General features: G+C 40.5%; 2 protein-coding genes across 12 annotated transcripts; one reads left to right on the plus strand and one right to left on the minus strand.

Moving 5' to 3' along the window:
- Window positions 1-9,183: 9,183 nt before the first annotated feature.
- ccdc178 (coiled-coil domain containing 178) lies at window positions 9,184-28,701 on the minus strand (the record flags this gene model as incomplete). The annotated part of the gene is given in 20 exon segments (XM_084056865.1): window positions 9,184-9,309; window positions 9,312-9,398; window positions 10,510-10,644; window positions 15,010-15,159; window positions 17,799-17,958; window positions 18,174-18,319; window positions 18,505-18,618; window positions 18,728-18,889; window positions 19,407-19,590; window positions 19,895-20,031; window positions 20,567-20,720; window positions 20,964-21,106; window positions 23,206-23,426; window positions 23,553-23,756; window positions 23,955-24,034; window positions 24,142-24,197; window positions 24,722-24,858; window positions 28,244-28,354; window positions 28,483-28,520; window positions 28,616-28,701. Coding segments are annotated over 18 exon segments (2,451 nt in total). The 5' UTR covers window positions 28,299-28,354; window positions 28,483-28,520; window positions 28,616-28,701.
- A 3,435-nt stretch (window positions 28,702-32,136) lies between these two features.
- dtna (dystrobrevin, alpha) lies at window positions 32,137-59,849 on the plus strand. 11 transcript variants are annotated; one of them, XM_084056482.1, is made up of 23 exons: window positions 32,137-32,293; window positions 38,577-38,644; window positions 39,011-39,091; window positions 39,176-39,389; window positions 39,731-39,816; window positions 40,255-40,409; window positions 40,537-40,642; window positions 41,264-41,430; window positions 41,940-42,064; window positions 43,316-43,399; window positions 43,764-43,859; window positions 45,173-45,268; window positions 47,726-47,810; window positions 48,571-48,674; window positions 49,585-49,698; window positions 50,521-50,617; window positions 51,286-51,306; window positions 52,876-53,035; window positions 54,267-54,356; window positions 54,446-54,545; window positions 57,584-57,701; window positions 57,872-57,910; window positions 58,524-59,849. In XM_084056482.1, the coding sequence occupies exons 2-22, from the start codon at window positions 38,578-38,580 to the stop codon at window positions 57,896-57,898; spliced, it is 2,193 nt and encodes a 730-aa protein (XP_083912608.1). In that variant the 5' UTR covers window positions 32,137-32,293; window position 38,577; the 3' UTR covers window positions 57,899-57,910; window positions 58,524-59,849. The 11 variants fall into 11 exon arrangements, with proteins under 11 accessions (XP_083912608.1, XP_083912607.1, XP_083912610.1 ...); XM_084056481.1 differs by lacking the exon at window positions 32,137-32,293 and adding an exon at window positions 33,794-33,970 and having other exon boundaries at window positions 48,577-48,674; XM_084056485.1 differs by lacking the exon at window positions 32,137-32,293 and adding an exon at window positions 33,795-33,970 and having other exon boundaries at window positions 43,830-43,859.
- The last annotated feature ends 1,099 nt before the right edge of the window (window positions 59,850-60,948 follow it).

Below are 60,948 nucleotides of genomic sequence, written 5' to 3' on the forward strand. Positions count from 1 at the left end.
TCAGTTATATTACACAGATACACGGTCTACTTTTATTGGAAGATAAGGTGTTTTGTTAAATATTGTGTGGAACTAATATGACATATCTGTAACAATGAAGCATTCTCAACACAAATGTGACCCAAAAACGATCATTCAGGTGGTGTGTCATTGATGTATTTTGCTAGTGACCTGAACAAAGTTATACAATGATACCAATCATTGATTACTTAACCACATGAACCCTAGCATTCCTATTATGGGTATTTCATAAGAGGTGAACATTTGGCAAAAAATAGCCAAACATTCTGCTTAGGATGGCGACTCGTGGTGAGCTTGTAGATCGGCTCTAAAGAGATTTGGTGTAGAGGGAAAAAAGTAAGGGACCAAGTATAGACCCCTAGGGGACCCCGGTCAACAAAAAGTGGTTAATCACTTAATATGTTTTATACAATAATCGCTAATAAGCTCTTTAAGCCCCTATAAGTGTGCACAGAGCACACCTTCAATTAGTATTTAACATCATGCTTATTAGATACATAACCATTTCTCATTGTTCAAATTGTAATAAAAATGACACTAGAGTGACTGGCATATAAAAAGAAAAACAATACAGAAAGCAACTAAGTAACTGTTGAGATGATTGCTACCTTGAATAAAAAAATTAAGAATGTGCGTTTATCTAATCAACGCAATGAAACAATAACAAGGAAAAGCTCCAAAGTTGTGCATAGCAAAGTCTACCAGGCATAATTCCTTTTGCTGGCTGCAGCAGAGGGTATGCTAAGATAGAAAGTATTATTTTCCTAAATGGAAGGTGTCAGATGGTCACGGAAATGTGATCGGCTGTTCAAGATCACTGCTTCCCATCTGCAATTTGTGACGTGTGAAAGATTCAGCCCAAATGTGCTCACCAAGCGGAAATCCTCAGCACTTTCTCTTATCGTGGAAAAGCAAGATAACCAGCTGTTTACAGATCAGAGAACATATCATATTAATATCATGGAGAGAGTGATATCATCTTGTTTGTAAAAATATTTTTGTTAACTAAGTGTGGTGTGGTATGGCAAGCTTTAGAGTGAGAGTTGTAATTTATCGCTTTCTGGGAGTATTCTGCAGGTTAAAGATTTATTTTTCTTTCTCTGATCCAATTTTTTTAAAGACCAGGAAATAGTAGGATATCAAAATGTTGCAGGAGATCACAAAAATACTGTGTGAGAGAGACATTGTCTAAGAAATGTGTTAGGCACATTGCAGGTTACAATACATGATGTACTGTACTGCATGATCTCAAACCTTTAAACTGCCCCTTTTGAATAAGAGGACATCCCGAGTGTAATTTGAAATTACACCCCCTCCCAGTCTACTGTACAGTATGTCTAAACTGAAGCAGCTTCCCTTTGATTTAACGTCTGGTTGCCCTTATTGTATCTATGATTACAGGAGAGTTAACAATTATCTGTTTAAAATTATGTTATGTAATGCGATATGATTCCTTTGGATGCAAAAGGGGCAGAAACAGTTACAGTATCTGGGTGATGTGACACAAAAACTTGCATTAGGAGTTCCCGCTTCATAGCCCAGACGATTGTTACTTTAACTGTCCCTGGCAATACTTTTACCAGTTTATCATCCTCTAAGGACAGTTTTATCACCACAGGAACTAAGAAGTTTGCTGGAGTCATAGTTTTAATTTATGTAGGATGGGGAGAAAATGAAAAGGGTCATTTAAAGTGCCAAGTAAAGGTGGAATTTCTGTTGTGAAATATGTAAACAGACATGATCAATATCATTAACCAACTTGGTCTTTTAATGTCAAATTTCTCAGCTAACTGTCTCATGGGGGTGCTAAGAATGTGCTTGTCATTTCAGTTCAAAGTTAGTAATAGATGATTCATAAAAACGTCTACTGTGTATTAAATCGAAGGCTCTTATTTGCCATTCAGGGAGTATGGGAGGCCTGCTGTTTGAAAGCCCCAGATCCTCACACATGGCACAGCTACCACAGATACGGCTCACGGAGTCAGCCAGCAGCCGGGAGGTGAACAGAGACGAACAGGCGGTGTCCCCTCCAGAGTGAGCACAGGAGTGTGTGTGTGTGTGTGTGTGTGTGTGTGTGTGTGTGTGTGTGTGTGTGTGTGTGTGTGTGTGTGTGTGTGTGTGTGGGTGTGGGTGTGGGTGTGTGTTTGTGACATTCTCAAATGACAAAGGATAGTGGTTGTGCGGTGTAGGTGGGAGGGGACAGGGAGCTTGTGCAGAGGCTCACCTGAGGGAGTGCATGGCTGCTGGGACCAGGGGTGTGGTGAAAGACCCAAGGTGTAGAGGGACCACAGGGGGGCCCCAACACTGTACAGGAGTGTGAGGGCTGAGGGGAGGGGGTGGGGGCTGCTGTTGCGCAGTCTCCCCAGCGTGATGCATCTACCTTCAGGGCGGCAGCAGGCGTGGAGTAGGGTGCGATGGAGCGAACACAGGCTCAGTGGCGCGGTCACCTAGGGACGCTGAAGTTGCTGTAGCAGGACTGATAGTTATTCCTTGGGAGAATTGCAAGATGAGCCCCATTGTATTAGCAGAACCCCCCTCCAACCAAAATTGTATCAATGTATGTCCTCCTTTAAGACATGTTGAAAGGACCAAAAACCTTGTCTGACCCTATGACAAAATACTTTACTAAATCTTTCACTAATTTGTGACTATATATACATATATATATATATATATATATATATATATATATATACACACACACACACACACACACACACACACACACACACACACACACACACACACACGGAGAATGTGATAAATTCTAATTTGGCAATAACCTCCCAATACAGCACAGTAAACTTCAATAAATTCATTTGGCAACTAGCAGCCAACACATTATTCCATATTGATTTGAAATTCTCCGACATTAAGCTTTTAATTTCCAAGCCCTACTTTTGTGTTGCGACTGTGTTCGAGTCATATCTTTTAGAAATTCTCTGTGTCTAATATGGTCAGCACTCCCAATTATTCACTCCACTGACAAGTGAAACAAACGGGGGACCAACCAGTGCATTCTGTATTATCTACACCCCTTGGATTCTCTGACAATAATTAATACAATGGCAAGCTGCTGTTTCTAGCCCTGACGACATGAGCTCGACAACATAAAGCCTGTGTTATACTTAGTTGCGTGCGGGTGTCGCAGAGCAAAATTAGCAGATCTACAAGCTCACAATGAGCAGCGCTGAGAGGTGTTGTGAGCTTTTAGATCTGCTATTTATGGTGCGTGACACCTGCATGCAAGTAAGTATAAATCAGGCATAAGCTCTCTCATTCCAAGAGCTCTTGAGGAGAAATTACCTCCAGCGAGCGGTAAGGTTGTAGACAGCATGGCCACTAACGACCACCGGGTCATATCATGCCAGTGTCAGGTCTGAGATAAAGGTCCTATTGTAGGGTCCTGTTAACATCACCTGGTTATTACTCACATCATTACACCATAAATGTGAGGCTCTGGAATATGTCAAGAACAATATGAACACAGCCCTGACTGTAGATATACACAGACTTTTACTGCGCTGACTGTTCCATATATCAGAGACATTCATTAATATGCCACATGATGTTGCACAGGCAGTATAACTGTAGTGCACTGTAAAATCCTCTGTGTTACTCTAACTCTGAGAGAGTACAAGTGTAACCAAATGGGCCCGTGTGGGTCCATTTGGTTACATCTGTACTCTCAGTGTTGAATTACTGCTAAGGATTTCACAGCGTGTGCTGACCAACTCAATGGTAAAGCACAAGCAGTGATGCAGGGTTTCTTCACTAGCGTATAACACAATTTAATAGGAAATGGTATAACCATAAGACAGTGCATAAGTCATGTGCCACCTTCACATGCTGTATGGCATGTCTGTATGTATTATTTTATATGGAACAGATAGAGGAAGGTTATTTATATCCATGCCGCATGTAGTTTGAACTTTGAAACAAACAAAAAAAAAGCTCCAAAATGAAATAATGTCTTCATTGTATTTGCAGGTTAACTGAACTGACCAATATACTATTTCAAAGACTTATCATCACTCAATCATATTTACGTCTAGTTTTGGAGGATGGTGCTTTAAATTCTTTTTTTATATAGTAGAGCACTCTCAACATCCATTAAAAGAATGTCACACTAATTTTAAATCCACGCAGGAGGCATTGGCATCAACAGAAGCAAAGTGGATGAGTTTCTCTTTAACAGCTGTAATTTGTGTTTTCCAATCACCATGCTGATTTCTGCTCATTATGCTCTGGTTTCACACCGGTAAGTGAGCAAAGTTTGGATTGATTGACTCTAATTAACTAAAAAATGTTCCAAGCCATGGATTTATTATCATGCTAGCTAGCCACAAATGTCAGGGACTTTCACAAATTATTATCCTGTTAAGATAAATGTCTTTGGAATCAAAGGAGTGTGGAAACACAAGGAACATGTATTGTTTGTCTGAGTAACTTGTTTGGCATGTTTTCTGTGGACTCTCACATGTAGGGTTGCCAACTACCTGAAATTCTAATAAGGGACACCCAGCCGGGCGTCCCTTATATCCAAGAAATATAAGGGAAGCCCAGAAAAAGTCTCACTGTATATATGGGCAGTTTTTGTATATTATATTAACTACTTGCATCCATATTCTGGGGGGAACATTTGCCAAAAATTGCAGATCTACAAGCTCACAACGCGTCACAATGCAGAGCGTTGTGAGCATGTATAGATAGACTATTTTTGGCAAAGACATTAGGTGTAGACAGAAAAAAGTACAGAGACAACTCATGTAAGTCTAGAGGGTTTAAGTGGTAACAACCTGTGTTATTGTATATGTATATGAACTGTTTGAACTTGTAAGAAGTGTGTCTTTGATTGATTCCCAAAACAAACAAGGTGTGTCCCTTATCAGTTCAATAAGGGACACCTCTTTTAGTTTCCAAATAAGGGACGATTCCTTATTTCAAGGGACGGTTGGCAACCCGTGATGGAAACCATAGCCTACCTCTGGGCATAATGACTGTAGGTATATGCCTATGCCATGGCAAATGTTCCAGTTTCTTCAATTTTAGTAGATGACACAACCTTTTGGAAACTAGAAAAAAATGGAATCCTCACATTGAAAAATTGAAATGTTTTGGTGTGAAAATACTTTGGGGGGTTCTATAAGGTCTGTAAGTTTAACTTATACCCCATCGTACGACGGTGTCACTTACCAACAAGATGGCAAGCGACACCATCGTACTACGGAGTATTAAATTAGGCTTTACTCTATTGAGCAGTGGAGAACTGCCTGGTCCACTCTTTGTTAACACAAGACCTATTCCCTGTTGTGTGCTCTAAAACTTGGCAGTATCTCCCTCATTGATATTTTAGACACAGTAGCACCTCTCTCAACTCACATTCTTTCTTTGACTCCATCAGCTCCATGGCTCAAGTCCCCCACTCGGTCATGAACAAAGAGAGGAGAGTGGACAGTGTGAATAGTCTTTTTTTTTACATGTTTAACCACTTTCAACCTGGCGGCCCTATTTTGGTCATATCATCATATACTGTATATGACCATATATATGTATACAGTGTATATATATATATATATATATATATATATATATATATATATATATATATATATATATATATATATATATATATATATATATATATATATATACAGTATATATACATACACAGTATATATATATATATATATATATATATATATATATATATATATATATATATATATATATATATATATATATATATTTATACCGTATATTATTATTTAATTTAAAATATATATAGCCAATCTAGAATCTCACAGCGTGTCGTGGATGCAACACATTGTGAGCTTGTAGATCAGCTATTTTCGGTGTGCGACACTCCTGTGACAAAGTATAAAATAGGTGGTTAAGGAAAAAGAAAGAAATCTCAAACAGACCTTCATTTAGCCTCCAAACACAAAACGTTACTCTGATTCACTCTGCTTCACGCCAGTGATCAGAGGTGATCAGTGACGTGTAGCCAAGTGAAACGGGGCAGTGGTCTGCATGGTGGCTCCAGGCGAAAATTGGAAATCATGCTATCTGTAAAGTCTTTCCCACCGTATCTTAGCAAAACGAGACATTGATTAAAAAAAGAAATAAAGTATAAACCTACTTTTATGTGTCACAGAATATAACAATAAAATGCCACAGTGAGGCATTCTCAGCATCCCGAAACCGGCCTATAATATGGAAGAAAATACATCTTCTCTGTTGTCAAGTAGCTCCCCCATCAGTATTTGCACACAGTCTACCCGCTTTAGAGACGCTGCATGCAGGTGCGTATACTTTGAGGCGTGCCTGCAGATAAATGTGATGACATCCAGCTCTAGCTCACTTTCATTTATTTGCGGGATTGATTGGATGCAAGGAGAGGAGATAAATGTGTTGGGGAGGTGCCCTCATTTGACATATTGCCATATAACCACTAAAAAATAGAAGACGGACCCAGCATCTTTCCTTTTCAAGGTGCTTTTTAGAGAGGAGGCAGTATCGTAGCAAGCCGCTGGTCTGAGACACCTTCTTAGCACCATTAGGCTGGCCATCCTGCATACTGGTGTCCACAGAGGATTCTATATGTGCAAGAGTGCAGAGGTTTTTAAGAAACTCCAATGTGTGAAAACGTACCAATTAAAAAGAAGAAAGAATACATTAAAAAAATCTGATTTTATCCAACTTATTTTTGATTTTTTACAATACTTAACAAATGTTAAGTAATGAATTTTCAAGGCCATGATGACTGACCTGTATTATCATCTTGGGTTGTTGTTCCACACTGCCCCCCTCTGTCCCCACAAGCAAAGGAGGCTTCTGACCTCTCAACAAAATAACTGCATCTCTATCAAGCAGACAGGGGACCACTGGGGCACAGGAAGAAACAAACAAACACTGACATATATTGAATGAATGTTGAACATTAACTGTGAGACCACAAGGATCTGAATGACAACATTCATAAAAAAAGCACAGTATGACCCTTTTCTATCACCCGTGTTCAATTCCGCTTTGATGAAAACTGTTCAAATGCAACAATAACATCTTTGAAAAATCTTATCTTACCTAACTTTTGTTGTGTATAGGGAGCAGACATTACTGTTCTGTATCATTAATATGATGGGATTGAAACATGATGAAACAAAAATCAATTTTCTCTAAATAATAGTACAGTAGGTGTGTTTCAGTTGAGATGCCAAATTGAAAGCAGCGTTTCCCCAGGGTTCTTTAGAAAGCCAGTGGATAGTGTGCACACAACATCCTTTTGTGCACACTATTTACCCCTGGATTGCTTCAGGCTAATGTCTCAATAATTTTCACTCCTTTTGCAGGTCCTTCCCACAAAGGACTTAACTAATGATCCATGGACAAAATGAAGCATTTAAATTTATTCATTAATCATTCATCTCCAGCTCATTGAAAATGCTAAACTTCCACAAAATTAAGATTGAATATTGAAAAGTGATTGAGGGAGACAGCGTTCAGAGAGCGAAGAGAGGGAGGGGAGCAGACGGCAAAAACAAAAACAGGGCTCTTCTGGAGAAGAGGTGCCTTCACATGGGTATGGTCAAGGTGGACGAGGGGGTCCTAAGTGCTAGTTAAGGTCACGGGGTTTCACTAGTTGTAATTAGATCTTGAAATCTGGAGAAGCGTAGAATTTCTGTCAACACTGCCTGTAATTATTCTCTTTTCCAATTAATGGTGACATAGATTAATTATCTGATGAGGCAAAGCCAATTGCAATCATTCACCCAGCTAAAATTAGATCAGTCCTGACAGCAGCATGAAAGTCACCTGTTTCATTGTTATGGATTTGCTGCAAGTAAAGAGGAGGGATAGTGAAGCGTGCTGGGGTAAGTAAGTTGTCTGGTTCAGGTGAATGTCCAATTACACTCCTATCTGAACTGCAGGCATCTTCTCGTTCAGGCCAACAGCGTCCGGACTGGCTTGTTTGTTCGCCGTGCCATCATCGGTGGTAGTAGAGTCATCTGTCAAAGACTGCAGGAACGCAGAGATGCGCTGAATTGCTTTTGACAACTCCTCCTGTTTGAATAAGGAAGCAAATAGAATCAATGAATAGCAGGCTAATTAAGAAAACAGTGACGTGAATGAAGAGCCAGCAGCACTGACGGAACACAGGTCTAATGCCCCCCCCCCCCCCCCATGATGCTGACGATGTGGCTACAATTGTGAGAGTAAAGTTACCATCCTGTTCTTATTTTTGCGGAGAAGGAGAACAAGAGGCTCCTGGTGAACCACGTGCAGGTTCAGTGCTCCTCTGTTTTAAAAACCTCAGCATCCAGTTTTTCTATTAAACTGCCTGGCACTGTCAACCAGCTTGGGAATCTGAACCGGCCTAGCCATGCAGAAATTCTCTGACTAACAATTATATCAGAAACAGGATCTTGGATTACCGTCCCCTGGGAACGGGGCAGTGGGCGTCTGCTCCAATCATTACCGGCCATTCAACAAGGCTCGGCACTGCTCTCCGCTGTTAGCCATTGTCAATTATGCCATCCCTAGTGTAAACTGGCAGAACACAAAACTGAACTGCCAGTTCTGGCAGCAGTGTAACAGGATGACATCCCCCCCCCCCCCCACTCTGCCTCCCACATCCCCCCTGCTGCCTCCCCCGGCCTTCCTCCCCTCAAGCTACTTCCAAGCAAAGTAACATTTGGCTTCTGATTTGAGCATGCCTTAGCCGTGAAACTACTAACCTGACCTCTCTTATGTTCGGCTTGTGAGGTTAAGTGGACATGATGGATTAGTATGGGCCCCATCAGGATTCAGTCTGCTCCAGCTCCAGTTTGTTCGGAAAACAAAAATTGTATCGGTTCTATTGATTTCTTTATTACAAATTGGCAAGCGATATTGATATTCTGTGAATCATGCAATTATGCCCCACTTGGAGTCTTTACATTTAGTCTGTCAAGTAACGATGGAGCTGTTGTATGCACACAACTCGGATTCATTGTTACAGTGTGCACTGGTCTAAGGGTCTGAAGATTGCGTTGGCACACTCTAATATTAAGTGCATTTACAGGGGCATTATATTTACTCATTTGTATATTTTCTAAGCGTGCACATTTTGCGAGGTTGAAACCTTAGCTGTGCATAGAGACAGTCCAGGACTGAACCTGTTTAAAGTGAGTGCTGCCTGCTCTGATGGACCCTGTGCTGGGCTGTGACGGGTGACGGTGCGGTACGCTTGAATACACCAGCTCTTTTGTCCTTCACACTCTGCAGCTCTCTGATGGCTCCTCCCCCTCCATGCCCCACTCCTCCCTGCCTTGAGCTGTGATCTGCTGGGGCCTCTTCAGGCTGGGCCGCCGAGACATGGCTGCTTCCTGTAATGTCTGGACCAGACCCATCAAATACCATGTCAGCAGTCAAGGAGGGGAGGAATTTAGAAGGAAATCACTCAGCGTTATTTTTCAAAAGATACAGGTGTAGGTGGAAGAAAAGCCTTATCAATTCAAATCAATTTTGCCTTTAGTGTCTCTTATTATCTTAACTTTTTGGCGGAAACCTATAGACAATAATACACCCAGTGTCTATTTTACAGGTATAGCTTTGGAACTGATAAACGTGTCTTTTAGAGTTACAAAACTCTTACCACTATAAGGGAAGGAGGAACTACAGGAAATGAGAGCGTGGAGTTCCAGAGAATGGTTCCATGCCACCTGCCTCTGCGGTAATGCAGGACAGGACATTTTGTATAGATTCATCACTGTCCCGCTGTCCGCTTCGACCTCATCTCACGTCACAGCACAGATTAGACACCGATTATCCACTAATTGAAGATCTCACTACTCAACCTTGCGGAATGTGGTCTCACTTTTTATTCAGAAAAGAAAAAAGGTTACTTGACTCAACAAAGACGATTTGTACCTGACACTCCTGAGCTTGTTTCTTGTTGAGCCAAGCTATCTGAATTAACAGCAAACTCAAAATGAGGGAATATATATATATATTCATAACAAAAGAAATGCCCCAGTTAAAACAAGACACAAAACTAAATGTTAATGTAGTGGAATAGGCGACCAAACAGAGTGAAGGTGTTCTGTATATAGAGTTATCTGGAGAGACAGAGCTATCCCCAGATACAGGGTCACCGCATAGGCACTCTCACAGACACACCATCCATCACGTCAGTCTGTGATCTGATGAGTGGATGTATATAGAGTAAGACTGGCGTCTTTAACTCTACCATAGCAGCGATGCGGACAGCCCTGGTGAATGTTTTACTGTGGTATTGCCTGCTCCTTGTGCCTGGCCAAAGGAGGCATTAGGTAACTCAATGTTTTGGTTGTTGTTGCTTGTTTTAATTTGTTTTCACTTCCTTGATGAGGCTCATACATTTCTCAGCATCACATGAAATTAACGTACTACTATTGCATTTCGGTTAAACTTAATGGTGGCAGGTACGTGTGTTTTCCCCCCGACCTATTTTATATATACAAATACCTGGACTGTTTTTATTTTCTGGTTGGTCTCTTGAGAAAGAGCCTGGCAGTGGTCCAGTTCAGCCTGGCTATAGAGGCTGCGTTGTTTGAAGTATTTCACCATAGCTTCGTGCATCCTCTTCTGCAACAAAGAGAGCTAGGGGGAGAGAAGGCAGAGAAAAGGAATTGGTAAAGCAGGAGAGGAAATTAATGGCAGTGTTCAAGAAGAATGATGGAGGGGAATAGAGAAAGCAGTCAATAGCCCATTCTGCAGTACACGGGCCTGACAGGAATTTCACAGTCTCTTGGTTTCTCTGCCCACTCGTGTGCACTCATCAGAATCCAGTCACATCTGGCTGCCAGGATGGGGGGTTAATTTTCTCTAAATGCTTCAGCAGTTTTGTTCTAGCCGAGGCAAACTCTGTGACTGCAAAGCTGATGAGTAAAATATTTCTACTTCACCCAGTTTAACTTTATACCAATCCCCTCAAGACATATTTTACACATACACACGGAGTCATGAACCCCCCACCGAAACCAGAAATTATTCCCAGTCTCTTGGAAAGACATGCTGCTCGCTTTATTATTTGAACACAGTTTCCAAGCAAAGGGGTTTAAATTCTGATAGATGCCATTGCTTTTTTTTTTCTTCTTCTCGTTTCTCTCCCTTCATCTCTCCACTCCTTTCCTACAAAGCTTATCATTGCTTGGCAATGTGTTCCCCAGTGCATAGAAAAACTAAAGCGAATTAGCTCAGCCATCAGCTCCTGGAGGAAAAAGACAATAACAGGAATGCTCTTTATGGTGTACCCCGTTAAAACCCGGGAGCAGCGAGAAACAGCCACATAAACAAGGCAGTGCTTACATGTACAGTAGAGACATGAGCAGGCTAGCAGGAAGAAGAACATAGGAGGCAAAGTATTGATGTAATGCTTATTTTTCCTAATTTATGATACAAACACAGTGTGTGTGTGTACTTGTTGCATTCAATGGAGGGACTCAGGATTGGAGGGCTTTAGCAGTGAAGATGTATTTGACGTTCCATCCCTTTAATGTGAATCGCCGGAAAAATCGCTTGTAAAAGGGTGTGACCCAAAACTCAGCAAGCTAACTGGCTAACATGCAGTATTCTATCACCTCACATACATGGCACATCTGTTTTAATATTCTATTACCTCACATCCATGATACATCCGCTTTAGTGATGATGCCCTGAGGGAATGTTGACATTGAGACTAATCTGTCCTCTCCCTAGTTTTTTAAAAATGTTTTAATATGTGATTGAGCCCTTTATTTTGTGTTTGCGAATATCTACAGTCTGATGTTGGATTAATTGAAATGTTTAGCCCAAAGATGTATTTGTAAGTGTAGACTGAGAAATTAACCTAGGGATTTGGAATTGTTTTGTAGGAAAGAAATGATCTGATATTCATGTATCACAAGTTATGACATGTATCAGTCAAGTATTTTCTCTGATATAATAACTAGACAAGGCAATTAGCACCTGGTTCTATGATGACTGTGCAGGTAATCAGAATGTTGAAATTATTCTGTGCTACAGTCTAAACGGTACAACGATACAACTTTTGCATTACTGACACGTTGCACTAAATGCATGAGTACATTCTTTAATGTATAATGTGTAGCAGCCCTTTTGGGAGCACAAGTGGATTCTTTCCATTCAGTGTTATATATATATTAGGGAAGTCTGATATCAAGATAATATTTCAAGGATAGTTTAGAGGGAGCTTTCCTTGGCTCCCTCTGCTGAATATCAACCAATTTACAGGCTTTCCAAACGAATTAACACTCTGAACATGATTGGTGTGAGAAGTCATATACTGTAATATTGCTTTTAGCTATCAAATGATTCCAACAAAGCAAATGTAAACTGCAAGGCAGCTTCCAAATTATAGCCAAATCAGTTTTAGACAATTGATTCGTGGGAGATAAAATAACAGCCATCTGATGGCAACAATAAGTTTAAATAGGATAAATATAGCATTTCAGTGATGAAATTGAATATTGTTGCCGTTGGGCAGAAATCAGTATGTCCAAAACCATTATTTTTCAGGAAATGGAAAAAAGAACCTGCGTTCCAATGGATCCAAAGTGTTCTTATTTAGTCAAAAGCATTTCATTGATTACATATTTGAAAACCCACAGACAGACTTCAACCTGGTGTCCCTATTTTGGGCAAAAATCTTTAAAATCTTCATTCCCCCTCCCCAAAGCAGCAGATCTACAAGCTCACAAACATGTGTCCCATTGTGAGGCGTTGTGGGCTTGCAGATAAGACTTATATTTCACTACTTTTGTGCAACACTGTCATACAATGAATTATAAAATAACATTAATTTATGAAAAGACTAGAAAAAGTGCTCCTCGGAGCACAAGTCTCCGTCAGGTCAGGTAGGACCTATACCTGACCTGACGGAGACTTGTGCTCCAATAGGTTATTATGGCCTCCTTGTGGCGCTATAACAGCCAATGTAAAAAGGGTGGCATTTCTTCTTAGGCCAAGTGGGAATGTGCGTGCAAAATTTCACTGAAATTGCACACTGCGTTCATGATTTGAGGAATTTTGTTCAAAACGGACCTATCCTGCAAACTTTGGAAGTCAATGTTAGCCAAGTAGGATGATTATGAAATATCGGACACATCCGTCTTGATCACATGACTATAGAGATACTGTGTACCGATTTGCGTGAGTTTTGGAAAGAATCTGAAGGAGTAAGAGCAAAGAATGTGCTTCCCAAAAGTCAGCCTCTTGGTGGCGCTCTAAAAGGCATATGTGACGAATGCAGGGCAAAGGTTTTTTCTTGGCCTCTAGGGAGTGTGCTTGCAAAGTTTGACACAGATCGTTATAGGTAAAAACGTGAATCGACCTGTTATAGCGCCACTATGTGGCTGATTTGAACGTTTTCAAGTGGCATTTCTTCCTGGGCCAAGTGGGAATCTGCGTGGAAAGTTTCACGGAAATTGCTGGAAAGTTCATGATTTGAGGCATTTTGTTCAAAATGAACCAATCCTAGCCAATCACAATGGAATATGGAAAATCGGACAGATCTGTGTTGATCACATGACTATAGAGATATTGTGTACCTGCATGTTTTTTGGACAAAATCTGTAGGAGTAATAAAAGTCGGCCTCATGCAAAAGTCGTCCTCATGGTGGCGCTATGACAGGCTGATCTAAAGAAATTGAGGCATCCAGGGAGTGTGTGTGCACAGTTTCACAGCGACCGGGCCAACAGTGGCGGAGATTAGCTGGTCACAGACAGAAGGACGGACGGACGGACGGGCGGACACACGGACGGACGGACGGACGGACAGGGGCAAAACATGCTCTCTCGCCATGCCTTTCGGCCTGGCGGAGACAAAAAAGGGAGATACAAGGTTTTTGACAGACAGTGGCGATATTACATAAATTAGATTAAAAAAACAGAGTTGGCAGAGTTGCATCATGATTTCAGAAACATATTGTTTATAAGCTTGTTATAAAAACTACATTTAGGCACACAATACTGTTGGTGAGAAGCTGCTGTTATGGATTTGTAGAGTTGAAACAAACAAAAATGGTGAGGGCTGGAACCAGAGTAAAAGAAAATCAGGCTTTGATCATGAGCGTGGCAAATCCTGTCCACAGGATTTTATTTCTGCATGCATTTCTCACTTGATAACATTCATGCAGTTAGATGAGGAATTGCTCAAGTAAAGGTATTAGTCATTTTGGGAAGATATAATGTGTGTTGCTCAAAGCAAAGACAGTGTGGTTCCTCCCTGGTGTTATGGTTGTCATGTGTGATTCCATTTGAGCTAAACGGTGTCACTGACTATAAAGCCGAAACAGTTCAGTGTTGTTGAATTGTCTCTTTCAACTAATCAAGATCCCTGGTTCTATTTTTAACATTGAAAATGCTCCTTTTCTCCCTCTGATCTTAAGCTATGTTTTAACCATAAGGGGGGGGGGGGGGGGTGTCGCTATGTGAAACGTTGTAATCTTGTAGATCTGGTATTTTTTTTTAATGTTTGAATATGACCTAAGTGGTTAACATGGGTCTTTCTACAACAGATGTAGTGGAGAGAAACAGTGACAGAAAGATAATGAAGTGTTTCACCTTGGACTACCTTCAAAAGCTATGCAAATAAAATGTACAGTATTTACATGTACCATCTACCTCCCTCCTATACTCCCCTGGGTGGAGAGACTACATAGCCAGCATTACATTATGTCACATCCATCATCCTCCTCCACTCAAGTTATCTCATCGTTATTAGTTTGCTGCAGTTACCTCCTCATTGGGTGCCCAACTAAAACCATCCTGAAATTACTGCCCATGCAAAGCAAAGCAGAGCACACCACACCAGTCACTTGGCAAATCTGGGCAAACCAAATAGAATAGAATAGAATAGAATAGCTTTATAGCATACAACCTGTATTATATAGAATTGGATAAAAGAATAAAAGAGGAATCTTACCTTTGTTTGGAAATGAAAAGATATCAAAAGAGGAATCATACCTGTGTTTGGAAATTAAAAGATATCTCAACGCGGTTCTTCTCATCTAACACACACGCAGCATCTTGTCTGGCTACTAGAAGGGTCTTCTGGAGATCTCTGTACTGGCGCGCCAACACAATATTCTCTTTTAGTGCCGTCTTTAGTGCTTCCTATACACACAAAGAACAACAAAAAAAGCAACAAAAAATATAGTTTAAAGTGATTGAAATAACATGGATATTTGGCTTGATAGCATACACATCATGATGAGAATTATTAACCACTTTAAGCCTATGCTATATTTTCAGAAAAGAAATTTGGTGTAGAAGGGGGGAAATTAGCAGTACAGAGCTGACCCCGGTCAACTAGTATTAGTTTACTAAGTATATAAGGTTTAAGTGTAAACTGATGATGATCATAAGCATGACAGAATTGCCTTGGTGTGCTGGGCTGATATGAGGAGTTCCATCATTTTTGTCCTGCATGAGGCCATAGTAAAGCCTGGCAGAAGCAAGCTGCCACAACTTACAGCAGAATGAATAAGTGCTGAGGCAGCATGATGTACAATATGGCTGTCAGATACATAATGAGTGATCAAATATATAGATCAATGTTTCCATGACTCTACAGCATACATACCATAATGGAGAGATACAGAGGGAAAGATTTTTACATGCTCGAGGGATTTGAGAGTCAATGCAGAAATTGTATAGTAGTAACAGCACAGTTATGAAAAAAAACATTTTGACTATACATTTTGATCTTTAATGTGGTCATACCAAAGGCATGTTCTAGGCTAAAAGGGAATAAGAAGGAATAAGAGGCAAACAACAGTGGACACTATTTAAGGAAATCAAGCAAATAAATGTATATGAGGTGGTGTCTCTGCATGTCCCCTTTTCATCTGCACACCGTTTCCCAAAGATTGGATGTGCGGCTAGTGAATATCTCAACTCTACCTGCAGACATAATGAAGTGTGTCTCTGCAGTAAAACAGAACAGCACTAAAGTGATGAGTTTAACCCAGCAGAAAGAGGGGCTGTAAACATGACAAATGCCTGCTATTGATTTCAGGTTTAATTACTCCATGCAGCACTGACAAAGCCCATCTGATGCTGTTGTGAAGTGTAAATGGAACAAATTACACTTCATTGCCCATAAGAAACTGATAGCGTCGGCAGTTTGCATTGTTTACTTTGTCCTCGCCAAACGACAGGCCCTGATCAAATTAACAAATAGGCATGTGTTTGAAAGCAGACACCTTTGGAGAGGATTTTGTAGGGATTAGAGATGACCAGAGATTGTGTTGGACCAACAGGTCACCTTGATTTCGTCTTGATGCACACAATATTCAAGTCTTTCTGAAGGCAACTTCAGAGAGTAACTGATTTGAGCAGGTGTTAAAAGGCGACTACACAATCTGGTACACATTGCATTAAATGTGACCACACAGATAGATGCATGTACTCGCATACAGAAACATACTCTCTCTCTCACTCACACACACACACACACGCGCACGCACGCACGCACGCACGCACGCACGCACGCACGCACACACACACACACACACACACACACACACACACACACACACACACTCACACAAGCTATTAGTAATACTAATAAATTATATCTGACACTCAACAACTGAAGAATGAACATTTCTGGAAAAGGAGGTGGTGTTGTAACCTACAGGGGTTTATGGAAGTGTCCTATGCAGTCAGCAATTTTATATGGAATCTTGTATGTGAAATTGTCTGGCCATTCCACTTCATGCACAATGATTTCCGAACAGTTAGTGCATCTTATTATGTTATGCTAATGCAGACATTATATGTGCTTTATATTGAACTCAGTGATCAAAGTAACCAATTTCCCTAGAAGTTAACACACTCTCTCTCTCTGATCTTTTTATTTTGGTGAGGAGCATTGTTGTTTCCATTTTATTCTGTCAAGTGAAAAGACTAAACCCCTTTTTGCATGGGTGACTTTTATCTGGCTAATGGGAGTTGTGTCTATGAGGAAGACTTCTAATTCTTAAATTGTCTCACGCCAACAACTTCTTTAAAGTTGCTGCACTTGGATGCATGGCAGCTTAAGCTCCATTGCCTTTTCTTGTTTTGAACTAATGCATTCTTGATCACCGTTTAATGAAACTATATACCACATGGCGATTTCACATTAGATAAGCCATGTGAAACCCCCATCAGCAAAGAAGCTCTGGCTGGGGCTGATAATCCTGCAGATGAAAACCTTACAATAAATAGGGGATTCTATTACAAAGGACCATTTAAATATATGCTGCTTTGTGCACTGTAAACTGCAATGTTTATACAAGCAAATCTTTGTGAGGTGAATGACTAAAAACAAACAAAAAAATATATTTTCTTATATTATTGAGGATCGAAGCTTGCATTGAAATTCTGATTTTAAATCCAGGCCTTCAGGTCACCAAACGGGCCAAGCACCCACCACGCATCATCAAATCTGACCAGAAAAAAGCCTATAAGAACAGTGAGTTGTCATTTGGGAAAAAGCACTTAAACAAGATTGACCATGGCTTGTAATTTTAATTGCTTGCTGCTCCTTTCTCTTCCCTGAAAAACTGCATTTTCTTCTTAAGAAAAGGATTGTGACCTGTAATTCGGTGACGCTAATCCACAAATAAACAATGAGATTTCTCTCCAGCTTGCCTTTGATTTCACAGTATTTGGCACATACACAAAAAGTACAGCATGACAGTTTTTCCCCTGTCACGTTCACAAAGAGTTGGATGATATTTCAGTCACAGTAACATTGTGGTTACCTTGGTGTCTTCCATTTTCTTTTGTCTTGCTGCTAAATGAGAAGTATGTGTCTTAATGGATTGCTGCGTTCGTTGTTGGTAGTCATTAATATCAGACTGCAAGGTGTTCATTATGAGTGTAGCTGATTGGTTTTCGAATTCCACAGTATCAAGCACATTTCTGAAAGCAGAAAATAAAAGTGAATGCTTATCAACATCATTTTTTTAAATATCATAAAAATGCAGTGACACAAATTATGGAATAATGGAAGAGATGAAACTTCCAAGTTCCTGTGACCTGAAATTGCAGATTATTACACATCGTTCATGCTATTGGTAGGCGTTTGTTCTCAGATATTATCATGTCTCAATTTGATGTGCTATATGGATTCTTACTGAAGTTCCTCTATGATTTCTGGCATTGCTGCAGCTGTTTTTTCCATGTTATCTGATGCAGCTCTGTACTCTGTGGACCTTTTTGACAGGTCACTGATCCTGCTCAGCGTCTGGTCATATCTCTTTATTGTTGCACTGTGTAGCTCCTGTAGTAAACAAATAATAGGATTCATGTTAACATATTCTGCATAGCTTGGTTGCACCAAATGTTCACTGCACAGAAATGTTTGCCCAACAACAAAATGACAGACTGGCTTTTCACTCAATGAAATGTACAGAACAAACCTAACTTATCATTGCTTTTTGCAACCCATAGCATTGCCTGATTTACCTTGACAGCATTCAGCTGGTCAAATTTGAGTCTTTTCTCATTCTCAAGGCTGTCTGATATGGTCCTGTGCTCAGACTGGATTTTGTGCAATTTCTCTGTCAAAGCCTTGATTTTCTGAAAGAAAGAGACATAATAAGCCGTTTCTTTTTATCTGACAATACATACATGTTTTCAAAATACCTAGAAAACAACACATTCTAAATTTCTGCATTGTTTTTTGTACCTGAGATTTATCATTGTAAAGTTTCCTCAGTGCCTCAATTTCTGTCTCCAGGTCTTTCATAGCTGATGATACATCTTCAAATTCCTTCTGAAGTTCTTGATTGGTGAGCTCCAAATTTAATTGCTCTTGGTGTAACTCTTCAGTGATCATTGCGCACTGACTCTGATGTGAAGAACATCATATGCATACATACATCTCTCGTAAAGCCTTATTATTTTCATTTATATGTATGTGTTACATTTGTATTGGTTACATTTATAATTCAACTATACGTTGTTGTTTTATTTCTGTAGTGACTCAAAATCTAGTAGTTTACCTTAAGCATCGCCGCACGTTTCATCTCACCCATCAGCTCTGTTTTCAAGTTTCCTGTCACTTTCTGGAGGATCCGAGCATTTAAGTAGGGAAGACAAGTCACTCTATAGTAACATTTATAAAGTATTTGACCACTTAAACCATATATACTTTGTTGACCGGGGTCCCCCATGGGTCTAATGGTCCCCTTCTTTTTTCCCTCTATACGAAATCTCTTTGGGAAAAATAGCCAATGTACAAGCTCACAACACGACACATTGTGATGCGTGTTGTGAATGTTTATTACAACATGCCCATAACAGGGATGCTAGGTTTCAAGTGGCTAATAATGTATACAGTATACAGTATGTATGTTTCCACTAACCCTGGCCTTCTGTTCTTCCATGAAGGTGAGCTGCTCTTGCTCCTCTCTCCTCGTCTTGATGGCACCATGCTGGGCTACAACCTGGGTCAGTTCATCTTTGGCCCGGTCCCTCTGCTCTTCATTCTCACAGATCTCTTGAAGCATGGCCTTCTTGTCCATAGCATTCTGCCTCACCGTTTCTTCACTGACACAAAAATACAGATGCACGGCGAGTAAATACCCAGAAATGCCCTGCAACAAACAAAATTACTATATCCAGCTGAAGGAATGTGACTGTGCTATTTCTCCTCATATCTTGTCTTTGAGAATGAGTTTTATTTGAAATTGTGATGCGAGTGTGATGATAACATCAAAGATACCCGTCACCTTTTGATAATATTTCATTGTAATATTACATACATACATGATGGAATCATTCTGCCAGAGCAGGAGTTACATTTTTCACATGGTTGTGGTCTCATTTTCAAAGTGATTCTCTCTAACTGTACCTCATGGAAATTTTCTTCTTGTAGTCTTGGACTTCCCGCTCATACTCTCTGATGTCCTCATAGAGGGCCATTAGTGCATTATGTTTGGAATGGCATTCCTCTTGTAAGTGAAAGACCTCTTCCTCCCCATCCAGCTTCTGGAAACAAGGAACAGCAAGTTAAAGTGTCAATAGTGGTGACAACAGCAGGGTCCTCCTGATGACTGACTGGATTCTGTGTCGACTACAGCAACAACTCCGGTTTAATTCCGGCTGGACACCTGAGTTGCATGTCATTCCTCCTCTCTCTGCACTCAGCACTACTCTAAACTGTACTCTTATCTACAGTATTATAACACAACCTCACTGGGGGGAAACATTACTAAATCGTGATGACAGCATTAGTTGCTAACATTACTGTATAAGTTGCAATATTTTCTAACAAGTATAACATTTTACAACATTACTAAAAGGTTATCATGAGATTACTTACAGCTTTTTTTATGTTTTCTTGTAACTTAGTTAGCTGCTCATTCAACGCTGCTGTCTTTCGGACTTCTCCCTCTATTTCAATATTCAATTTCAAGACCTACAATAAAAAGCCAGAAAGGTGAATTAGACTAGTGCTGTCAGCTGCGTTAAGTCAAGCATTTTGTGTGTATTCAAGCATATTACAGTACACTGTATCAGTTACCCGGTCATTCAGAGATGTCTCGCTCGCCTCCATTTCAGGAATACGCTCTAATATGGCTGCACACTGTTTTTTCTTATGAGCAGCCAGTTGTTCAGCATCCTTCTTGTTGGTACACTGAACTTCCCAATGTGCCTTCAACTGTTTTAGCTCTTCTCTGGAAAGGAAAAACAAAATAATGTCTTCAGTGATCGGCTTAACTCGCCACAATCAGCATTGTTAGACAAAAGATATTTATAAGACACATGTATACATGTACCACTACCGGTGCATGTGATCTGATGTAACTACGGCTTATGCTACACAGTAAGTGGATGCTTTTTAATACCTTCCAATTGTTTGGCTTCTTTGATGGTGATTCCCTTTTGTTTCCATTCATGAGTAGACCTTTGATACTCACTGTTTTTCAGCCAGCTGATTCCTGATGTCCTTCATTACTAACTCCATTGATCTCCTTTTATTGTCAGCCTTTTGTTCATTCTCTTTTAATTCCTCCTCAGCCAAATTCAGATGCTTGCGTGTTCTCATGCACATTTCATCAGCCTAAACAAACAGAGAAAACAGGGTTGTATTTCCGGCAGATACCATTTGTTCATAGAATTGGATTTTTTTCTTACATATTGGTATTGACTTTATAAACACATAACGCAGTGGTCTAATCATGCCCTGTTAAAAGAAAGTGTTGTGAATCCCATGGCGGTGCATCAGTGAGGCCATCAGCTAAAAGGAGTTAAAACACACATTAATGGTCTTTACCGATCATACAGCGTGTCATAAAACAGTCCTTGCTGAGGGAAGTGGTGCATGAAGGCAGTCAACATAACATAAAAAAAAGTTTAGAAATGTGATGCAGTGTTTCAAAAATAACCAACAAATTGTGCACTTTGTGACACATCAAATGTAGTGCATTAACAATTCCATATGCTCAGAATTTGAGTGTATGGCGTATTTATGGCCTTTTCCAACTGGAGTGTTGACACAATATGAAAGTATTCTTGATCTTAAGGTAGAGATTTGTGCATGCATCAGATAGAGCATTATTCTACTGTACCCTTGCTCTTTTATGATGATTGTTTTTTGGTTGTTAAACACTGTCAGTAAGCTGGTTCAAGTTTTGAAATTATGAGTAAAGCGATACATACATAAATAGCACTTTTCTGTGCATACCCTTCATTTGATTGCTAGTTTATCAGTCTGTCTGCCTTTAACAATTAGTTTGTTTATTTGACAATTGAGGTAAATAGATACATACTGTAGAATGGATACTGTATGCTGTATGTACTGTTCCACCATTGCCTGAGCTTCAAACCCATATAAACAGCACACAGATGGTTTCCCAGGAGAGTGTATTAGTTCCCTTTCTCACCAAATTATTATTCTAGTCTCTGGTACATTTACAAAACAGTATAAATGGTTGTGATGATATAATTTAATTTAAAAGCACGGAAATAAAATTAGCCTGTGAGAGACACTGTTATGCAATGCTGTTAGTTGCTAAGATTGAGTTAAAGGTAGGGTAAGTGACATTTTTTGGTTAAAACAAAAGGTTTTTTGTTAACAGCTTAAAGCTCTATATTCTCATAGTATAGAGCGTTTGTCCAGTAACGGGACTCTCCCCATCTCTCCAGCTCTTCAATAAACATAAAATAAATGTTCAGAAAGGTTGACAACTTCAGCCAATCATGAGAGAGTACCCATTGATCAGCTTCAATTTGATAGTGTTCCAGTTCCAATTTTGTCTGCTCATTTCTTTGTGTAATTACTTCAACTTATTTACTTTCACTTATTTATCCTGTATCCTGTATGAGTTTGTTCTCCTGATTGGATAAAATTGGTATCTCGACCTGAAAATGCAGAAAGAGCTGGAGAGACAGGGAGACCCCTGTTATTGAGCAAACACTCTATCAACGAGTCGTCAACGTTTTTCAGGCCTAGGACCCCTTCGCTGAGAGAGCGAGAAAGCAGGGACCCCCACTACATATTGTATAAAATTGTGTTGCAAATTAAACGTTTTCATTGATTTCAAAGATAGCTTCATTGAATTGTTTGACAGCACTATCATCAGTGTTGTGTAAATTAATGTTTCTTTGTTCACACATGATCTTATCTATTAATATGTTGGATACATGTTAATGTGTATTTTCAGACATTTAACCACTTAAACCCTCAATACTCCCCCCCCTCCTCAACACCTTGTGAGCTTGAAATTCTGCTATTTGTGGCAAATGTTCCGCCCAAAATAGGGATGTGTTAATATTTCATATTTGTATTAAAGTGGTTAATATTTAAAAACAAGTTCCTATCACACAAAGATTTGGCGACCCCCCTGTAGTATCTCTGAAGACCCCCTAGGGGTCCCGGACCCCCTGTTGAAGACCCCTGCTCCATAGAAATGATTAGTATCACAATATAGAGCTATGTAACACTTATTTTAACAAAACAATATCACTTACCCGACCTTTAAGTGGTAAGAAGCAATCTATCTAATATAAATGGGTTATATTGACTGCTAATTTTCTCGTCACCTTTTAGGGGCATCACATTCCCTGTAAGTTCAAGTGGTGTTACAAAGCAATCTCTCCCAACAGGGAACACACTCACACTCATTGACACACATTTATTATCTATAGAGTTGTCTATACCTCTATTTGGGCAGGGCTCATTTGGTGCATGGCTTCAATCTCCAGCTCAAGCTTTTCCTTAACAACAGGACCATGTTTTTTGACAAAGCTGATGTCCTCATGTAAGTGCTGGTTCAGAAGTTCCATATGCTCCACTTTCTCCTGCACTTGCTCAAGCTTATCTTTTCTCAGTTTTAGGTGCCACTTTAGTTCAGTGATGTCTCTGGTGCAAGCCTCATGCTCTAAACAAAGACAAAGATATATGAATAATAAAAAAACATTTTTTTTATATTTGTATACATAGAAAATAATGGGAAAGTTATAATAATACTGTGCAAAACACAGAAGAGCTGTTTGGAGAGGGTGACCTTTTTGGACTACAAGAGGGTACTCCTGTTGCTTCCACAGCGAAAAACTGTCAACTTTACTCTCCAAAGCTCTCTTGGTTCTCTTCTCCCTTTGAAGAGCCTCCTCTGCATCCTGGCGATCAGCCTCCAGACGCTCAATCAGATACAGAACTTCCACCAGTACATCTGTTGTTTCCTTCCGTAGCGGGGGAAATGGACCGCTTTCTGTGGGAGAGATTGCCAACATGAAAATTCAAGCACTTTGTGTTATTGTATGATCAAATCGTCATTATTAAACTAAAGGATGTTTTGTAAAAACTAGTTTAGAAATAACAACAATTAAAAGGTATATGGGAAATCAGAACATTTTAAAATTGACTCTTATTTTCAGTATGTGTGTTTAAATCAAATACGTTATCTCACCTCTTGTACCGAGTCCAATGCCTTCGATGAACAACTCTGTAGTTACAAGGGATTTGAAATCGGAGTCATGGGCCTGAAATCTGGTAAAAGAAAGAAAAAGAAAACCTCTGATATGGATCTTATTCATATTGTAATGAAGATTAGAAAAAACTAATAAAACAAGAACAAAAAGGAGGTGAAACTTCACCTTAAATGTTTGCGGTATGGCTGTTTCTCATGTGGCCGTGGCTGGAGATTTCCAGACTGGTGGAAAACAAAAGGAAGGGGCAAACACTGAGCACAACATACAGTATTTTCCAGGGATTAGCTTATTACACTTTTTTTCACAAAATTTGGCTTGTAACCTCTCACATGTTTGACCACAACCAGTGGTGGATAGTAACAACGTATATTTACTTGAGTATTGTACATTTTTGGAATATTTTTTATTTTTGTATTTTCAAGCTGATGACTTTTGCTCTGCTATATTTTGAATAGAAATATTGTACTTTTGACTCCACTACACTCCTGAAACTTACATTTAACATATATTATGAATTAACCACTTAGGCCCTATTTCAAATATAGTGAAAATAGCAGAGCCTATTTTGAGCTTATAGATCTGCTATTTTGACTATTTTTGACATTTTCTGAAAATTGCTGAACATTTCTGAAAGTTTCAGAACATTTCTGAAAATGGGCTTCGTAATTTGTACTTTTCAATACTTAGTATTTACTTGAGTATATACTTTGTCCACCACTGATCACATCTGACACCAGTAGTTTACCTGTTGACACCAATTATCCACCTTGCTCTTCAGCTCTTGGATGTGGCAAATAGCTTTGTTGACACATGGCGAGGGGGTGTTAACCAAGGCACATCTGCGACGTCTACCGGGGCAGACGGCTTGAAGATCCTCTTGATCTTGGGAGATACAGAACACTGACAACTGAATTTCAAATATAGTAAATCACTTGGAGACATTTATTTACAGGGATGTAAGCAATCAGTTTACAGCCCCTTCGGTATGGTAGAGTAAATAAAGTATTGTACTGAACAAAAATCTCATATACAGTAACTAACTCATCGAATCAGACTCAAATCAAAAAGAAAAAGACCTTTGTAGTCATTATTTGAAATAATGACTACAACTTCTTTGCTAAATATGGTTTAAAAAGTCCTACATTAATTGAATATGGCTCTGACTGTAATTCTCTGCTTTTCCTTTCCTTTCCTTGATATCCTTCACCATATTGGAGGTATCAGTGAGAAAGTAGAATCTCAATCCACTAGTTTGAGAATCCTGAAGCAAACCCAAGGGCAATATTCTTTGTGGTGAAAGGACGCCATCTGGCTGCAAAACGACAAGGAACACACCAACAGACTGATGCCATTCACACCTGCTTTGGACAGTTAGACATTTTTTAATAAACTAACAAAGAATGTGTTTTCCAATTCTATTTACTATACGATCAGAGAACGCAAAGTCTTCTAATGTGTAACATTTATCAAATCTACTAAATAGTCATGTCATGTGTGTATTGTATTTAAGTCATTTTTGTGGGTGGGGGGCTTTTTGAGCCTTTATTTGACAGATACAGAGTAGATAGACAGGAAATAAGGAGAGCGAGGGTAGTGGAGTGACAAGCACAAAATGGTTTGTCCTGCCCGGAATCGAACCAGGCCCTATAGGGACTTGATGTTAGAGCCAATGTGGTACACGCCCGCCCCTAAGCATTTAGCTACCTGGTCAGCCATGTCATATTTAATCATATGATGTATGATGCATTTCATGTCATTCCATAAACTCCTCATGCACAGACAACATTTATGAATGCTACTATGTCACACCTCTGCAAGATGCATAATAACAGGAGGAAGAGTAGATCAGTGCTGGCAGTATGAAGCTGACAGTAGCAGTAGTTGGTATGGACACCAAAATGTCAACGAGACACAAAATCTCTTGTGTTCTGTAAGATTTCAGGACACAGTGTCATGATCAAGGCCTCACGTCAGGTCGGTGTATGTATAATGCATCCATGTGACTGTGTGTGCCTCTCAGTGTGCCTATGCCCCTCCCTTGCTCTGCTCCAAGAGTCTGATTGCCCTGACTGCTGTCACCTGTGAGGACCAGCTGAGCCTCTAATTGCCATCTATAACTAAAATGTCAAATTAAAACCACCTTAAATAATTTAGTTATTTTAGAAATAGTTCATCTTTTACTCAAGAGGGACAACACCCATCGCAGGTTGATGATGTAATTTGTCCATATGTGGTCCAGACCAGCCCTATGGAATGTTATTTGCATGTCCTAATAAAAAACAACGTAATACTTCCTACGGTTAATATGAACATTAAAACAATATTTTAAATATGTTTCATTAGTTACTATTACTATTTCTAAAATAAAAAACATATTTAAGGTGTTTTTAATTTGACATTTTAGTTATAGATGGCAATTATAATATATTAAGGCATAGCCAGGGATCCTTTTAAAGACTCTCTTCTTGTATGTCCAGTGCTTGGTCAGTTGTGTGTCAGGTTCTTTGATGCCAGCGTTATGTTCAAGTTCAGTAATTGTGTTAGTTATGTTGTGAGTGTACTCTGGATGTGTGTGAAAATTCTATTGGCTTCATCTTCTGTGTTTATTTGAGTTCCTGCACTTGGGTCCTAACACCGGTTCCTGACACACAGTATCACAGTTTGGCCATTCTGGCCAAAGTTGACTGACTGAGACATCCTGGCAAATGAAATTCTTTATATTCTAAATTTGTGTAACTAGTTACCACGCATGTCGGGTGCCACACAATTCGGCCACGATGCAAGTCGGGAATACATGCCAGGCGTTTGTGCAATACTCCTTTAACTCATTGTACATGTTGTCTGACATGTTGGAGGCTCACCTCACATTTTCTCACATACTGGCAACTATATTGGCGAAGCGGTACAAACGTGACGCAAAGCTCAGCTAATCAGAGAGGCCGACAGGTCGGAGTTAGCCAATCAGGGAAGCTGGTGCCTGCCTACATAACAAACACATTGACGCAGAGGCACAAACGTGACATGAAGCTCGGCCAATCGGTTAAGCCGTCGGGTCGGATTGCCCAATCAGGGAAGCTGAGACTCACACCCCTCCCAAACACACAGAGATTCGGTGCGTCCCCCGCAGACAGACAGACAGATAGGCATTCACAGTTTTTCAGTTCTCAGAAACCATTGGTCCGATCAAATTGCCCTGCACTGCACAACCCCCAGTCATACTGTAGGCCTACAACAAACATGCCAAGTTTGAGGCCGTTCGGTCGTGTGGTGTTTGAGTCCACATGATATATAATTTGTGATATGTGAAGAATTGGTTTGTGTTCAATTGTCAGACAATATAAAATGCCAAACAATTATGTATGTAGAAAAATCACACCCAGTGTGAAGTGGGCGGTGTGTGGTCATCACAACATGACTCACTTTAAAAAAAGGATAAATGACTTTTTTTAAAGTCCATACTGCTATTCATAGGGCTGCACATGTGTCATGTGTTTCGCTAGCCAATCACAGTCCTGAATTTGCAAAGTCAGCCAATCACATTACAGTTAGTGGTGATGACACTAGCTGTAATGTGATTGGCTGACTTTGCAAAAGTATCGATTTCCATTAACAATGGAAGGGTTAGGGGGTATACAAATGTTTTGGTCGGTGTCCAAAACTCAATCAATTATAAAACAATCATAGCAATATTAACCAGGCCAAACCCATGAGGATCTGATATAGGATATAGCCTGCTGCAAATTATTGGCTGATCATACTTAAAGATATAGGGTAAGTGATTTATTTTTTATTTTTTAGAAAGTTTAAAGTACTATATTCTGATAGTAATCATTGCTACAGAGCGTTTGTTTGGTCACAGGGGTCTCTCCAGCTCTTTAGTACACAGAATATAGTACATTTTCATGTAGGTGACAAAATTTAAGCCAATCAGGAGAGAGCACTGAAAATGCATTTTCTGTTTAATAAAGAGCTGGAGAGACATGGGAGACTCCTTTTGCTGAACAAACACTCTATAGCAATGAGTACTATCAGAAAATAGAGCTTTTTAACACTTATTTTAACCAAAGTAAATCACTTACCCTACCCTAAGTATTTATTTTGTTAATTCCAATCCAAGCAGATGGCTTAATAACACACACAAGCAAACACACACACACACACACACACACACACACACACACACACACACACACACACACACACACACACACACACACACACACACACACACACACACACACACAAACAAACAAACAAACACACAAACCTTGTAGATCATGTCCTTCTCTTGAAGGGAATCTAAGGGGTTCAACTTCAGGCATTGTGGTAACAATGCTGAATCATCCGTCATCACCTCTGCTGGGGGTCTCCACACAACCTGGTAGAAATAGAAAATTGGAACCGTTTAACATTATTGCAACCACACAAAAATCTGAAATAAGAAAATACAAATAATTTTAAACACAGGCATTTGATGATGTAGTGTGTGATGTTGGCTAAACTTACAAACACTGCCTCCCACGTTCTGTTCTGGATGCTGTGAGCTAAGTTTGCGTTAAATTGTTAATGAAACTTTAATGAGTTGTGGTCGTTGTCATGGCAGAAAGTGAAAGCAAAAAAGTTGCTGCTATCAACTTACTTGTAAAATGCCCCTTAGGTGTTATTATCCTTGGCCAGAGAGTCAATTATCTGGCCGAAGTTTAGGCCTACTCACTGCAAAGTTTGCCCCAAATAAAGCAAAAGTGGCAACAATGTCGGTGACGCGACACGGAGTTAACGTGCTGTCAATCTCCACTCAGCATATGCTGCGGTTGCTTAGCAACAAGCAGGTTCAGAGTGAAAGTCGGGGCTGCATTCAAGACTAATGACTAGAGAACAGTAAATTCACTTCTGTTCAGCTGCACGGGGGAACTTTTGTCATTGTGTGTTGCACAATTCACTTTGACACATTGCATTCAATACAATTGAATTACCAATAGTGTGTTCAGAGGAAGTAGCCATATACAGCAGGGGTTTGGTGATACAAAAATGATAGAGGCATGTGAAAAGTAGGCTACCCCACAGATTAAATGACCCAATCAAAGCTAAAGTGAAAATCCACATTAAAACTAGAAAAAGTCTCTGCCATATTGTGGGCCAGCAATGTAATGGAATATGAAGAATCGGACAGATCCTTCTTGATCACAATATTACAATAATGTGTACCGATTTCGTTCAAAACGGGCCACTCCTGCAACAATTATGTCAATCTTAGCCAATCAGGATAGAATATGAAAAATGTAACAGATTCGTTTTGATCACATGACTATAGAGATCATGTGTACCGATGTGCATGACATTTGGATGAAATCTGAATGAGTAATATCAAAATAATTGTTTTACACAAGTCGGCCTCCTGGTGGCGCTATAAAAGGCAGATGTGAAAAATGCAGGGCAAAGTTTTTTCATTGGCCTCTAGGGAGTGCACATACAAAGTTTTACATAGATCGGTGCAGTTATAGGTAAAAACGCGAATCGGCCTGTTATAGCTTCACCATGAGCTGATTTGAAAAAAAATCAAGTGGCATTTCTTTCTTGGCCTAGTGGGAATGTCCGTGCATAATGTCACAAAAATCGCACACTGCGTTCATGATTTGAGGCATTTTGTTCAAAACGGAGCACTCCTGCAAACTTTGGAAGCCAATCTTAGTCAATCAGGATGGAATATGAAAAATGTGAATGATGCGTTTTGTTTAATGACTATGGAGATACTGTGTACCGATTTGCGTGATGTTTGGACAACATCTGTAGGAGTAGATGTCAAAAAATGTGTTATGCAAAAATCGGCCTCCTGGTGGCACTATAACAGGCCCATGTGAATAATGTGGGTCAAAGGTTCTGCTCTGGCATCCAGGGAGTGTGTGTGTGCGTGCGTGTGTGTGTGCGTGTGTGTGCGTGTGTGTGTGCGTGTGTGTGCGTGTGTGTGTGCGTGTGTGTGTGTGTGTGTGTGTGTGTGTGTGTGTGTGTGTGTGTGTGTGTGTGTGTGTGTGTGTGTGTGTGTGTGTGTGTGTGTGCACAGTTTCGCTGCGACCAAGCCAACGGTGCCGGAGATTGGCTGCTCGCAGACGCAGACAGACATAGACACGCGCATGCATGCACACATGGACAGATGGACAGGGACAGGGTGTCCATCATAGTCGCCTTCGGCCTGGCGGAGACAAAAATAAACTTTGCAGGCATTACGCAAGCTAATTGGGAAAGTTGCTCACTGAAAAGGATTGATCTTTCAAAAAATTATAGACTACTGTAATTATTTGTAATATAACATAGTAGGTTAACCTAGTAGGTTAGGTCAGTATGTTATATTACAAATGACTACTGTAATTAGTGTGGTTGCCCAACAGGGCAACCAGACTATAGTACTCTATACACTTTATTTCTTTATTTATAGATAAACAATACTTTAGAGCGCATCTCCTCCCACAGTTTTTATCCCCTAATGTCGTGCCATATATCAAAATGACCGTCTTGAACGGGAATCGTGCGCGTGTATAGGGCTAAGAGATTGGTTGAATAGTTTAATTGATATTAATTTATTAGTGCATTAAATTTCCCCATCCACTTTAATGTAAAAGTCAAAAAACTCAAATTCAAGTATTTTTTTCTCAGAAACCTTAACAGCTAGAGTTATCAGATTTGGAGGGATAATTTATAATTAAGTCCCAAATTATTTTACAAAATATCACACCATTCGGCCTCATGGTGGCGCTATAACAGCCCCCTTTACGTTTTGGCCCGTAACTCTTGAACCGTAGGTCCTAAAATCAAAATTTCTTTTCACCTGGATTCCTTGGGTCACGACGCATCTCTGCATATAGGCCACGCCCATTTGCGTCAGGATAGATTTTTTGATATTGATTTATTAGTGCATTAAATTTCCCCATCCACTTTAATGGGAATTGCAAAAACTCCCATTCAAATATTTTTTTCTCAGAAACCGTAAGAGCTACAGTTACCACATTTGGAAGGGAGGTTCATAATTTAGTCCAAAATTATTAGAAAAATAATTACACCAATCGGCCTCATGGTGGCGCTATAACAGCCCACTTTACCTTTTGGCCTATAACTCTTGAACCGTAGCTCGTAAAATCAAAATTTCTTTTCACCTGGATTCCTTGGGTCCCGACGCATCTCCCCATATAGGCCACGCCCATTTGCGTCAGGATAGATTTTCCGCCATTTTGAATTTCCTTAAAAACACACTTTTTGCTCCTTTTCCTTCAAATTTTGTCCTAATCTCACACAAATCGGTACACATGATCTATGGACCCATGCGGTAAAGATATCCAAACGGCATTTTGATTGTCCTTACCGTTCGTCCGTAAATGGCTTCCAAAGTTAGCGGGAGGGGCCCGTTTGACCAAAAATGCCATAAATCACGAACGAAACGTCCGGTCAATCCCAAATTCGAATCACATGTCGAGGGTGGTATACTAGACCAATCCCCAAAAGCATTTCTACTTTGATCCATAGGGGGCGCCACGAATGCTCAAAATGTAACCGTTTGATGCAAAAACCTTATTTCGGGGGGGATCGATCCTCTCAAAATGAAACGCAAGCGATCTCAGGAGTGACGACACAATGTAATTGGCGCAGCCTCCGACGTTATTCCTCCCGGCGTATTCCTCGAGTCCCGGCGGCCGCGACCCGCGACCGGCGTCGGCGCAACCACACTCTGCAATTTCCCCGGAATTGCGACGCGTCTAGTTTTATTTGTAATATAACATAGCAGGTTAACCTACTATGTTATTACAAATAATTACAGTAGCCTAATTACATATTACCAGAATTTTCCAGACACAATTCTCCCTTTCTAATTGTTCTCACAGCAAAAGCATAATGCAGGATTTGGATTATAGAGTCGAGACAAGTAATAACTTGATTATAATACAAATCGTGACAGGCAAAACGGTGTTGTGTGCACAGTAATGTGGAGGTGTGTAGTCCCCCCCCCCCCTCTTTTCAAATAAAATGTGTATCCTACACTACATTAAATAAACTGACGCAAGTGAAGAGATTCCGCATTACGTCATCGTAGAAGAGGCCACATACTCGCGAATGCTGGACTGCTCTAGTGCGCTACTCCAACATTTCCTACAACACAACCGTTGCAAGGCTTAGGCTACGTACTAGAGTGGTGAGAATGAGCGTCTCATGCAGCGATGGACAACAATAGACCGGAGAAATTCACGACTGTACTGGTGTGGATATGAATGAAGTGACTCTGATTCCTGGATGTAAACAGTGATGTTGCTGCATGACATGCCTCGAAATTCTGGTAAGTCTAGTGCAAAGTGCGCTGCAGGCAGCTGATCGCTGGTAGTCTAGTAGTGGTGGAGCGACCTTAACCTACTTTATTACTCTAACATGAGTTAACTGGTGAGTTTTAACGATGAAATGAGGGCAAATTGTGTTTATAGAAAAATAAACAAACATGTATGATATCCAGTGGATCTGTTTATTCGCACTATATAAAACCTTGTCGCTCAGATCGAGGTCCTTAGCTGTCGTGACAGGTGATGCTCGCATGTAAACTGTCCATGCTGCCTGTTGCCTTTCTTTCTTCCTAACAAACCTTTTATCCTGGAAAAGCGATACGTTTGATGCTGGAATTTCGTGATGTCTCCCCCACTGATTTGCGTGTAATAGTCGAACATACACCGACGATAACAATCCAAAATCATCAGTATACATTTAATTATGTCTATAATCACGAGTGAATTTCTTCAATATTATATTGCCATGCATCATGTCATGACTCAAATAATTGCATCTCATCCAGCATTTCTGTTATTTGGCACTGCATAGAATATGCTTTGTTTTAGGCTACTATTTCCAACTGGAAATTACCCATAATTGTAAAATCCCATAATAATAGTCAACAATCATAAAGATGTCAGTCGACAACAACACCCATAAAACATCAGGGTTCCCAAGTTCCCAAGCCAAGGCCCCCCCCCCCCCCCCCCTGCTTACTAGGCGACACAGAGGGCCCACTATCAGACATCACAGGCTGGTACCAGAGGGCTTTAGTGTGCTACACTCACACTTATGACTGTTTAGCCTATATATCAGGCATTAAAACACTAGTTTTATTGCATTTGCATTTATAAATGGGGTACTGTAGTTCAGTTTAAGTTTTTTTTCTGGCTGTTACAGGTTGGAAATCAGATGCCAATCGTTCATGCTCCCATGATGTAAAAATAACACTGGCCAATCAGTTGGGGCAAATACATGAACAGCTGCAATGTACTGTATGCGCACAGCTTATGAGTCAGCTATGCCAGCAAAGTACAAATCACAACTCAAGCAACCGTTCACATTCGGAAATCGGAAACTATTACTATTGATGTATGACTAACAATAAATCCTAGTAGTTCAAGGAAAGCACTGTGGTTTCTTTGTTCAGTTACAAAAATATTCTTATAATATAAATAACTCACTAATAAGGGAATGGTTCTGCTTGTCTGAAACACAGCTTAGCGTCTGGCCGACACAGTTCTTTTTGGAAATAAATGATAAGTAGGGTCATTGCTGAAAGAGTCTTGGCTTAGTTTTGCAGAGCACTACAATCATCTGCAGTGTTTATGGTATACAATGATTTGCTCTTTTAAGGGCAGTTATTTTCTAATGCTTGCCAGTCTTTGACAGTGGCACAGAGTAAGAGTAATGTTTGTTGGGCTGATGCCAAGTGAGGGGTTTGGGGGCTGCAACTGGAGAGCCAGTAGAGCTGTACAAGAATGTAGCCTTCTCATTTGTAGTTAAAGATAGAGGCAGCGCAGGCTGACAGTTTCTAATTTCAGATTCCCTGAGCCAGTCCCCTCCATTTGGGCAGCTTTTGTTATGTCTCCGGGTTATAGGGGGATTTATACTGTGTATAGTTGTTTTTATAAGAAGGACATGCCTTTGTGATAAGCGCACAGAAAAGGAATGCGACCATGGTGCTTTCTGAAGGGTATGTTGATTGCCTTATACACTTTTGCATCTTGCGATTGGTATTTTTCTATTGTGGTTTTATATCTATGTTCTGTTGGGTGTAATAACCTTTAACAGTCTCATACACAGCATATGCCGGAAAGTCACACCAGACAGGCACATATTTTATGTGTGATGTGCACAGGATATCGGTGTTAACGATAAAGAAGTGTACAATGCATGTGTACGTTTTCTCACCGTGAGAAAAATAGACAGACTTGAATTAATTACTCTCAACATCATGCTGTGTACGCATTTATCATAGCAATTTATGATTCATCATTTACAGAAATGATGAAAAACAGCATTACTCAAAGTCACTCATCCTAAAATTCAGTGTGTACACATGCATGCTCACTCCACACTTCTTATCATGAGCAAAAGTTTTTAACATTTGCACATAACCTACTGTACATTTCACGAATGCCGACTGGTGCCAGCAGGATAACAGGAACATAGGGGAAGGACTAAATGCAGATGTCAGAGCAGGTGTAATTGAAAATATTTATGCCTTAAACAGGCAGTACAAGGCTTACAGAATGGTGAGGCAGGCAGTAGTCAAAACCAGGAAAGCAGTCCAACACAGCAGTCCAAATAACAGGCAACGGTAAAAAAACGCAGGTCAGGCAGGCAGAACTGGTTCCAGAGACGGGACTCAGGTAACCAGAAACATGGAATACAATACAGTGGCATTGACAATCTGGCAAGGAACAGCGGAAGTGAACTGGTACAGTATAGGTATTGGGGGCTTGATTAGGAAAAGTGGTGCAGGTGGGGAAGCTCAGGTGACTGCAGGGTTGATAAGAAGAGTGGGAACAGTGTGTTGGGGCAGTCAGGTGATGGGCAAAGGAGGGAAAATCCGAGGGCATCTGGCAGACAAGTAAAGAATAGCAGGAAACATCAGGCGTACGATCTGGGGGTAGGGCAGAAGAAGAGCTGGAGACCTCAGGCAGGCCGCCTGGGGCAGGGCAGAGGAGCGCTGCTGATCTGGGAACTAACCAGGATGCAGGACCAAAGTCTGGAGAGCAACCTGGAAGCGGAACATGTATGGAGGGCAACTAGGAGGCATGACCGAAGGGCAGAGCTGCTCTGGACAACAGCGATCTAGGCAGAGCAGCTCTGGTGGACAGGTAGGAAGAGGAGTGGAACCGCTCTGGAGGACTGGCAGGAAGATTATCAGATGTGCGGACACACTGGAGGATTGTCAAGAGGATGACCAAACAAGCGGAGGATTACCTGGAGGCCTGGATTACCTGGAGGCCGGCAACATGGGTGGAACCTCTCTGGAGCCCAATGGTGTAGGCTGGACCGCTGTGGGAAGTAAACTGGAAGGTTCTGGAAGCCAACAATGCAAACTGAACCGTTCTGGAGGTCGCCAACATGGTGGTGTTGGACCAGAGGCCAGCAGGTGGAGTGCAGGACTGGAGCCTGGAGATTTGGGCAGGGTGCCGGAGGGGGGTTCAGGCAGGGAATCAGAAGGGATGTTCCACAGGGTTTCAGGCAGGGATTCGGCAAGGACAACAGACAGGGGCATTGGCAGGGACAGTTGAGTCTCTGTGGTGCTGGGCTGCTGAATCTCTGTGGTTAAGGACAGGGACTTCAAGCAGTCTACTTCTTACTGTCCTTCTGGAGTGTAGAACACCTTCTTCTGGAAACTCCATGGTTCACCCTGAAGATGGCCAGACCAGAGTCCTTTCAAAAGGGAGACTGCTGCAGGTAGCGGGCTAGCTGGCTCAGGAGAGGCAGGTAGCAGGCTAGTTGGCTCAGGTCAGACAGGTAGCAGGCTAGCTGACTCAGGACAGACAGGTAGCTGGCTAGTCAGCTCAGGACAGGCAGGCTGCAGGCTGGCTCACTACTCCAAGCCTAATCAACTGGAGTGCAGGCTGGAGACTGACAGGCCAGTTGCAGCTGACTGGAGGCTAGCATGCTGCAGGTTAACGGGTTGAAAGCTTGGAGGACAGACATTAGCAGGTAAGAAGGCTAAAGCAGCCCTGGTTCCAGAGACAGGCTGCAGGTAACCCGGAAGAGAATACAACACAGAGACTGTATAGTCAAGACAAGAAACACAAAGTAACACTTACAGTCTTGCAGGGAACAAAGAAGGTGAGCTGGTATAGTAGAGAGGGCTTGATTAGGTTTAGGTTATGAGAAACAAGTGGGGATGCTCAAGTCAGGTGACTGCATACAAATAGTAGGAACTGGTGTATAGTGTAGATGCTTGGGGCAGTCAGAAGATGAGGAAAGGAAGAAACATCAGCATCAACTGTGGCTGAAGCCATTATAACTATGGGCTGGAGAGGAGAGACAGCAGAGATAAGTACATTGTTAGATTACGTTTTGGTAGGACATCTTCACTTGCATCATGGTTATATTACACGTTGCTGAATCACAACATTTTCACAAGTGGAAGAAGTTATGGACAGCTATAGACTATGACTCATGTGTTCTCAGGTATTTCAAGGCTCCCTAACATTTAAGTGTGTGTCAGTGTTTATGTTTGTGGGTGAACAGGAGGGATGGCGGCATTGGTGGGTAGTGGGAGCAGAATGCGGTTCTTGCCAACTAAAAGGCTGAATGATTTGGGGAAAACATCTAATTGTCTTTATCTTAATTATCTAATCTAAAATTCAATCTTTTTAAGTCGAGCTTCAATTCTGTTTAATTTTAACAGTATAACTACTGTACCACAACATTAACTACCGTCAACATACATTGATATTTAAAGGACCATACAGGTGTTATTGCATGTTTAGGCCACGTTTAATATACAGTAGTAGGCCTATAGTAAAACTCAAAAGGGAATGGACCTGTGTTCCATTATGAACTTAGCCACACCTCTGCCAAATCCCTCCCACCAACCAGTTGTGAATGTGAACAATATAATTTCTGTCCCAAGGATGGCAGGACATTTTCTGAAATGCAGTATTTGATTAATCAGGGTTCATTTATCAGTATCATCCTCTCCCACCTGAATTGGATACTGGTGATACCAAAAAGAAAGAAAGAAAGAAAACATGCTATTACAGTACCTATTGTTGAAACACTAATATTGTGTATTGTTCAATGACCTTACTGTGCCCTTTGAGTGTGGCATTTGTGGAATGGCATGAAATGCAATTTGTACAGTAAACAAAATGTCTCTGTAGTTTCATATCTGTCACTAAATAGCTTAATCTATTTCAGTTATTCAGATAAATACCACTATAAAAGTACTTAGAAATACCAAGACATGTAACAGTTGCCCAAGCATCTACAGTATACTATGCAACAATGCACAATCAAAACATTGTGACAAAAATATCTCATAGAAGTGAAAGGAGTTCTCTTCAAACTTCTCCCTGCAAATTCCCTGTAAGGGGGGTCTAGCACTGTGTTTTTAGGAATGGAGTGACTGGGTTCTTTGCTACTATGGCAACAAACCACATGACTAGGTGTATTAGATTGCCTTGGACACTGTGCAGTGAGGCATGGTGTGAGGCTGTGAGCATTCATCCTGCCAGTCTGCCCCTTTGAAAGTCTTGTCCTTGTCTTACTCAAGTTTTTCTGTGACACCCCATGAGTCGGGACTGGCTTTTTAGATTCTTGCATTAGATTAATATATATTCAGCCAAGCAAAACAAAAAAAACGAAAACAGAAGAACTGGATTAGTCAAACACTAAGGGCATACAGTGAAAATATGTGACGTGTAATGACTAAATGACTAAAACTCAAATTAAAGCCACATTGTAATTTTAATTAATAAAACCTTACTTTAACCAATTTGCATGTTTGAGAATCTGCAATGGTTGGAGGTGGTCTCCTTACTATTTCATTGAGAAAGTTAGACTCTGGTGTTGAGTAGGACACCTACTGGTTGACAAGTAGTACTACCTGAAGCTCATAAGCATTCCCTGCCCAACCGGGGACTCTCTCTTCAATGGTAGAGCATTATGAAGTTTGGTCATATGCGAGAGAACTGGTTGTGAATCCTAGGTAGGACATGAAACTAATTAATGCATCCCTCAGAAGTAGCTATACAGTAGTCAACAGTATGTCGCTGAGTGAGCTGAGTTGTGCTACAGTATGTAGTGGACATGAGGGTTTGTCTTACACTTTGTGATTGACATTTGTATTGGCATATGCATAGGCATAATCATATATGGAATCATATCTAATGGAAATGCTACTCAATTGGTCATTGGAACAGACAAAATATTATGCAGTTATATGAATATTTCTATTTAACCCATTTAGACCTCCAGGCCGTTTTTAAAAACGTTGTCAAAGTTTTCAGATTTTCTTTTTGAAAGAATTGCTGTTGGTATATACACAGCAACATATAGAATTACACAGATGCTTTTCCGATTTTAAAGGTATAACAACATATAGGCTTTCCCGGTCTTTATGGGTTAACATGTTAAGCCAGATTCTATACATAGTTGTGCGTCAGTGTTACGCACCGAAAATACCAGATCTACAAGCTTTGAGCTTGTAGATTGTCTGTTTTCGGTGCACGTCACCCGCACACAACTAATATAATTCAAGCTTTTACCAATAAAATCAGGGGTGCATAGACACTGACATCACTTTCTCTCTTCCCGATCAGAATGATTGAAGATTGCAGGCGGAGCGGTGACACCATGGCAGACAGAAGGCAACTGTTTGTCGAGATGAGTAAGTGTGCAGGGCCTTGTCTGAAAGGACCACATTTCAATGTGATCGATGCTGGACTACGCTGCTCATCGACCATAAAAGTGGCAAATCCTTTTCTATAACCTCCATGGAAAGGGAATATCATGAACATAAAGTGACCCCTCCCCTCCACTCCACCACCACCACCAGTGTCAGCCAAATTCATATGAAACACTGACTCAAACAGACATGCCCCCCAATGTCACCCCTCAAATGCTTTCTCACTATGTTGATAGCGTGAAGCTACATGTGTCCTCCATGCTTCCACAGTTTCTGTCAGCTGTTGTTCCCACTTCCCAGGATGTTCCTCAGTATTGTTTCACAGACATCATTTCTTTTTTTCTGCAGGGGCTCAAGAGTTGGATTCTATAAGACTGTCAACGTACAGAACAGCTTGCAAGCTGAGATTTGTTCAGAAGAAATGCAACTGTGAGTATGGCACTAGTGTTGGTTGTTGCGCCAAGTCTTCCCCAGTCAAAATATTTAGACATTTCTTTCCTGTTTGTCTCCCAGTACATTTAGTTGACATTTGGAACGTCATCGAGGCTTTCCGAGAAAATGGCCTCAACGGCATGGACCTCAACACTGAGTTCACAGTGGCTCGCCTGGAAGCGGTACTGTCCACCATCTTCTACCAGCTAAACAAGCGTATGCCGACCACCCACCAAATCAACGTGGAACAGTCCATCAGTCTGCTGCTCAACTTCCTGCTGGCAGCCTATGACCCGTGAGTAACATGTCATGGGACAGGTGGTCACAATTCTGTGTCCTTTTCATCTGTGGGCTTTTTGAAGTGAGGCGCTGAGGTGTGACCACTGTGACTGCTGTGTCCGTCATGTGACAGTTAAAATGCAGTTGATAATATAATAACAGTCTTTCGCAGAATCAGTGACTCTTTTTAGAGACTGTGAAAGCCAAGCTAAAGGTACAGCAAACATCTATGAAAATTGTATTAACTGGTAAACGTGAAATTGAGCCATGCATGCCTGTTTTATTAATTTATTACATACAATTCTTGCATCTGTACTGATTGATATTGACCAAAATCTATGCATTTTCTCTTTTCAGGGAAGGCCTTGGTAAAATATCTGTCTTTGTTGTGAAGATCGCCATAGCAACCATCTGCGGAGGGAAGATTTTGGATAAATTAAGATGTAAGCAACACCATTCAAATTTCCCAGTTTTACTTGTAATGTATTTGTTAAAATTAAATTAAATTTCCTGCAGTTCCTAATCAAAATGGCCTGCAGTGGAATTTACATTACAGATTCATTAGGCTCGGATGGGAATCAAGAAATCTCTGTCTACTAAGGCTATTGTTCCTAGAAAAGGAACCCTGCATGGGTTCTTCATGGCTGGAAGAAGTCATTATTCATAATATGAAGTATAAGACTTATTACATAATCTACAAAATCTGTTGTAACATCAGCAGTGGCTCGTGAAAGAAAAAGGAGGGCCATGTTGCTGGAGTATTGCAATAATTGATTTGAATAACAACCTTGCTCTGATTTGTTTGCACAAATAAGTGGTGGACTATGGTGGCAACTGACAATTACTTTGATTAATTTGCAAATTTTCAATTTTGTGCCAAGATATTTTTTCACAGATAGCAGATCCTGCTGGTATAATGGTGTACTCTCAATTTGACCAATTTCTGAGGGAGGCTCTGAAGTTACCAAAGGCTGTTTTTGAAGGTCCTTCTTTTAGTTACACAGAGCAGGCCACAAGAACCTGCTTTGCACAGCAGGTGAGAATCCAATGCCCATGTTGAAAATTACGTATTTCCAAAGTAAACCAAAGTTGTGGCTCATTCCAATCGTTCTTGTGATTTTTCCCCATCTGCCTAACTTTTACATTTTTCTGATATTTAACAGAAAAAGGTCTCTCTCAACACATTCCTGGATACGCTGATGTCAGACCCTCTCCCTCAGTGTCTGGTGTGGTTACCACTCATGCATCGGCTTGCCAATGTTGAGAACGGTGAGCCACCACAACACATTCATGCATGAGAAAGACAGTGGGCTGGCAGGATGGGATTCTTTTTGCCTTGCATCATCAAATCGAGTCACAATATACATGCATGCTCACTCAAGCACGTGTACCACGCACGCACGCACGCACACACGCACGCACGCACGCACGCACGCACGCACGCACGCACGCACGCACGCACGCACGCACGCACGCACGCACGCACGCACGCACGCACGCACGCACGCACGCACGCACGCACGCACGCACATGCACAATACTGTAAACACTCACTCACACAAATATACTATATACACCCCCTCCTCACTAGCCACCTCCACGTGAACAGAATTAGACTCTGTCACACACTGATGAGTCCAGAGCTCACTGCTTTATTGCCTTATGCCCTGTTCTGTAAATCAAAAAGTGTGCCGTCATAGAGAGTGGCAAAATATTACTGCAGCACTGCTAAGCTTTAATAAAGGCGAGTGGATCCTGAAATATATAGCAAAATGTGTGCATTTGTGTGTGCCTGCAGAAGCGTGCGTGAGCCTGTGTGGATTTGTCTGTGTACGCTGTGTATTTTGTGTCTGTTTGCCAATGTGTGACCCCCTCCTCTCCCCCCTGTAGTGTTTCACCCTGTCGAGTGCTCCTACTGCCATACTGAGAGTATGATGGGTTTCCGCTACCGCTGCCAGCAATGTCATAATTACCAGCTCTGTCAGGACTGCTTCTGGAGGGGGCATGCCAATGGTTCCCATAGTAACCAGCATCAAATGAAGGAGTATACGTCATGGGTAAGGGAAGGAGGCAAGAGGGGAGGGGAGGCAGCCCGGGGGGGGTGTGGCTGCACTGGACCAGTTGCTGCAGCCATTTGTACTCTGCACGCCACAGTATGCACCGGATGTTTAATTAATATATGTGATATGGTTGCATAGCACATATTATGGTTGTCTGTGACAGCATCGTTTTTACAATTGACGGAAATTGTTTCACAAATTTTTAATGGTGATTACGATGTGTGGTCCTGGTTTCGTTTCTTGTGAATTTTACTTAACCATAAACATTTTATAAAAATATTTTGAATGCAACGCGTTGTGAGCTTGTTGATGAAATATAAAATATTTTTATAAAATGTTTATGGTTAAGTAAAATTCACAAGAAAATACCAGAGCTTGTTGATCTGCCATTTTCAAAGGAATATATATTATATTTTTTAAATCGCCTATGACATGCCCAAAACTGGGATGCTAGAGATAATGTTGTTACGTTATAAATTAATTATAGTCTTTCTTATTTTTCCCAGAAATCCCCTGCAAAGAAGTTATCCCATGCACTCAGTAAGTCACTGAGCTGTGCATCCACCAGAGAGCCTCTGCACGCCATGTTTCCTGAAATGACGGAGAAACCTCTCAACCTAGCCCACATTGTGTGAGTTCACCTGCTTTGTTTTGTTTTTCATGTCACAACAAGACAATCCAAGGCTGCAGCCCTACACTAATTTCTTATCACCATGTCATTATTGTAGAGCCTGCAGCGCCCCTTTTCCTTTGATGTTGATACCTTGTGGATTTATTCCACCCCAGCCCACATTTCATAATTGTCTTGTTGATGCCTCAGAGTCTGAACTGATTCCAATCAATCTCTGGGAGCACATGATCAATGATGCTTAATTGTAGCCTTAGGTATTAACCATAATCTATAACATAAATGCAACCCTTTCCTTTATTTTGGCATTGCTATGAATGATCACATAACGGCCTACAGGAATAATTTACTTGAAGTGCTCCATTGCTTTCTTTTAAAGACACATAGAGCCACCTGCTCTTGGTACTAAGATCCCCCCACAATTGGCTTTGCTTGTTTATTTCAACTGGATTGAGAAGATTGTTTTTCACCCTCAAATTAAATTGGCACAGCCGTTGACTCATGTAGCCACAGTAATTGACACCTTAGCATGAGTTCTAAATGTAATTAATGTGGTTTGTTTTGTTGTTTTGTTTTTGTTTTTGTTTTGTCAAAGAATGGATGTGCAAAAACAGTTCATAAGCTTCCACAATGAAACAGATCTGTTTAGTATCATCTAGTTTGTTGACTATATTTGTATTGTATTAGAACCTTAAATCTAGCCTTTTGTAGGTCAAGAGTGATTGTAACAAAAGCTTTTATTCTTTTCTTGCTGCAAAATAGAGACACTTGGTAAGTTTTCTTTGATTATTTATTGGATCACCTGTGCTGAGTCTGCACACATGACTGAGTCACCCTGAAACGTGCAATTCTAACCAAGTTCTGTGACTTACATTCTTTCATTGCTAATACAGTAACCTTACTGCACTTTGCTAGCGTGTACATAACTATGTCATATACTTGTATGCCACATTTAGACACTTTCAGGTCACCTACTGTACCAAAAAGATAATTCAGAATTAATTCGTTTTTGGAGAATGAGAATTCCCACTTTGACATTCTTTTCTTCACAATATATTTTCACAATCATAAACCACCACTATTGTGTGTGTACTCAATGTGCCTTGAGGCCCACTATGAAAACAAGACAAGAGAAAGAGACAGGTAGATCTGTCAGAAAGAAAGAATTACCATTTATATTTGGGATTTCCTAGACTCAAATATAAAAGACACCTTTGTCTACTTTGCTTCTGAAAATGTTTGTCTCTTGTATAGGCCACCCAGACCAATGAATATCACCAATGAATACGCACTCTCCCACTCGATGCCTATATCAGGGAACCCTTACTCCACCAAAAAGTGAGTAAAACAGCATTGAAGGATGCTCTTTTAAAGAGAATGTACTGCACCCTTACCATCTTGTCATATCCCCTTAATGTCCTGTCTATTTTATGCACAATCATTTATTTTTTATTTCACCAAGCTATCTTCATTTTCTTACGTGTATATGTGTGCAGCTGTGTACAAGGGAATGCTGTTATTTAAGTGTGTGTGTGTGTGTGTGTGTGTGTGTGTGTGTGTGTGTGTGTGTGTGTGTGTGTGTGTGTGTGTGTGTGTGTGTGTGTGTGTGTGTGTGTGTGTGTGTGTGTGTGTGTGTGTGTGTGTGTGTGTGGATCATTGTCTGGGGTATTTGTGGTCCCACTCCTTTGCCTGGCGTGAATAGCTTGTCATTACGCAAGATTCAGAATAATGAAGTTGAGCAAAGAAAGCCCTTGACTCCCTTGACTAGGGATGCTCCAGATCTGCTGAAAGGGAAGGGGTAAGTGACACAGGTGTGCCTTTGAGAATGGCTTTGTTGCACCAATGCATGTGCAAGCTAATATAGATAGATAGTCATCATGGTGCATACACTGAATAGCTTATTACCCCAGTGGAACTATTAACTTTCCTGACTTGTTATAGATTGGTTTACATTGTAATGCTCAAGGAGCTCTTTCAAAGATGCTAGATGAAGCATACATAATAAAGATCATTGACCATTAGTTTGCAGTATCTGTTACAGTACTCTTTCATTGACATACACATAGGGGAAACTAGTATTAGATGCTTTATCTTTCACTTTGACTTAGCAATTTAACAGAAGGTATCTTATCACATTTCTTATTTCGGTTACATACTCTAGATAAGGGCATATACTGACATTAATTTAAATGCCATATTATATGATCTAAAAAATCCACATGCTGTGTAACTTATTTCCATTTTAGATAAGTTACACCTGCAGATGATGTTAATGTAAGGGGGGAACATTTTACAGGAAACACTGCCCCCTTTCATACCTTATCACTCGAATAAGAAGGGGAATGATATGTGATGATGACAGATAGACGTTTTATGAGTTTTTCTTGCTGTCAGTATCAGAGTATCTGTGGTTCATGGTTGTAACGGGCTATATCACAGCAATCGCGTAAGAGCCTTACATGGAATGATGTGTGGACTCCATCTTATACAGTAGCTTTGGGATACATGAAGGCATAATTGTGCATGCCTTATGTATCTTTTTCTGTATTGTGTAATGTAAAGCTTCAAATAATGTTTTTTGAATGTTTAAATGAAAGCAGCTGAGAGATGAAAGCTTTTATTTACTATGCTTCTTGCACTTGTTTTTACACAGCAAAATCCTGAGTGTTAATTGAGGGTAACACTCTCAGATTTAAATGAAGATTTTGTTGTGTAGGCATGTTGTAACCATATTCCTGGCTATCTTTCCTGTGGTTCCTGTTCTATTCCAAACATAATGTGGCATTGTTTCTCTGTAGTTCTTTCCATGAATGACTCCTTGTCATTCTTTCTCTTCAAACCAATTTTTATCCTACTTTCTTTCTGCCTTTATTTAAAAATGTCAATCTTACTGTCGGCTCTCTTGCTCTGTTCCTTGTTGTCTCTCTCACACTGTTATCACCTGTTACTGTATGGGGTGTGTGTGTGTGCGTTTGTGTGCGTGCACATATGTGTGTGCGCGCGAATGTGCGCGCATGTGCGTGCGCACGTGCGTGTGTGTGCGTGTGTGTGCGTGCGTGTGTGTGCGTGTGTGTGTGTGTGTGTGTGTGTGAAACCCTACACCATTCCCAGGTTTAACTACAACATCGATGTTGCTGATAGACTTGCTGATGAACATGTTCTCATTGGCTTCTATGTGAATCTACTACAAAACAACCCCAACACATGGTTAGTTGGTGTTCTGTGCTTGTCAGCACCAGTGGAAACTACTTGCTCTGATGGTCTGCCATCTAGTGAAGCAGAGTAGCCCTGCCTGACCCCTGCAGCCCAATAATGTCTCCCTTGGTCAAGGAGGATTCCCCTTTGCCTGAGTGGTAGATAAGTGGTTTGCTATGCAGGACACCTGGGTTCGAATTCAGGTAGCTACTTTGGGGGCTCATCCGGGATCAGATTTCCTGGTGGGGTGGAGGTCAAAGTCGGGTGGAAGTCGTAGAGTGGCTCTGCCTAAACCACAGAAGCCTAATATCTCCCCTTTCAAGGGGAATCTCCCCTTTTGTTAACCATTTGAGAACTGTCATTGTGAGCTTGTACAGTAGATTGGCTATTTTAGCTATTTTCGGGACATTTTGAAACGTTTTTAGCCTGTAATGATATGCCTAAAATGGGGATATGAGGTTGAAAGTGGTTTAGTGGTAGATATTTGGTTTCCCATGTTAGAGACCGGGGTTCGAATCCAGGTGGTTACACTAGCATTTTGCCCCCTAACCTAATGCTTCAAGCATTACTGTCTTAATGCTGCTCATTGCCAAGCATCCGTAGACTATTCATAGTTAAGCTGATGTCTCATACCCCAATCATCTGCATATGGTTATCCATTAACTACATTACTTGCCGTTCAAACCAAATGCGATGTGAAATAATGTGCTTGTGTGGTTTATAGCTGTGTTAGTATGGTCTAAAAAGGGTATTGAATGTGTTTCTTGTGACAGAAGTGCCAGTATGTTTTCATTGGACTAGATACCGAAGTCAAATAGTTGGGTCTAGCCAAGATAAAGTGTTTTTCTTTTCTTTCCTTTTTTTTCACGGTTCTTTTTCCACCGATTTACTTTTGACAATAACGATGGCATATTCTATTCCTCACGATATCAAGGTCATCACAGTCATTCTAATGTACTGAATGACATATCTGGCAGGAAAAAAGGTCAGAAGTCCATATATATGCCACATAAAGATTGTTCTCCCTCATGCTTATGGCATTTTAAAATGGCTGTCTTTACTTTGTCTGGTTAATAGGCCTACCTACGACATTGATATTTTCATTTTTCTTACTGAATTTTGTTTGCCTGCTTTTTATTACTCTGGTATTTTGTCTTTTCCATAAAATGTCAACATTTACATGCCAATTTTAGTATATTTCTAATAGCACCCTTTGACATTTAAGCTGGTTCTTTATTAAATTGTGGGGAACATGAAGGAATCCACTTTAGAGGTGCAAGCACGTTGTCTTTCTTCTGCTAGCACTGTCTATAGTCATAATGAAACATTTTATAACTTGTAATCTTTCTGTGTGTCTGTGTGTGCAGGTTGGGATGGCAGGGTGATGAGGCGACTGTGATACTTATCTCTGTGATATTGCACCAAATACTGTATAATATTTGTATTCAAAGGCTGTCAATGCCAAACAAGATTTTCAAACATTCCATCAAATGGAAAAAGTGTGCTTGAAAGCCTGAAAGGCCTTGAATTTAATCTATGAAATGATTTATAGCCTTTTAGTTATGAGGGTATTTACTAAATGCTGCACACACATTCAAATTGAAACCTGCTGTATCAGAAAATAGATGATTTTAAACAGTAGTCTAAGTATCACAGTCTATATGACATCAGCAGCCCTATGGAAATTCCCATCCCTATGTATTATACGTGCACGTTTGCATGTTTGTAGACATATGGACAATTTGATCAGCCGCTTCTTTATAATGCTTTTCCGGCTTTCATATAATCTTAGAAAGTGAAGAGATGATAATTTCATCTTTACTTTTCTATATATTAGCTGACCCTGTTGCTGCTTATAACGTGTCATAAATCAGTGGTTCTCAAACATTTTCCTCTCAAGGACCCCAAAATTAATATGCATTTGGCGGCGGACCCCCATTTGAAAATATGTTGTGCTTGGGATCCCCATACAAGATTTTTGTTGTTAAAATGTTTAAAAAATATCCCCAAATTGTCACATTTTTCAAGATGTTTTGAAAATAGCTGATCTAAAATATCGCGACGCGTTGTGCGCTTGTTGATCGGCTATTTTCAAATAGCCAGTGTATATAGGGTTAAAATGGTTGAACTGATTTTGATGCTATATTAACACATTTTCCTGGGGAGGGGACCCCCCGAAACCCCTCTAGGACCCCCGGGGGACCCACACTTTGAGAACCACTGTCACAAATAGATAAGCATGCTTACAACTGACTTTACTGTCAAGGGGGGAAAAAAATCCTTTCTGAAGACAAACTAACTTGACAAACAGGAAACAGAAAAGAACTCTGTTCTCTCACGTCTCTGTATGACTGTGGGGGCTGTGTGGGATCACGTGTGGTGTGGTTGTTGGCTGGTACAGTTCTCTGTGGTGAGTAAAGCAGTATGACGTTGTGACATCGCCCTCTCTGTTTTTTTCCTCTTGATCAGTTTGCTGGAGAGCAGTATTAACCAACAAGATGAAGAGCACTGTCTGATCGCCCGCTATGCTGCCAGGCTGGCTGCTGATGCCGCGGTGAGACCTGCAGGACATGCTCTGTCTTTGACATTGTATGCTGTGCATGCGTAGCACAAATGCAAGGAAGATCATATTTTCCCATAGTCAATAGATTGTCAGAAAAGGCTCATATTCACATGGCAACTATTTTGCTCTTATGTTACACTTGTGGGTGGGCCCCTGAGTATGATGTAAGAGCAAAATGGCCACTGTGTGTGAATATGGATAATTGTGATTGTTGCTGGTTTTTGAAAATGTCCAAACAGCCGTTGATGCTGTTTTCAGAGCTTGTAGGAAATAATGGATATCGTTGCTATTGGGCGGAAACCATGTATGTCCAAAACTCTTACTTTTCAGGAAATGGATAAAAGAACCTGTGTTCCAATGGATCCAATGTAGTTATTATTTAGTTTCAAGCTCTTAATACTTTAGTTAATACTTTTAATTGGTCAAATATGAATACACCCCACAGACAGACTTGAACACTTTAACTTTCCAAAATGTTCCAAAATAGCAAATATAGCAGATATACAAGCTCACAATGTGTCGCAAAGTGACATGTTGTGAGCTTGCAGATCGGCCATTTTTGCTACTTTTGTGTGACGCTCTAATTATGACGAATTAGGGAATTGATTTACGAAAAAAGTAAGTTGAAATATGGAGATAAGAGGTTTCTGCCCGACAGCAACAATGAGATATGGGATGAGGTAGTATAGCAGGGTGACATCAGCCGGAAGTCCCTGCAGTTGACATCATCATGTCTCCCACTTGGCTCCAGCAACAGTCTCAGCAACAGCAGAGAATCCCCACAGACCTGTGCTGCTCTCTGGATGCCAACAAACAGCAGAGGCAGCTCATCGCTGAGCTAGAGAACAAAAACAGGTCAGTGTTGACTGCCTTTGTGATACTGAGTGCCACTGTTCGTCTTTCCCCCAATCTCTTTACATTCAAGGTTTTTTTTTTCATCTCCCGGTTTGCCTTTTGAAAAAGGGAACAAAATGATTTGCATCAAAGACTCACTTTCTCCTCTTCCGTACAGGACAGGCCTCAGACACGCCTCCTGCAGGAGACTTGGCCCAGATTTGAACCCATTTGATTTGGCATTAGGGACCCGTTGTGACCGCATGCCCTTGCTGACGTCGACCCCTAATAGGGTTCGAACTAACGACCTTCCGCATGAAAGGCATATGTTCTAACCGCTACACTAGGGCGGCATTGAAGACTCACTTTACTGAATGTTATTGATTGTTACCTCAATATTGATGTTATATTGATGTTGGAAGGCAGCGATTCAGGAGTCCCGAGTTGGCGTTGGCTAGTCCACACTCTCACATCGCATTGCATTGATGTTACCATAGTTGCCACATACATACAACATGTCAGACCATTTTCAGACCATTCAGTCATTTTCAAATTGAGAGTGATGACTATCAGATTTGGGTGGGGGGGAAAGGAAATACTTTATATACATTCCCTAAACAGTATTAACAGTGGAGTAAACCATTATACAGCAAATTATTGTGTAGACTCTAGAAAGGGAACACAAGTTAATATTTTAAATGATTAACCCATTTTAAATCCTCAATGGTGTTTGGTTACTGCTCCATTGGTGGAGTGTACGTGAAACAGCCATGTACAATTGTGTGTGTGTGTGTGTGTGTGTGTGTGTGTGTGTGTGTGTGTGTGTGTGTGTGTGTGTGTGTGTGTGTGTGTGTGTGTGTGTGTGTGTGTGTGTGTGTGTGTGTGTGTGTGTGTGTGTGTGTGTGTGTGTGTGTGTGTGTGCCTGCCACAGAGAGATCTTGCAGGAGATCCAGCGACTGCGGCAGCAGCATGAGCAGGCCTCCCAGCCTCCACCTGACAAGGGCCAGCAGAACCCCACCCTGTTGGCTGAACTCCGGCTTCTCAGGTAAAATCTGGATGATATGATTTAGAGCAGTAATTCTCAATCTTTTTAATTCCAACAACCCCCAAGTTTGATGTGCATTAAGTTGTTTAATACCTGTTGTACTTGTTCTTCTTGTTGTACTTGTTGTCGGAGTACCCATTGTAACAGTTCTCTGAGTGCCCACTAACCCCCCCCCCCCCCCACACACAACACACAGAGGTTCGGTGCATCCACAGACACGTGGAAGACAGACAGATACAGACATTCATGGTTTTTCGGTTCTCGGAAACCGTTGGTCCGGGACAGACACACAGACAGACAGACAGAGAATCCAATTTTGTGAATTTATAGATGGACCTCACATCTACAGTTTGTCACCTATGAGTTTGGGCCCTCACACCTAATGTTACCCTTCTGTTGTCGAGGTCCTGCAGCTGGCCGGTGCCATTTGGTCACGAATATCAACCCAAACTCCATGGTATTGATTGTTCTATATGGAGCTGACTGATTTGTTTGCGCCTGAATCCATGACAACACATTGAGGTTAGACAACACATTCTATATTTGGGCATAGCTGCACTGGGAACTCCTAATATGGTTATGACTGAGTCATAGTGACTTGAGCGTGCCGGGCCGGCGAAATTTAATATAGGATATTGGAGAAGTTTATTCATTAATGTTACTGTAGGTCATTTAGTGAAGACTTCCACTGACTGTTGTAAATTAAATGAACAACAGTACAGGTTGTGGCAGAGAATGCACAGCATATTTAAAACTTATTTTCCTTTGGGCATTTATGCACTGTATCATTATACTCCATCCATGTCTTTTGCCTTCTGTCAGGCAACGCAAAGATGAACTCGAGCAAAGAATGTCTGCGCTGCAGGAGAGTCGCAGAGAACTCATGGTACAGCTGGAGCAACTTATGATGCTACTCAAGGTACCTTACGCTGTGCATCTCCACTACTCTAAACATGCTAACAGTTCCCTCTTCATGATAAAGTATTACAGATAGCAGAAGTGAACTACCAAACATGTCCATTAGAGGGCACACTTCTCCAACAATCTGCCACATAGATGGACCAAAGAGGTGGCATGTTCATAAAAGTCTTCTATCTCACACATCATTTCTGCCATTATTACACATCAGCTATTGATCAGCTTTATAAAGCATGCTATGCATGTCTTCCTAGACTCCACACAGGAGTAGACTTGGGGTTGTGCTCCATTTTAACATGTACAGACATGTGTAAGAGGGATAATCTCCAGACAGAGTGAGAATATCTTTAGCAGTCAATAACATGGGGGCTCTCCAAAGCATGTGACTACTTACTGTACAGGTTTAAGTGGTAAGAACGTCAATCTGATCAATCCTGGAATCCATTCAGTAAAGAAAAAAAAAGAAAAGCAAATAGAAAATCTCTTGATCTAATTAGCCTAAAAGGATCAATACCAAGCCATTAAATATGCATGAGGAAGCCACATGCTCGTCACAATCTGGAGTAAATATCAAATGGATTGTTAGAAATGCCCACATGTAGGGTTTTGACATTTCATGAGCGATAAAAGAACCTTTGATATGAATTTAAATGGCCCTTTTTTTAACAGGAGGAGGAACGGAAACAAGCCGTAAGTCTGGCAAGCCTTGGCCATAAGACAAACAAACAAAAAACACAAACTCATTGCATGTGTACATTTGAGCATTATGTTTGTTTTGGTTTTCAGTTGTGTCAGTTCTCCGAGAACTAGGAAAGTATGTGGCACTAATAGCATGTAACATATTTGACTAATATTGACATGACATTAGAAATCAGCCTAATGACCTAACAGAAATACATTTTGGTGTGTTCATGAGGTTTATTTCTTACTAGCCTCGGTACCCAGGCTTTAAGTGCTTACTAAGACATTGCATTATTTTATTATTGGATTACTGACCATTAGGTAAGGTAAGCTTCTTAGCAGGTTTTTGGCTGATATAATAGAAATAAAATGAGTAGTTATTTAAGTAATTATTTAAGTTTGAAGATGTGTGGATCAAATCTGTGTCTGATGTCTTTGTGACTAAATAAGGCCACTGCATGGGAACGTGAGAAATTATCACCTGGGCATTCGTGGTTAACCAACCTTGAGCAACACTGAATGCCCGGGTTACATTATCTGTGTATAATGTATATCAGCGTTTTTCAAACTTTTGTGGCCACGCACATCAATGGGCAACTGTGCACAACTGTATCCATAGCGAAGATAGCCGATCTACTATTTTATAAAAGTGCTGAATTAGCAAAATAAAAAATGATTCATAAGTTTTTCTTTATTTGTATATATTGCAATAACAATGTGTGGTAGTCACAAAAATCACAAGCTGGACACCTGGACTTGACTCACAGCACACCAGTGTGACTCGGCACACCGTGGAGGAAGCACTGCTGCATTATTATGTTGATCCCTAACAATTTGAGGTGATGAGTTGCTGTGAAGCCAATGGCTACAGATGAACCACTTAAACCCTATACGTTGTTGAGCGTAATCCCTCAGGGTTCTATACTAGTGTCTCTTCTGTTTCCGCTCTACATAAAATATCTTTGCTGAAAATGGTGATTGACAAGCTCACAATGCGGTACAACAATCTGCTATTGTCTGCAAAGGTTTTCCCAGAATATGGATGCTGTGGTTTAACTGTAAGGCTAAGTGCTTTTTAGGTGTATCGTTTATTTTTACTGTAATGAATAGCATTGTTTAGTTTAGTGTATTTGAAAAGTAATAACACAAGTTATTACCAGTCGAGGATATTGCACAAAAACGTCCAGGACTTATTTCCATTGTGGTCTTCTTACAGGTAACAAATACATGTCATAACACACCAGTGACATTCATGTACAATAAATAAAACAAAATATTTCAAGACAAGAAACCATTACCTTTAACCACTTAAACCCCAGCATCAATATTGTGGGGAAAGCTTTAGCTGAAAATAGCAGATCGACTTGTCGAGCTTGTTGAGCTTGTCGACCCTCAAGGCTCAATACATTAGTCTTGAGCCCTGAGGGACTCCGGTTACCCATATGGGGTTTAAGTGGTGGTCAGCTGCCTCCTCTGCTAGTCTTCCTCATCCCAGTTGGTTTCTCCACAGACGACTCCAACAAGGTGAGGTGGAAAATGCCACACATTCTGTCTCTAAAACTCTTTCATGTGTTTCAGACTCAGGGGCCTGGTTCTCCACGCTCCTCGCCCGGCCACACGGCCAGCCGGCCCATCCCCACACCTATACACTCAGAGTCTGCTGGCACGACCCCTACTCACACACCTCAGGACTCACTCATGGGCGTGGGAGGCGACGTGCAGGAGGCCTTTGCTCAGGGTAACACAGTAGGCATGTAGCGATTTATCGTAAGTCGATCAAAATCGATTCAAACTGGTGACAATTTAAATCGATTTAATACAAAATGTATCGTGATGCAAACAGCAGAGGCCGGGTAAAAACAAGAGGGCCCGTAAGAAAGGAAAATACAGGATCTTTGTAAGAGAATTGATAAAGAATTAGTTTTCAGTCATTTGCTACTAGATTGAAAAGAGGATAAGAGAAAAAAAGAGTAGAAAATACTGGATTTTGTTTAAGAGAAATAATTAATTTGGTAATTTGTCTGGAAAATAATCTTGTGTTAAAAAAAACTCAAGTGGGCCCACCCATCTGACCACTTGACATGGCAACCGTGTTAAGTGGTTAGGTGGGTGGGCCCGTGTGCATTTTCAGAGCATATTGATTTTAACCCATTCTATCCGGGAATGCATCTTTTTCATTTTAGATGTCTTATTGGTATTAACCCATTTAGACCGGAGGCCGATTCGAAAAACTAAATCCTGACATAGGTTTTCTGATAAACGTATATTTATTCAAACATTACAACAAATGTATATTGCTATATACTGTACATAGCAACAGGAACCCCAAAAGGGGTTCCCGTCCTGAAAGGTATAGTTACAAATAGGGGTTCCCGCCCCAAAAAAATAAATAGCAGATATACAAGCATAGTGCGGCACAAGTGCCGTGCTATGAGCTTGTAGATCTGCTACTTGTGAAAATCGTGAAAACATGTACAAATCTTTGAATGTATATTATTTTTTAAAGCAAACATTTTGTAAAATATTTTGTTCCAGGGACCTCCAGAAGCAAAGATTTGAGTTAAAAATGTTGTTTAAAGAAATATATGTATTCAAAGAGTTGCACACATTTTCCAGATTTTGATGTTTTCTTCCTTTTACGGAATGGAGCAGGAATTGTGCACGTGGCGATAGAAAAGGGGAGTGGAAATGGTGAAACAAAAACTGCGTTTGAAACCAGATTTTTTGGGCACGTCATGGCACGCCCGTCACAGAGTGTTGGCCGTCACTTTGTAGCCTCATGTCGCTGGCTTCCATTTAAAATTACTTGTTGCTTTGTTGCTGCTATAGTGTGAACGCATTATCAGGATAAGGATACATTATTTTTACCTTGCATATACTGGCTGGCATGTATTAGAGGCAGTAGTGTGACTGGAAAGTGGCGAGTGCCCTGCAAGTGCAAATAGCAAAGTATCTTCTCTGATCCGTAGGCCCAAGAAGGAATTTGAGAAATGACCTACTCGTTGCTGCTGACTCCATCACCAACACAATGTCATCATTGGTTAAGGAACTAAATTCAGGTGAAATACTATTTTCTTGTTTGCTTTGCTTTTTGCATGTTTTTCAAATGTTTCAATATTTTATTAATCTGTCTCTTTGTGTGGCTTAGAGGGTGGGAGTGAGACAGAGAGCCTTGTGGATTTGGATTCAGACATGATAACCTCGACCACTTCAGATGCCTTCCTCACAGAGGTTACCACTACGCCACGGTACGTATAATAAGTTCAAAGTATGCTGTTTGTGTAAATGCATATCATGGTATCACCCGCTCTACCAGAAAACATAGATTTCAGGACATTTGATTCAGAGAGTTTAGAAATGACTTACTATAGGGCCTACAGTCCATCAGGGCATACAGTGAAGGCCCTTAGAATGACTCGCCTCCTCACAGACAGGGACTAGGTGGCAGCTTACCATCTTCACCTCGTGGTGCACTCCTCAATGTCACCAAGATGACATCTGTGACACCTGCAACAGACTTGCCACCCGATCATTTCCCCACTTCCATCAACGGCCAGCCAGTGGAGATGGTGGAAAGTATCTCTGCATCATCCTGGGCAATGAACTGAGCTTTGATCACAACATCACATACTTCCATAAACATTGCCAACAAAACCTCTTTGCAATCTCAAACCTCACCTCCTGCTACTTCTCGCTGGGGAGGGTGCATCAACTCTGGAAATCTTCCTGCATTGTCCCAGTACCCAAAGAAGGGACATCCCTCTGTCCTCAATGACTACAGTCCATTTGCTTTGACATCACATGTCATGAAGACCTTCAAGAGACTATTACTGCGACACCTGAAACTGTGGGTGAGTGACTACCTAGACCTTCACTTCACGTACCAAGTGAACATTGGGGTTGGACGATACCATCATCTACCTGCTAAACAAGGCCTATACCCACCTTGACACCAGGGGCAGCACTGTAAGAATCATGTTCTTCGACTTCTCCACCTTCAACACTATCCAACCACAACTGCTAGCTGAGAAGCTCACTGTGATACTGGTGGACTATGGCTTGGTGGCCTGGAAAATGGACTACTGTACCTCACTGGCAGAATGACTACAGGGCTGCCTGTCAGTTGTGCTTGTGAACAGTACAGGTGCCTCCCAGGGAACCGTGCTGTCATCCTTCCTGTTCACCCTCTCTATACCACTGACTTCAGCTCGATGACGTGTCACCTCCAGAAGTTTTCTCATGACACTGTCAGCTGATGTCATTGTCAGCTATATCATGGGTGACAACACAAATGAACACGATGCCCTGGTGGAGAGTTTGTGAAGTGGAGTGACAGTAATCACCTCCGGCATACAGTCAAGACAAAGGAGCTGGTGGTGGACTACCACATGAGCAAAAGGATAGTTGTCCTAACGTCCTTTAACATGATGACGGGATTGTACTGATACTGTTGTTATCATTAATATCTTTCTGTACTGATACTGTATAGTGCGGATACTTTATCTTATATATATATTATATATATTGCTGTATATTGTTAATGTTGTTATTGTTTCCTTACCTTTTGCATTGGTGATGCAGGTCAATATGACCCGGATTCTCATGTGTCTTTAAGAAATTAAATATTGGATGTCCCAGAACTTTCTAGAGGCAAAATTTTAGATCCTCCTATTTGGCCCACCTCATTCCACCATCCCTTTCCAGTCCCATCTTGGCAATCTGTCAAACAATGTAAAGATCTCACACCTAAGCAATCTAGGTGTGATGTTTGACTCCGACTTGTCCTTCAATGTGCAAGTAACTAAAGTTGTACAATATTTTTTCTTCCAACTACGAAACATTGTTAAAATTAGGTCATTGAAAAAGCCTTGAAAAAGTAATTCATGCTTTCATCTCATCACGCCTAGACTACTGCAACTCCTTATACTCTGGGCTCAGCAAAAAGGCTATCTCCCGTCTTCAACTGGTGCAAAATTCTGCAGCTAGGTTACTAACAAAGTCTAAGAGACATGACCACATTACACCGATCCTAGCTTCCCTTCACTGGCTGCCGGTGAGTTTCAGAGTTGATTTTACTGATGACTTTTAAAGCCTTGCAAGGCCTGGCTCCCATCTACAGCTTTGATATGCCGGAACCGCTGGTGCGCAGCCTTAGATCCTCAGGTAGGGCTCTCCTGGTAGTTCCCAAGACTCGCCTCGTCACCATGGGTGATCAGGCTTTTGTGGCCCGGGCACCTAGGCTGTGGAATGCCCTGCCTGAAGATTTAAGGCTAGCTAAGTCAGTGTCATCTTTTAAATCGCTTCTGAAAACGTATTTTTATATCAAGGCCTTTCCTTAGATTTTAATAACCTTGCCTTGCACATTTGGTTAATCTTATCTGTACATTTCAATTGACTGTTGTTTTTTATCCCTATACGTTTTTTATCTTGGCATTGTAAAGCACTTTGTAACATTGTTTTCAAAAAGCGCTATAAATAAAGTTTATTATTATTATCTTCTTGCATCATAACAATGTCTTTTTTTTTTGTATTTATCTTGTTGCTATCCTTAGGCTTATATCTGCTTTTCTTCTGTATCTGCCCTGTGTTCAAAGCTGCTGTGCTGCCTCTGGCAACTGAATTGTCCCTGTAGGATCAATAAAGGTCTATCTTCTGTACCGTAGCATTATAGAATCCATCCTCTTGTACTGTGCCACCTGCTATGTCACCATGCTCACCCTTACCAACAGAAACAAGCTCCTGAAAATCATTAACCACTTAAACCTCATTCCTTATTGACCGGGATCCGCCAGCTGTCTATACTTCGTCTCCTCTTTTTTTCCCGCTGCTCTACACCAAATATCTTTATCAAAAATAGTAAATCTACAAAGCTCACAGCACGTTGTGATGCATTGTGACACGTTGTGAGCTTGTAGATCGGCTATTTTCACAGACTTTTCGCCTATTTTCGTAGAATGTTTGCCAATTAAGACACCCAGAATAGGCGTACTAGGGTTTATGTGGTTAATAAACAGCGTTACTGACACATTAGCTTCAAGCCAAGGACATTTTAATTAGCCAGGAATTGGGAGCACTTGTGTACTTGGAGACTACAGGGATAGGTGATTTTTAGTTTTTATTAAATATGATTTAAATGTTCAGTTCGAGATCAGGTTAAAAGCTATAACTGCCGAAATTCTGATCAGATTCAAATTAATTATTTATTGTTAGAGGACAATAAAATGTGGTTAAAAGAGTTACATACTTATATGTGAGTGCTGACTATTTTATTTGCTATATTTGATAGGGGCAGTACTGTTGCAGATGAGGACTGCTACGAGACTGACCTGGAACGACAGCTGGAGGGCGAGCTGAAAATGGAAGAGCTAATGAAGCACAGACCAGAGCCAGAGAAAGCCTGCATGGTAAGAGATACAAGAACATAACACAAGATATGTCTCAGAGGCTCAGTCACAGTACAATAGTTAAAAAGATTAGAACAAAATTAAGAAAGATGTTTATAATAATGGCAAATTGTGCTTAATTTCTGTAACTAACATCTTTGTGCTTGTAATTTCCATGCTGTGTGGATTAGGTGTCATTGCAGCAGTGGCCATGTTAATCCTGATTCCTGGTAGGTAATACAGTAATTGACAATCTCTAACCATTTGCAAGCCTTTTGGTGAAGATTTGCATTACACACCACACATTCATAATGCTCACAATATGTTAGTGTGTTTGATTCACCAACAGCAAACCAAACATTAAGATATACGCATTATGATATTTGTTAAATGTCAGAATTAGGCTTATGTTTACAAACAGAAGTTAAGTTGAAACAGTGGAAAACCAACGGCCACAGCATTTGAGTTAACAGGTGCTGTAGTGGATACACCCCTACACTACATAGTCTAATCTCTGCGGTGAAAGAAAAAATAAATTAGCATGATATATGATTTAAATGATTTTGGATCAACAATTCCTTGTTATGGTGATTTATGCATTGAAGCCCTGAAAATAATCTACAATAATAACCTATTTGTGGATCTTCTCTGGATTACTTTTGTACATTGCAGTTAAAACTGGAAAACTAGCCAGTAATCCCCCAAAATGCCAGATTTATTCAACAGATGCCTGTCTTTATTCAACAGATTTTCTTTTTATCCATGGACCTCCGGTATTTTTGCACGATCATACTGTATTTACTTTATTCTGGCAAGCAATACAAATTTAAATTCACTTCACAGGTCAGCATTATGAGAAGCAGCGAAAGTTGAAGACACTGGAAGAAGGCCAAGCGCAGAGAGTTGTGAAGACATGAAGAATCAAAGTTGAAGACACTGCTAAATCCAACCATAGAATACATTTATGTAAAGATATATTTTTTATTCAACCACATATTTAAGATAATACTGTGAATTGATATGGAGAGATTATTAACAACTGAGCTGTCTATTATACCACAGGTGCCATAAAAATCATATGACTTTTCAGGAAGTTCTTTTTTTGTGTGTGTGTGTGGGGGGGGGGGGGATCTCACTCAAGAGTTGAAGATTCTAATATTTACAATAACTTGTAAATGTTAACTGGTCATTATGACCAGATTTGCCCACTAGTAAATGGATTTCTTACTGTTGCTGTTGATTGGCCTTTGTATTGTTTGACTCAATGTCTCTAATATGGATATGCCTCAGACAGTTGTTTTGATTTAATACATTATTCATAATCATGTGCACTTAGCTGATAGGATGACCTCTCAAAGCAGTCCATTCAAAGTGTCAATGCAGTACTGTATGTATGTACAATAACATTGTACCTGTTCAGCAGAAGTGCAGGTTTCCTTCACTGATAAGAGGTTTACTAAATCTGCTTCTTGGAAGAGGGCTTTCATATTGTTTCATATGATATGAAACTATATCATATAATATAGTTTCATATTATCTATACTAACTCCTACGAATGTAGTGTCAATTGAATTGATTCTGACAGATAGATTTGAAATTCAGCAGAGAAATCTTATGAAAAAAGAAATAGCCTAGGTGTAGTGCGGAATAATGTTCCAAATTGTTCACATTCAATGGTTTACATTGGCAGAGGCATTGAACAATTACTTTTTACTATCAGTAGTTCCTGAATTAATGTTAGCTCTTTTTGACAACATTTTAGTTATTATCATTTTTTTTTTCTTTTCTGACCAAACAGTTATGCTTTCACATACAGTACATCTCTCACAAGATCACATACACACACTTGGTGTAGTTTCTCAGTGTGTGTGCGTGTGTGTGTGTGTGTGTGTGTGTGTGTGCGTGCGTGCGTGCGTGCGTGCGTGCGTGCGTGCGTGCGTGCGTGCGTGCGTGTGTGTGTGCGCGCGCGCGCGTGCGAGTGTGTGTGTGTGTGTGTGTGTGTGTGTGTGTGTGTGTGTAAAACTTTACCACTTTAGGAAAAGTGGCAAGCCAATCTAAAATCATAAATGTGTGAAATATATCTAGTATGATTTTTGAGCTATAGTTCATACCAGTGATTTTGCATGGTGGTGATACATAATAAAGTGTTGTTGACACAATATGACAATTTAGTCGCCTATGAACTCCTTTCTTTTTCCATTCCAGATATGGCACACTTCAATTGCCTTGGGTTGGCACTGCACATTTATTAACTGTCATGAGTGCACTGTTCACTGGTTTCAACCTATTGTCTGTAATTCATCACATAGACCTACTGTCTGAGCTAACATAAAATCACTCAACCAGGACTAGATCCCAGTTGTGTGGATTTTGGCAATAGGAATTTTCCTTTCTCAAGTACAGGCAGCAATACCATTCAGAATAAATATTTCAGCCTATGACTGAAGCAATATTAGTCTTTACTTTGAACTCTGCTGAATATGTCTGGCCGGGTCACAAGAGAACAATAATCACAGAGATCCACAATATCTACATTAATTGATCTCACGAATGGGCAATTGCCTATTGCACTATAGAGAACCATTTCCCAAATTGCTTATTAACACAGGACTGTGCCAGAAGTCTTTGACACTGCTTGTCTGTAGGCCTGAGTTAATAAGTATGAATGACTGGGATCTTCACCCATGGTTGTAACTCTATAAACACAAAATACTATATGGGAAGCAGACACATATTCTTTGTATTTCCCTCTCTGTAACATAATGGTCAATAAAAACACATTTTACTTAAAGCCCAAAGATGGTTCCTCTGTGGCCATTTCTCAAAAGGGTGATATTGTTATATGTAACTTGAAAAAGGCACTCATAAATCTGACTAATGGCAATACAGTTTAGCCAAGTCATATGCTGAACCTGATTCTTGTCCTTCTTATGATTTTGATAATGCTATACAGAAACTTTAATTCTGATAATAAAATATAAATAAATCTAAATCAATGGTATATCTAGGTTCTATTTTCTTTCCTCTATTGCAGTGGTTCTCAACCTTTCAGGTTGCGACCCCCCAAAATGATCATATTTGAACTGGGGACCCCCCACCCTGACAAGCACTTGGAATGTAGGAGTTGAGGCATTCCATTTTGTTTGACTTGGATCGACAGATAAATATTGTGAAAATATAAATGTTCACAATTCTTTTCTTATATAATTTGACAATTTGGCCAATATTTTACCAGTTTGTATAGTTTGTTGATTACTGTTGATGCAGT

This window comes from Gymnoscopelus microlampas (assembly GCF_963454915.1).
Source record: "Gymnoscopelus microlampas genome assembly, chromosome: 5".
NCBI lineage: Eukaryota > Metazoa > Chordata > Actinopteri > Myctophiformes > Myctophidae > Gymnoscopelus > Gymnoscopelus microlampas.

Bases quoted from the DNA above. Each gene is read 5' to 3' on its own strand.
- dtna (XM_084056478.1), top strand. The intron at 39,390-39,730 runs GTGAGTAACATG...TTCTCTTTTCAG, and splicing joins CTGCTGGCAGCCTATGACCC to GGAAGGCCTTGGTAAAATAT. The intron at 53,036-54,266 runs GTAACACAGTAG...TCTGATCCGTAG, and splicing joins GCAGGAGGCCTTTGCTCAGG to GCCCAAGAAGGAATTTGAGA.